Source organism: Lactuca saligna, chromosome 8 (genome assembly GCF_052625555.1).
Source record: "Lactuca saligna cultivar CGN05327 chromosome 8, ASM5262555v1, whole genome shotgun sequence".
NCBI classification, from domain to species: Eukaryota; Viridiplantae; Streptophyta; class Magnoliopsida; order Asterales; family Asteraceae; genus Lactuca; species Lactuca saligna.
Window position 1 is genome coordinate 18,707,144 of NC_136424.1, and position 72,089 is coordinate 18,779,232.

The 72,089-nt window shown below is 37.7% G+C and overlaps 4 protein-coding genes and 2 pseudogenes across 7 annotated transcripts; 4 read left to right on the plus strand and 2 right to left on the minus strand.

Moving 5' to 3' along the window:
• Positions 1-18,323: 18,323 nt before the first annotated feature.
• LOC145009446 (large ribosomal subunit protein uL29 pseudogene) lies at positions 18,324-19,818 on the minus strand (annotated as a pseudogene). The gene is made up of 3 exons (XR_013663842.1): positions 19,814-19,818; positions 19,139-19,321; positions 18,324-18,801 (listed from the first exon to the last, which is right to left on the minus strand). The product of XR_013663842.1 is annotated as a large ribosomal subunit protein uL29 pseudogene (transcript).
• Positions 19,819-20,773: 955 nt separating this feature from the next.
• LOC145009447 (uncharacterized) lies at positions 20,774-21,476 on the plus strand. Its single transcript, XM_078968140.1, has 3 exons — positions 20,774-20,926; positions 21,021-21,291; positions 21,379-21,476. The coding sequence occupies exons 1-3, from the start codon at positions 20,774-20,776 to the stop codon at positions 21,474-21,476; spliced, it is 522 nt and encodes a 173-aa protein (XP_078824266.1).
• Positions 21,477-33,303: 11,827 nt separating this feature from the next.
• Positions 33,304-34,433, plus strand: LOC145009449 (uncharacterized). The gene is made up of 2 exons (XM_078968141.1): positions 33,304-33,705; positions 33,861-34,433. Exons 1-2 carry the CDS (start codon positions 33,304-33,306, stop codon positions 34,431-34,433), a joined length of 975 nt encoding a protein of 324 aa, XP_078824267.1.
• Positions 34,434-34,677: 244 nt separating this feature from the next.
• Positions 34,678-35,142, plus strand: LOC145009450 (uncharacterized). Its single transcript, XM_078968142.1, has one exon. It carries the CDS (start codon positions 34,678-34,680, stop codon positions 35,140-35,142), a length of 465 nt encoding a protein of 154 aa, XP_078824268.1.
• An 830-nt stretch (positions 35,143-35,972) lies between these two features.
• Positions 35,973-39,623, minus strand: LOC145009079 (spliceosome-associated protein 130 A-like; annotated as a pseudogene). The gene is made up of 5 exons (XR_013663736.1): positions 37,592-39,623; positions 37,280-37,507; positions 36,709-36,906; positions 36,337-36,478; positions 35,973-36,239 (listed from the first exon to the last, which is right to left on the minus strand). The product of XR_013663736.1 is annotated as a spliceosome-associated protein 130 A-like (transcript).
• Positions 39,624-39,899: 276 nt separating this feature from the next.
• On the plus strand, positions 39,900-43,773 carry LOC145009078 (uncharacterized). 2 transcript variants are annotated; one of them, XM_078967738.1, is made up of 8 exons: positions 39,900-40,014; positions 40,124-40,247; positions 40,714-41,278; positions 41,351-41,501; positions 41,582-41,719; positions 42,455-42,694; positions 42,806-43,410; positions 43,525-43,773. In XM_078967738.1, exons 3-7 carry the CDS (start codon positions 40,872-40,874, stop codon positions 42,950-42,952), a joined length of 1,083 nt encoding a protein of 360 aa, XP_078823864.1. In that variant the 5' UTR covers positions 39,900-40,014; positions 40,124-40,247; positions 40,714-40,871; the 3' UTR covers positions 42,953-43,410; positions 43,525-43,773. The 2 variants fall into 2 exon arrangements, with proteins under 2 accessions (XP_078823864.1, XP_078823865.1); XM_078967739.1 differs by lacking the exon at positions 39,900-40,014 and having other exon boundaries at positions 40,119-40,247.
• The last annotated feature ends 28,316 nt before the right edge of the window (positions 43,774-72,089 follow it).

Below are 72,089 nucleotides of genomic sequence, written 5' to 3' on the forward strand. Positions count from 1 at the left end.
TCGGTCTGAAAGTTGGCGTCACTATACCCTCGCACCTTCAAGTCATCACTCCCTCCAAGGACTAAGAACCATTCTTTCATCCTCCGAAGGTACTTAAGGATGTTCTTCACCGCAATCCAATGTGCTTTGCCAGGGTTCCCTTGATATCTGCTAACCATGCTCAAAGCGAAGGCTACATCAGGGCGAGTACAAGTCATGGCGTACATGATTGAGCCAACTGCGGAAGCGTATGGTACTCGGCTCATTTCTGCTATCTCAGCTTCGGTACTCGGACTTTGAGTCTTACAAAACTTGGCATTTCCTTGTATCGGTAGTTCTCCCTTCTTTGAGTTTTCCATACTAAAACGTTTTAGTACCTTCTCTAAGTAAGTATTCTGACTAAGTCCAATTAGTCTCTTACTTCTTTCTCTTACTATCCTTATTCCCAAAATGTAAGAAGCCTCTCCGAGGTCCTTCATAGCGAAGCACTTCCCGAGCCAGGATTTAACCTCCTGCAGAGTCGAGACGTCGTTTCCTATGAGTAATATATCATCGACATATAGAACGAGAAAGCTTACTATACTCCCACTGGATTTGACATATACACAAGATTCGTCCTCGCTTCGTACAAATCCAAACTCTTTGACTTTCTCATCAAAGCAAAGATTCCATCTGCGAGACGCTTGCTTAAGTCCATAAATGGACTTCTCAAGCTTACACACTCTATTCGGATGCTTCGGATCCACAAACCCCTCTGGCTGAGCCATGTAAACATCCTCAGCCAACTTTCCGTTAAGGAAAGCGGTCTTGACATCCATTTGCCAAATCTCATAATCATGAAATGCGGCAATTGCTAGCATCACTCTAATAGATTTAATCTTTGCAACTGGTGAGAAGGTCTCATCATAGTCAACTCCGGGAGTTTGAGTAAAGCCCTTCGCGACCAATCGCGCTTTATATGTGTGTACGTTCCCATCCACGTCGGTCTTCTTCTTGAAGATCCACTTGCACCCTACGGTCTTACGTTCGGGCACATAATCAACCAAATTCCAAACTTGGTTATCATACATGGATTGGATCTCGCTATCCATCGCCTCTTTCCATTTCGCAAACTCCGGGCCTGCCATGGCTTCATTATAGCTATTAGGTTCATCAAGATTTACTAGTGTACCATCACTAATATACGTGTCCCCTTCGGTAGTAATATGAAAACCATAAAACTGGGGATGAACTCTAACTCTATCGGAACATCTAAGAGGTAAGGATTCGTCAATCGGTTCAACCTGAGTTTCATCGTAGGGTTGAATGCCAGCTGTAGAGGTTCCTTCATCTATCGACTCTTGAATCTCTTCAAGTTCGATTTGCCTCCCACTGTCTCCTTGGCTTATGAGTTCTCGCTCTCGGAAAACTCCTCTCCTCGCAACAAAGATAACATTGTCTTTCGGTCTATAGAAGAGATATCCAAAGGAAGTTTGCGGGTAGCCGATGAAAATACATCGCTCACTTCGAGGTTCAAGCTTGTCGTGAGTATCTCGTCTTACGAAAGCCTCGCAACCCCAAACCTTGATATGTGCCAACGAGGGAGCTTTCCCCGTCCACATCTCGTGAGGTGTTTTGGCAACCTTCTTAGTAGGGACTCGGTTAAGGATATAGGCGGCAGTCTCTAAGGCATACCCCCAAAAGAAGATAGGTAGTGAAGCACGACTCATCATAGAGCGAACCATATCCAATAAGGTTCGATTACGCCTTTCTGCCACACCATTCAACTGCGGTGTCCTAGGAGGCGTCAATTGCGAAACTATTCCACACTCCTTGAGATAATCGTGGAATTCAAGAATTAGGTACTCTCCTCCTCGATCGGATCGAAGCATCTTGATTTTCCTGCCCAATTGATTCTCCACTTCATTCTTGAACTCTTTGAACTTTTCAAAGGTGTCTGACTTTTGCTTGATTAAGTAGATATACCCATATCTACTATAGTCATCGGTAAAAGTCACATAGAAGCAGTTCCCATCCTTCGTGGTTGATCTAAAGGGTCCACATACATCGGTATGTATTAGGTCCAATAGCCCCTCACCCCTTTCACAAGTACTCGTGAAGGGTGACTTAGTCATCTTTCCAAGTAGACAAGACTCGCATGTGTCATCTTCCCTAAGGTCGAATGACTCCAACACTCCATCCTTTTGGAGTTGGGCTATGCGTTTCTTGTTGACATGTCCAAGACGACAATGCCACAAGGATGCTTTATCCATACTAGTGGAAGAATCAATATTCAAAACATCATTTCCTAAGTTATCAACAATCATAACAGTTTCATATATTCCATTACATGGTATAGCTTCAAAATAAAAGACACCATTTAGATAAGCCAAAATAGAACCATTCTCATTATTAAAAGAAAATCTAAATCCTTATCTATATAAACCATGAAACGAAATGATGTTTCTAGCCATTTCTGGCGAATAGCAACAATTTTTCAAATCTAAAACCAAACTATTCCTAAGCACTAAAGAATACACTCCAATCTTGGTCACAGGCGACGATCTTCTGTTCCCCATGATTAGATTGATCCTTCCTTGCTCTACATCCCTACTTCTTCTTAGTCCCTGCACATTAGAACAAATGTGATAACCACAACCGGTATCAAGGACCCAAGAAATAGCATGATTAGAATCGTTAGATTTGATTGTGATGGCTTGATCTTTCCTTCCTTGATCGCTTGCAGGTAATCCGGGCAGCTTCTCTTCCAATGTCCTATATTGTGGTAGTGGTGGCACTCTGCCTCCTTTGGGTTAGAGCAGGGCTTAGAGGGATCAACTTTGGTCCCACTAGAAGAGGCACCATTTCGGGCTTTCACCTTGCGATAGTTATTCGATGAAGCTTTCCTCTTCTTTCCCTTCCCTTGACCAATAGCCAAGACAGGAGCAGTGGACGGATTGGGAGTTGGTGCAACAGACTTGTCCTTGAAGTTGCTCTCAGTGACCCTCAAGAGACCTTGGAGTTTGCTTAGGGTGACCTCCTCTTTGTTCATGTGGTAGGTCATCCTAAATTGATTGTACATCGGAGGCAAAGAGTGAAGCACCATGTCGATCGCCAAGTCTTCACCAAAGTCAACATTTAACTTGCGAAGGTGGTCGACATACCTTTGCATCTTTTGCAGGTGCACGGTAAGAGATTCTCCATGACCCATCTTAGCGGAGATCATGTTAGTGAAAATCTCGTAGCGCTCTTTTCTCGCGTTTTGGTGGTACCTCTCCAACAAGTCTTGATGCATCTCGTATGGATACATGTCCTCGTAGGACTTTTGGAATTCGGAGTTCATGGTGGCGATCATGATGCAATGTACCTTCGTTGCATCTCGCTCATGAGTTTCAAAGGCGGTGATTTCGGCGGGAGTAGCAACTTCGGGGTTGATTTTCTCGAGCTTCTCATCGAGGACATACTCTTTATCCTCATAGCGAGCAATGGTGCGAATGTATCTTATCCATTCGCTAAAGTTCGTTCCATCGAAGGTGACCTTTTGGCAAAGGCTCATCAACGTGAAAGAACTAGCAACAGCGTTGTTTGCGTTTGACATCTTCAATTAGAAAAAAGGACAAAGATAGATTAGAATAAGAATCCCTAATTATCACCCAATAAGAAAAATTAGGGCTAGGATCCAACAATAACATTTACATACTAGAAAAGGGATGCTGTAATCTAACATACAAATAAATTGAAGGTAAGTGAATGACGATTCACTAATTCTCCATTACAAAACTTAAACTATTAGTCCTAAGTGTTTTTGAGAATTCCTAGGTTCGGATGAGATTCATTGAACTATTCAATGGCATGTTTAAATCTCGATATGCCCCTCTTGTTTGTGACTGGGATGCCGAGGATCACAAAGCGGGTGTGAATTACCATGCAAATTCACACGGTGCCTTCATTGTAACGATCACCTATTCGATGTGCCGGTAAACCACACACGCTCCATCGAACTATGATAAACAATGAATCACCCTTTGCCACCTTCGCTTAGAACCAATTAGTGTGCCGGTAAACCACACACGCTCCACTAACTTCTTAGCAAGGTGCAAAGTGTAATTTCATGGGATTGCATCAATTCACTTTTCCTAAAGTAACTAAGATTGGGAAATTTTTAAAACGTGTAGTTACTTTGTATTTCTTATTATACTTTTAATGAGAGGATGAGGTTGCCCTATCCTACCCGTTCGGCTAACGACCCTCCACCAATCAAGCAAGCGGTGGGTGTGAGTGTATACCCATTAAGCGCCATTTTATAGGCCGCAACCTTATACCCACCTTAAAGATCGGCTTCGTGAATGAGGCCTACTAGCGGTAAGACTAGCATTTAGTTATACATATATATTATTCTAGTAATATCATATTAGTATAAGGTTGTGTTTTAAACCTTTTAAAACATAGGGTTTGAAATTTAAGTTGTCTAAATTAAAACTTTTAATCACAAATATAAATTTCAAAACTTGAGGGTAAGTTTTAAACATTTAAAACATGGAGGATCAAATAACAAATAATTCCAATTAACAATTAATATCCTAATTATCTTTATTTGATTTATCTAAGATTTCTTTCAAGATAATTATCAAAATAATTAATCAATTATCATATAAGGAAATTAAATATTTTATTAGATGATAATTATCTTTAATTAGATCAAGATAATAGTCATATATATTAAAAAATCGGATTTAGATTGATCTATTATGATTAAGGTAAGTTTCCATAAGATAAACATGAAAAAAATCCCGAATCTGGCCATTCCTGACGCCTGGACTCGCAGAGTGCACAAGGGGACTCGCCGAGTCAGGCCTACTCGCCGAGTCCACCTTGGAACTCGCCGAGTCAGTGACTCATAAACCCAAAAATCGAATTTTGCAGGTTTGTTTCAGTTAAACAAGCAACAATTTAAAGAAAACCAAGCTAGGCTCTGATACCACTGATGGGTTTTAGCCATAAGAACTTTCCTATGTGCGCATGCAAAACCCTAATGCTCGGATCTAGGCTTTCTAATTAAACATGCTTTCAATCCAAGACTTCTAATGGCTAATTAGGTTAAATAACAATATTGAAACAGATCTAGAATCATACCTTTGAGTTCCTTGTTGATCTTGTTTGTCTTGGAGCTTCTAGAGTCACAAATGTCACTCCTCTAATGGCTTACAAACACCAATAGCAAGCAAGATGATTTAGGAGAGAGGTAAGGGGAGGAATTCGGCCAGAGGTTCCTTACTTTTGGTTGTGTGTCGAATTCCCTCACCCCTAGGGTCTATTTATACTTGTAGACTCCTTAAGGGTTTCAACCTAAACCCTAATTGGATAATCTTCTCTTAAGGCTATCCAAATCCATTCCATAGATAACCCTATGGACGATTTTGGCTTATCCAAGCCCTAGAAATCGTCCATCCTATCTAGGATAAGGATTTATAGTCTAAAGTGTAACTATCAAACAATTGACAGTTTATACCCTCTTATTTAATTAATCTCTTTAAGCCACCAAATTAATACCAATTAATTTATGATTTATATTAATCAAATACCCATATATTATTTCTTATAATATTTATTCTCTCTTAACAAATCATCCTTCAAGTTGCTATGGTGAAGGCAACCCAAAAGGACCATGCACAACCGAATATAGTTACAGCCTTAGACACTATTCCAACAAATGGTTGATCCAGCAAAGATTGAAGCTGTAATGAAGTGGGAACAACCGAAAAGTCCCACGGAGATCCGAAGCTTTTTAGGATTAGCCGGATATTACCGAAGGTTTATCCAAGGCTTTTCTTCGATTGCTACTCCATTGACAGCTTTGACCCACAAAGGAGCTACTTATGCTTGGAGTGAGAAGCATAAAGAAGCATTCGAGAAGTTAAAGAAGAAGCTATACGAGGCACCAATACTTTCTCTACCCGATGGAGTTGAAGACTTTGCTGTTTATAGCGATGCGTCTGGGGTTGGATTGGGTTGTGTTTTGACCCAAAGAGAAAAGGTGATAGCATATGCGTCTCGACAGCTGAAGGAGCATGAAAAGAATTACCCGACTCATGATTTGGAGTTGGCAGCGGTAGTTTTCGCTCTGAAAATATGGAGGCATTACCTCTATGGCACTAAGTGCAAACTTTTCACTGATCATAAGAGTCTCCAATATCTCTTTAATCAGAAGGAATTGAATATGAGGCAACGATGCTGGCTAGAATTACTCAAGGACTACGACTGTGAGATACTTTACCATCCCGGTAAAGCTAATGTTGTTGCTGATGCTCTCAGTCGGAAAGTCAATCTTGAAAGGAAAAGGCCAAGAGCGTTGAGAATTGAAGTTGTCTCAACCATTGTGGAAAGTATAAAGAAAGCTCAAGAGGAAGCTTCTAAAAAGAATGACCGAAAGGAGGAACGTTTGGGCAAAACGTTGGTGTTCGGTGTAAATAGTCATGGACTGAAGGTGTTCCAAGGTCGGATTTGGATACCTAAGACAGGAGGAATCAGAGATCTTCTAATGGAAGAAGCTCACAAGACCATATACTCGATTCATCCCGGTAGCACTAAAATGTATAGGGACCTAAAACCCTACTACTGGTGGCCGACGATGAAGCTTGATGTTGCAAAGTATGTGGCTGAGTGTGTGACTTGTGCGAGAGTCAAGACACAACATCAAAAACCGTATGGAAGTTTAGAGCCTTTACCTGTGCCTATGGGTAAGTGGGAAGACATTGCTATGGATTTTATCACTAAACTACCCAGAACAAAGAATGGTCACGACATGATTTGGGTGGTCGTTGATCGATTCACTAAGAGTGCGCATTTCATAGTAGCCAGGGAGAAATGGTCTATGGAAAAGCTTGCGAATTCTTATGTGAAGGAAATTGTGAGGCTTCACGGTGTTCCGTTAACAATTGTGTCGGATCGTGATAGTCGTTTCACCTCAAGGTTTTGGAAAAGTCTACAAGAGGAAATAGGTACCAAGTTATGTTTAAGTACAGCTTACCATCCGCAGACTGATGGTCAGAGTGAAAGAACGATACAAACACTTGAAGATATGCTGAGAGCATGTACCTTGGAGTTCCTAGGTAATTGGGATGAACATTTACCTTTGGTAGAATTTTCCTATAACAATAGTTTTCACTCGAGCATTAAGATGGCACCTTACCAAGCCTTGTATGGACAAAAGTGTCGTACGCCGTCTTGTTGGCTTGAGGCTGGGGAAAAGCAGTTTATGGGACCGGAGATGGTTCATCAAACTGCTGAAAAGTTGAAAATAATTAGGGAAAGAATGTTAGCAGCTCAGGATCGTCAAAAGAGCTATGCTGACAAGAAGCGAAGATCGATGACTTTTGAAGTTGGGGATTCGGTTTTGCTTAAAGTCTCGCCGTGGAAGGGACTTATAAGATTTGGTAAAAGGGGAAAGTTGAGTCCAAGGTTTATTGGACCGTTTAAAGTTCTTCAGAGGATTGGGAATCAAGCTTACAAGCTCGAACTACCAGAAGAACTGAATGGAATTCACAACACTTTTCATGTGTGTTATTTGAGGAAGTTCACGGGAGAAGTTCCCGATATAATTCCAATTTCCGAATTGAGATTTGATGAGAACAAAAGGTTGATTGAAGAACCAGAGGCAATCGTTGACTGAAAGACTAAGAAGTTGCGACACAAGATGGTCGAGTTAGTGCTTGTCCGATGGAAACACACGAATGGGCCGAATCTCACCTGGGAGACGGAGAGTGACATAAGGAGTCGTTATCCGCATTTGTTTGTTGATGTGTGATTCCGGGGACGGAATCATTCTAAGGTGGAGAGAATTGTAACGCCTGTGTTTCCGGGCTTGCCATTTTTAGCAATATAATGGTCTAGGTTAACCTTTGTAACCCGTTTTGAAATAATAAGATTGTATTATTTGAGTATTATGTGTTTTGTGCTTAATTGCTTAATTATGTGGTTCGATTAATTAAGAATAAAAATAAGCGTCAAGATTTAAGTGTAAAATAAACTTGATATCTTTAGATAATGTTGTAGTAGTTGAAACAAGGTTTCCGAAGATATAAAGAATGCCGAAATCCGAGCTATAACGAGGAAGTTATGACATGTCGAAGTTTCGCGACAGAACCGGCAATACTGGATAACGTAAAAAGTGAGATTTACGTTAAAGTGATATTTAGCCTTAGTGATCTAAACGAGAATCGAAGATCTCGTTGTTAATATCAAAGCGATAAAAAGTTAGGCGAGAACAGACGTCAAACGAAGAAGTTATGAATTTATAACGAAATTTTCTGTCCCGGCCTATTAAAAATAAATAATAAAAATAAATTCAAAATTAGCCGACGGAGTCTAAACGAAAGTTGTAGATCGTAGTCTCACCTTTCCGTGGATATAAAGAACGTCGAAAACGGAGCTCGTATGAAGAAGATATGAATTTCCGAAGTTTGATAAATAATTTGTATTTATTTTTAAATCAAAATTCGGAAGCCTTATCCGAAGGCGAGTCATCGATCCAATCCGACTTACGCGCCACGTAAGTGAGTACGCCCCGCGTACTACGAAAGTGTCGACATCGCAGCAAGTGGCTTCGGATGACGTAAGCGATGACGTTTCTCGCACCAGTACGCCTCGCGTACTGGCGTACGCCCCGCGTACAAGAGGCTTCCAGCCTCCTATAAATAGGATGCGAGGGGTCCGGGTTTAATTGCTAAATTCCTCTCGTTTTTGTGCCGAAGCTCTGCGTTTTTACCCCCGAAGCTCCGGTAATATTCCCGAGTCCCGAAGCGAGTCTCGAGATCCCGAAGATCCCGAGAAGTGCGGTTTCCAAGCCGAAGCTCTGCCCGCGAGAAGTTCGATTTTCGTAGAGATCTTCCAGATCTGCCGAGGATTACGACTTCTGCAAGCCGTAGTGCTGTCCGATCATCTTCTGATCATGTGAGTGTATACTACCTTTCATAAACGCAATAATAATACAAGTATGGTTCGAGAGTATTAAGTTTATTGTCGTTTATACGTGTGAATGCGTTGTTACTTTCTCATAACGTATAACTATGAAGTATTTTATACGAGATACGTGTTATGTGTATATTTTGTTTTTATCTACTAATATGTTGGGTAGAACATGGGTAGATAGTTGGTGTGTAATAAACAGATGAGAGGCCTCGTTGTTGTTTTGATCCAGTCATCTAGCGGAATTTAGATGACGACCACGGACTTTTCTAGATAGTCATGTGGAATGCTAGCAGGCTCATAACCTGTAGGTGTTAATGAACTTGGGTGTTCATTCGCTGTATTCCATCCCCCTCATGGTTGCCTTATTTGACTTATATTGCTGAGGAAACCCCGCAGCATGTGTTGTCACCCCGATGAAAATATTCTTAGATTAGGTCCCTTGTGTTAGTTATTTTAGGGACGTAAAGTGAGAATAACGGGAATGGGTAACTGGGTTATTGTTGGTTGATAATAATTAATTTAATTATTTATTGTGGGTTGAAAACCCTATATGCTCACCAGGCTCCCAAGCCTGACCCACTCAGTTTTATTTGTATTACAGGAAGTGGCGGAAGGGCATAAGATGGATGAACCATCAAGTTGTTTTGTTTACAAGTCTGCATATGTTTATATTTGTTAAATGACTTGTAATGTATTCGTTTATGCTTGTTGGTCTATATCGGAACATGACACCCCGAGTTTTGATTATAATGAAAATACATTTCTTTTATGAAATGCTTCAGTAAACATTGTTTTATCATGTTTTGTTTTTGGGAACAAATTCCGCAACTCTTTCAAATCAAAAGGGTTTACTCTGAAAATATTTAAAAGAATAAATGAAAATCGGTCTTTTTTGGCCGAGATTTTGGGGATGTCACACGCAGACTCAACCCCAGCTACTGGATGACAGATTCCCGAACTGTCAACACCAAAATAACACCCAATTAATAATTGGGCCCAATCACATAATCATAAACATATACTTGGAAAATTAGTACTTTACCCCAAGGTTGGCTCTATTCAAGCCCAAGGCCCAATCCAAAGGCCCAACAGTCCAACTATGTCTCAAGGCCCAACATATGGCCTAATTTTCCAAATTGGTCCCAAACCTTTACATGGTCTTATTCTAAGGCCCAACCAAAAGTCAAGTCCAACATTTGACCTTCTGATGGCCCAATATCATATAATCACTAAGGATCAAACTATGGCCCATTTATAGCCCAATTTTCCAAATTGGGCCGAACTCCCCACATGGGCCTTACCTCAAAGCCCATTGATTTTTCTAGTTCCTTTGCTTGATCTTGGATAGCCCATTAATAACCCAATCATCAAGGCCCAATAGAAAGGCCCAACAACAAACCCAAGTGAAATTAAGGTTTCACATAAAATGATGATTAGGGTTAAGTTTCCTACTTAACCCATTAAGGACTTAATCCACTAAGGACTTAATCCATTAAGTCCACTATTTCTTAGATTAATCTTTGCCAATGATTATTATTTAATATTTCAACTAATAAATAATTCTCGTGTGTGTCCCGATTAATTCTCAAAATTAGGGTTTTATTAGCATTAGAGTTTTCCAACCCAAATACTAGCCCATTTATCAATTTGTTGGCCTTTAAGGTCAGTTAGGGATTTATTGGGCCTATTAGACCCACTAGAATATCATTAAGCCCGTTAGGCTTCATTGGGCCCATTAGGGTTTCAAGCACCCCAAACGAATCAAACTTAATGAGGCAAGCACACCGCCACCCGACACGGTGGCAGGAGGCGGCAACCACCACCCTAAGGTGGTGGTTTTCAATTTCTTTCATTATTCCTTTGGCTTCTTACAATTTTTACATTGAACTCACAAAATAACACAAACACTACCATAAATAAACATACACACGTAACCACCCTTGTGGTGGCCGGCGGTGGCACGTGGCGGCAGCCACCACCTCACGGTGGTAGTGGTGGTTGTTCTTAGTTTTTCGGCCATACAACGCTATACACTAACAATGAAAAAAATACAGTCACAGGCACACCTAAACACATAGTGCAACACACACACACAACCACTTCCACAGTTGCCGGAGGCAAAGGAAGATGGCAGTAGATGGCGGCGCATTAAATGACCGATGAAACAGCTGCAATGGTGGTGTGACAATGTTGGCTGGTGGTTCACGGCCTCGAAAACAACGTATCTCCACTCCTGATACGAGGCCACCGCTCCAGTCCATCGACTAGGTAGCAGGTGGTGCTGGAACAGGTTGAAACAGAGGATGAAAGCCATTTCTGACAGCAACAGCGGCACTCGCGATGTCGAACACCTCGAGAAGGACAGAAATACGGGACGGGGTGGTCAAACGATAGATTCTGGCTGTTCGCGACCTGCTCTTCATCGTTCGCGGTTCGCAATCCACTCTCGGGGGTTTCTCCGGTCTTCAGTGGTCCTCCCGGTAGCTCACGACGGTTACAGCTTGTTCCCGACTTTGTCGGCGATAGGAGTCACAATGGTGGTGGTGAGGAAATGTCGGTTGGGAGGAGAAGATGGAGAGTGTATATGGCGGCTGATGTTCATCTTAGGGTTAGGGTTAAAACCGGGGGGTAACGGGTTTATATACCCCGATCCCCCAAACTTGTTTCCAAAATGGCAAGTTCAGCCCCTCCTTTCCTTTTTTTTTTTTAAATGTAATCCAATATTTACCCTTTCAACCCAATCCATGGAAATCCCTTACAAATTAAGTCCCATAAATTACCAAACAGCCCCTCCCTCAACAAATCCTTTTCAAATTGGTCCATAATTTACTCTTTAGCCCCCAATATCTTAATTATGACCCATTCAGCCCTTCTACCTCTTTTCCTTTAAAATTAAATCCAGATAATTACCACGGAGCCCTTGTCTTCATAAATATTTACAAACTGAGTCCGGAATTCACACTTTTAACCCCCAACTTCTAAAATTATGACAATTAGCCCTTCGAGACCATCCTTTGATATATAATTATTTATTTTAGGGCTACTATTCACTCATTAATTTATTCATTTATCTAATAAATAAACGGGGTGTTACACCTGGCCGTAGCTTCCTCCCCACGGCTAACCACCAGATGATGAGACTCGGCATGGACTCGTCGAGTTGGTACCCTGACTCGATGAGTAGAGCTGATATCCAGCCTATAAATATAAGGCGAGGATAGCCTCATTTCTCACACCATCCTCCATCTCTTTCTCTCTGTACACTCTCTCTAACACCCCCAACCCCACCCCACCCCCCCCCCCACACACACACACACACCCCAAAGCCTAGGGTACCTCCCTAGCACGAGAAGGAAGCCCCAGAGCTCCTGAAGGCTCTGAGAAAAAGAGCTTTCGGCTCAGAAAATCTGCTTTAGCGAAGCCCGATTTTGAGAAAAGCCCGTTGTAAGTTAGATACGCTTATCCTACCATAGATATAGCTTTTATTTAAATAAATTAATGTTATTATGACCTTATAATAAATATTTGAGATATTATTATGAGTTATATTAAGTGTCGTTATAATATCTTTTTAACTACTCGCGGTACGGGGAATCTGGTTTGAAGGGTCTCCTGGGTTGTTGGTTTCAGAAGTGCTATTATGTCAAAATGATCTTGCCCTCTGGTGTTTCATGTCTAGCCCCAGTCTGTACATAGTAGTTGAGAAGTATTGTTTAGTGCTTATATAATAGTAATAATTCTAAGACTATTAATTAGTTACAGTGAACATTAGACTAAAATCTAGTGGTAATTATACTAGGTTTTGTCAAAGGAGATTATTTTTAAGAAGCGAAGTGTTGTTTGAATTCAGAGTCACCACCTTAACAGGTGAGTGCATAGTTACTTTCATCTTACATATATATATATGAAGTATTTTATATAAATTGTGTGCTATGTGTGCATATTATCTTAATACTTGTTGTCTATGTTGGATGAATGATTTTATACATGTTTTAAATGAGTTAAACTATATATGTATTTTATATCTACAAATATGTTGGGTAAAACATGGGTAGATGAAATAGTTGTTGTGTGATAAAATGATGAGAGGCCTCGATGTTGACGTTGATCCAGTCATCTAGCGGAGTATAGATGACGACCACAGACCTTTCTAGACAGTCCAGTGGAACGCTAGCAGGCTCGCAACCTGTAGGTGTTTATTTGAACTCGGTGTTCACCAGCAGTACTCCATCCCCCACATTGTTACCTTATTTGACATAAATTTTTGAGGAACCCCCAAAGCAATGTTGTCACACCGATGAAAAATCCTTAGGCTACGTCCCTTATATTAGATGTTTAGGGATGTAATGTGAGGATAATGGGAAAGGGTAATCGGGTTTGTTTGGTTTGATGAAGTTAATAAATTTATTTATTGTGTGTTGAAAACCCTATGTGCTCACCAGACTCCCAAGCCTGACCCACTCAGTTTCTTGTGTTACAGGTAGTGGCACAAGAGCATAGTTGGATGACTTGATGAGGGATAATGGAATATAGGCTTGTAGATATGAATAAATGTTGTAAGGCTTATGTTGTACTGTTTATGCTTTTGATCTGTATCAAACATGACATCTCGAGGTTTTAATATAATGAAATACATTTATTCGGAAATGCATTGATAAATCTTTATCATATTTTTTTTGGGAACAAATTCCGCAACACCTTTCTTTAAAATGTTACTTTGATTTTCAAACAAAGCATAAACAAATCGGTATTTTCTGGCCGTGAAAATGGAGATGTCATGGAGTGAATGGGGATGCCAAGAAGAATAACATAGCAATTACACTTTTGTTTCAAGCCATACCCGAGGAGCAGACATTGCTAATAGGAAATCTTGTAACTGCAAAGGAGATGTAGGAGGTTCTCAGAACCCGTCATTTGGGTGCGGATCGAATTCGGGAGGCGAGACTTCAAACTCTAATGGGAGAGTTTAAAAATCTGAAGATGAAGGACCAAGAGGTGATAGACAACTTTGCTAATAATTTGCTTGAGTATGTTTCTCGAGCTGCCTTACTAGGATCGGTTATGGAGGAAACAAAATTGGTTAGGAAATTTCTTAATGGGTTACCAAAATGTTTTATTTATATGGTGGCTTTTATAGAACAGATTGTAGACTTGAAGACCATCGGTTATGATGATGTTGTGGGCCGACTCAAAGCTTATGAAGAAAGGATCAAAGTTGAGGAGATCCAACCTGAGCAAAATCAACTTTTGCTTGCAAATTCTGATGAAAAAACAAAAGAAAAAGAGCATAGGTGTGAGCATTGTGGTTGTGGAAACTCGAATCGGGAAGACTATGGGCGTGGCCGAGGTGGAGGTCGTGGGTCCGGGAAAAGTCGAGGAGATGGTCGAGTACAACGGGACAAGAGCCACGTAAAGTGTTACAAATGTAATGAAATCAGACATTACATATCAGAGTGTCCATTGTGGGAGAAAAAGAATGATCTCAACTTGACCCGGTGCGAGGATGAGGAACCGGCACTGCTGTGAATGAGCCACCTGATTAAGGGGGTGATTGTTGGGATTAATCAGGTTCAATTCACAGGTTTAAATGCATGGCTTCTTTTTTAATAAGTTTTAAGGTTTTTAGCTAATAGTTTATCATTGGTTTACGTTATTTAAAGTTTGAATAAAGGAAAATGGGTAAAGGGGTTTGACTGTTTCAATGATATGTACGTTGGGGTTTTACACGTTTAGGTTTAGAAGAAGAAGTCATACCATGTACCTTTTCTTTAGGATTAGATTAGTATTTTTCTGCTTTTAGTTTGTTCCCACTGTCCTACGTGATGTATGCATGTAAGCCTATATATAGGCTTTCTTTGATATGAATAGAGTACGTTTTCTTTTCTGCAAGTTTAAAAGTACACCATTTATACTTCATATAAAAAGGTCTTTTATTCTCTTCTCCAAGTTCAGATATATACGAGAGTTTAGAGTGTGAGATTTGAGGCTCTCTAACAAACAACTAAACCATGCTCCTACTCGGCTCTGATAGTCTTGCTTTGCTATCTAATTAAAACACTCAAGCTTACTCACGATCCACTAACTATCAAAAACAATTGCATCCTAACAAGATGCACATCGATCCCAACAAGACTTAACTAACCCTATCAGGCGTTTGGGTCGTGACTCCGACTTCCAAGCCCCAACAAGACAAGAAAAGACAAGGAAGCCCTCATCACATCCCTCAACCTGGGCTCCTAACATCCCAGATTCTAAACAACAAGAACGCCCTATAGATTTCTATCGCAACTAGAAACTAATATAACTCAAGGAAAATCCAACAACTAACGATGGTATTGATGCGAAATCGGAAGATTCAACAGTTGCGCAAAAGTCTTGAACTTGGAGAATTCGACTAAGAACTGAACCTTGGCATAAGTTCTTCCTGTTGTGAGGTTCCACTCTCCCCCACTTGGAATACGCTAGAATCTGACAACTTCATAGTCCTTTGATAACCAGACCAGCTTGAACTCTAATGGTTGATCCTAACTACTGGTATCCAGGTACACAGGATAATTTGAACCCACACAACATTCACAAATTCCAACACACATGTAACCAAGAACAACTATAATTAATCCATTAATAATAAGAAATCTATTTTAAACAAAGCTAAATAAGATAATTCCATTCAACCGATCATCCAAGATTACAACTAAGCTTCGAAACATAAAGAGAAATTACAGATGAATATCAACACTGCAACAATCGACTAAATAAAAGAACTAATAACTTAAACCTCAATCTCTGGGGATCCGACTGTCCTACGATGACCTTCGGGAAGCTGTCAAGCTAGGGGTGTAGGGTTTAGCACCTCACCAAAAACAAGAAAGGGGCAACGAGCTCTGATGTGGTCCTCGTATCTTCAATGGAAGCAAACTCACGAACTCCGCCTGTAATCTCTACCAAAATGACCCTCATCGCCACACTCACGACATACAAAAGAACGAAACCTCCAATTATGAAACTTTCCACACTTGCCACACTCGGGTCTCCTCCTCTTAGATGATCCTAAACCCGGGTCGCCGGACTTGAACCGCTTGGTCGCCGGCTGATACTATCCAGAAGTTGTCCCTTCCTCCTTCTGTTGAACCTCCAACTCAATCTCCCTCCTCCTGGCGCTTGACTGCATCTCAGTCAAGGTCTGATACTGTTGAGTCGATACAAACTCTTGAATCTTTGTCTTGAGCATACTCAAGCACACTTTAGGCAGAAAAGAGCTCTCTCCATAAACATCTTGGTGACTCCGTCACCAACTCAGTCGTTTGCTTGAGCGACAGGTACTCCTGCTCCAGTCGCTCCCGCTCCATAAGAGGAACATACTCTGCTCGGAAAATATCCAAAAACTGCTCCTAAACTCCCACTAATCCCTTGCACCTCAGTAAAGAAGATTAAGCGCAAACTTCACCTTCTGGATATCATGACACAAACATGTGAAAAATACATCCCTCCATATCAAAAATCCATATCAAAGTGATAATTAGGTCCCTGTCGCTTATGAACTCCGGGGGATTCGTATAAATGAATTTCTGGTACTGCATCATCTCACCTATCTGAGATCCTGCAATAGCTATGACAACAGCTACCTGCATGACGACAACATAGCACCGATCAAACTCCTCAATCAGCACAGTCTTGACCAACCCAAACAACTCAAGAATAGCCTTTCTGATTTCCAAGGCCACTTCGATGACAATGATCCTGCGAATCTCCTCCTCCTCCAAACCTGCTCTCATAGTGCCACTATCACCTGATCCTAAGCCTACAATATCATGGAAAGATCATACATCAAAACACAACGCTCAGCACACTAGGCCACTCCTAGGCGTGCTAACACCTACATTCTTCTATGAGCTACAACTAACTTCCTAGGATTATCCTCGCTCCTACTGGTTGCTTTTGTGTATGCTTTTTGTACAGAATAAGGGGTTAGATAGACTGTAGAATAATCAACTCTTCCCCAAGTCCACAACCCAACAAGGAACATAAAGTAAGAGTAAGTCGATCATTCTAAGGCTATTTAATCACCACCATATAAAACTAATCAACATACACGTAACAATCAAACAATCAAGTAACATATAACAAGCAACTCCCTATAGCAAAAGGCATCACAAAAACCGGGCATTACTATCCAACAGTTCCTAAAAGAACCTTATCCACTAGCATGCTCTTCTAACAATCCACATATCAAAAAACAAAAACAAAACTCAACACATATAACAAGTATGAGTATTTTGGAACCACTCTCATGTTCGAGCTATGACACTAAAAGAACCTTATCCACCGCATCTTCCTGTAAAACGAAATTTAAGTCAAGGTCCAAGTTCTCGATCCCAAAGACAACAATCAAACAAGAACACAACAATAGACTGAGCCCATGTCCCTAACCCAACCCTTTTATTTATAAATTCATTTTCAAAAACGTTTTGTGTAAATTGTTGGATCCTAGTTTAATTGAGTTGCAGGTAAGGAGAATGATTTTTGGGGGAGAGATGAAGGAAATCGAAAGAACACATTTATGGATTTCATTAAAGTCAAGGATAAACGATCACACTTATGGATTTCATTAAAGTCAAGGATATACGATTTACCCCTTTAAAAAAACTTGAAATGGACCTTTTAGAAACTCCACCTATTCTCTAAAAAGCCAGAAAACAACTTCAAAGGGCGTGTTTGGCACGGAGCTTTTGAAAGCGTTTGAGAGCTTCTAGCTTTTAACTTTTGACAAAACGCTCTATTTTAACAAAAAGTTTTGTTTGGCAATACGAACGTTTAGTTTTTAGTTTAAACAAAACGATTCAAATCTAAAAGCTACTTCATGTAGCGTTTAACAAAACGCTACTGAGCTTTTGAAATCAATTTTCATAATTACCCTTAAAAATATATTTATATATTTATTTATTTTTAATTTGTTGTCATTTTATGTAATTTTATATATTTCAAAAACTTTCAGCTACTTTTGCCAAACACTCATATAACAAATAAAAGCTACACCTTCCCGCTACCAGCTACCCGCTATACCCTATCAGCTACCCGCTTCCAGCTAACAGTTATTTTTGCCAAACACGCCCAAAGACCTTTTAAACTTAAATGTTACGTGGGTATATGTTAATTTATCTACGCTAATTTATCTACGCTGTATTTAATGTTAAGTTTACCGATAGATTGGATGCACTTAACAACAATTTTAGCATAACATTTAAGTTTTAGTGCGAGTCTGTAGAAGCTTTTAAACCCGAATAAAATCCACAAAACCTACAACAATTTGTACAATTTCTAATATGAATGCATAAAAAAATTAATAACAATGTCAATGTAAGGTAGCAAAATAGGATAAAAAAACGAAGCCAGGAAGATTTGAGAAAGCAACATTATAATTTCAATATCAAAAGCAAGCTCCAAAAATCAATCACTTCACCAAAACATCAAATTTATGTAAATTGAGTTTAACATCAAAACTTAAAAACTCATCCTAGATGGGTGATTATCTCTACCGTTAGACCTTAATAGCATATTTCCTCAATGGAAAGTACTTCTCCTTTTTCCTCTCCCTTTCAGTCTTCAAAGAAACGTGAATTAATCAAAGGGTAAACATTACAACATGTTTATAATATGAATTACAAAGCAATTTTTTTGTATGATCACAATTTCATAACAGAAAAGCCACTGAATGATACCTGATGCTTGGTTAAACGCCTGCGAATGGCTCTGGTTTTCTTAGGGCGCAAATCAAGAGGCAAGTATTTCTTGTTATTGTAGGCTTCCCTGAATTTTGCTTTCTGTGTCTGTGAAATAACAGTCAGCACCTGTGCAATTGATGTCCTCACCACTTTTCTGCAGCCATGATTATATAAAATCATCAAGAACAAAGAATATATTGAATCTAATACCAAACACCATAAGTTCAAATTGAACATACTTTAATAGAAAATAACGAAAAGCAGATAGTTGAAACTTAAGAAGCAATTCATAACTTACTAAGAACCGATTTAAAATCCCTGAATGGAGAAAGGTCTGAGTTTAATTGATCATTTATTCTATTCTGATATCGAGTTTTCTTAAGATGCGTATCCAAACTCATATCCAGATGATATTCATTCAACATTGATACAAAGGAGTTACATGTAGACGGAGTCAGTGTAAGTGAGAAAAGTCAGAAGGGATAAATTACATTTTGGAGAGCTTGTTGGGAGCACCGTCGGTGACTTTGGCGACACGGAGAAGAGCGAGCTCAGCCTTAAGATCCTTCAACTGAGCAAACAAATCAGCCTTCGTTTTGTCCCTCAACTCATGAACTTTGATCCGAGCTTCACGTAACAAATGATGAAGGACGAAGAAGGATTGTGTAACGAGGCTTTTGTATATATTACAAGTATGGGCCCAAACCCTTTTGTCTGTTCTAGCGTAAACTAAAAGCCCATTTCGGCCCCCTTAGAACATCTTCTAAATCTAAACTACCTAATAAGAATCTTTTTACCATTTGTTCTATTCTTATAAGTTTTAATATCTGGAATTTTTTAGTAATTTTAAATTAAATTTTATCCACGTGTCATATTTTGATGTTTTTCACTTTAGACGTGGAGCTGACATGGCTGCTACGTCAGCTTGTTATATTAATCTGAAAAATAAATGCGGCATGGAAGGAAAAATACATTCGAACTTGAGAACATAGACACAAAGATGCAAAGCCTTAACCACCGAGATAAAAGTTCTCCGACTTTTTGTTTTCTAATTCAAAACTATTCTAGTTTTAATATTAAACTCTAACAAAATTTAACTTTTAGCTATTCTAATAATTACGTACATAATTATATTAAAAGAGTTTTCGACGTTAATATTATCATACCTCATTTTCGTTTGTGTTAAGTTTCTAAAAAAGATTACCAATCTCTCTCCCTAATAAAACACTCTACTAAATGCCACTTGTCCAACTATTAGCACAACATGTTGCCACGTGTCATTACTCCAGAATTCTACATCTTCATTTCCCGCCGATATAATCCCAAGATATTTCGTTCACATTCAAAACCCTACATATTAGCATAATTATCAGCATCAATATAAATCAACATAATTAAGAAAAAAAAAATCGCTGGAGTTTATATGCATAAAAATAGGAACAGAATATGCAAAAATTATAAATGCAGAGTCCGTTATTTTATGTGATTTATATCCTAAAATATGTATCATAAATATCTTAAACATCCTTAATTACCGGAATTTGAATCAATTTGAATCAATTCAAAATATTTGATACTGATTCCTGATTTATAGCCTAAATTATATACATAAACTATCGGTTAGCATATCACAAAAATAAGTCTCACACTGTGCACACTAAGTGATCGTCAAAACCTTATGAGTGATCGTCACAGAAAGCCAAAATAAGTCTCACAAAAGTTTCTGTCACAGAAAGCCAAAATCATCAGGTTAGCATATCATCTTCAACTATCAGTGTTCATTCTTTTGATTTTCTAATTTGAAATCCTTCTTCTTCTACTTCTTCTTCAATTCGATTATTACATGTAAGCAAACAACCTGTATTGCTAAACAGAGAATCAATCAAAACTTTTAAGTAATCCGCCAAGAAGGATATTCCGAAATTTATGAATCATAATAATTGTTCTTTTCATTGATTGATACTGGTAAACATATATTCAATCAAAACTTTTAAATAATATCAGTATAATTTATATCATAAATAATAAGTGTTCTTTTCATTGATAGAATATGATTTATATAAATGTGAATAACAGTTTTACAACAAATTTTTTTTTTTCCTAATAGTTTTATTTTTTGCAGTTCAATGGCAGCAGCAAAACTTACCTTCATATCTGATTTGGATGTAACCAGGGATGACTTGACCTTCAAGCTTCGTGTCATAAACCTTTGGCATCAAATGTGTTTCAACAAAAAAACTGAAATTTGGTCAATTGAAATGATCTTATTGGATGAAAAAGTACCTTCCAAAACTTAATTTGATATATTTCTTACACATATTTCGTTGTATTTAATTATTTCTAAAGTTTTTATTGTTGTATTAAATATTTTAGGGAAACAAAATCCAAGCAACAGTTTCAAAAAGAAACATATATCGATTCAAAAATATATTAAAGGAAGGCATGGCATTTTACATCAAAGGTCCAGACTTTGCAGCACTGAAGATAGATACTTTTAGGTTAACTCCTCAAGATCAGAAACTCACATTCGTCCAACAAACTGTTGTTACAGAGTGTATCGATTTTTCTGGACATGAGTTTGGGTTTTCATTTGTTGATTATGAAAACATTTTATCATTCGCCCATCCTCAAGATAAATCTGTTGGTTAGTACATATCATTATATCTTTAAATATAATAAAATGTTTTCTAAATCCTATAATAAGTTTCATTTTCCTTTTTTATTTTTATAGATGTTATGGGTTTAGTTGTCGCAGTTGCTGAGCTACAACGACATGATCCAGATAAATCTAAACACAAGATTTGTTGGTTTGCTCTTACTTTCTTTTAGCTGTTGGTAAGTTTTTTTTTTTTTTTTTTTTTTTGACCTGGTGGACGGTTTTGCCCTTGGTTCTTGTGTGATTCTATAATTGTCATTTTTTTTATGTTGCCTTTTAGTTCATTGAAATGGTGTTGATCTGTTGTGGTCTTGCTTAGGATTGGTTTCCTTTTTGTGATTTTTTTAATATGTGTTTGAGCCATTCACATTTATTATTATTTTTTTGTCTATATTCTGGATCTATACATTTAAATTCATTTGTTTATTTTTAAATTGGAACACTTTTTGTTTTTAAGTTATGTAAGATATGTTAATAATAACTAGCCGTCTACCCGCGCAAAGCGGCGGGGCACGTGAGTTCTTTCGGTGATATGTTTCCATTACAAAATTGTTATGTTAAAAAAAAGTACATGTTGAAGACAATATAATCAAACTATGGTGTTATTTGTTACATCATGCATCAAATAACCAATAAAAAGCAACCAGTCAAGACGACACAAAATATTAATCGTGCAATACTTCTTTATACACCACATTTGCTGTATAAACCCCATCACCTTTTGAATTTTCGTTAGGCTTTACTAATACTTTTGTATTGCAACGTGAAACCCCTCTGGACAATGCAACATAAAGTTGTCCATGCGAGAATACTGGTTCTGGAAGATAGATACCTACATATGGAATTGTTTGTCCCTGAGCTTTATTGATTGTCATTGCAAAGCACAATCGAATAGGAAACTGTTTCCTCATTAGAGGATCGATGGTTGCTACTAATTGCTTGTAACTGGTATTGGTTTCATATCGATGGATGTGGATTCGCATATGAAATCAATTGTGTTCGCATCTATGAAATCAGTTCGCATATGACAACAATTGAGTTCGCATTTGGTTTTGTGGGTCAAAACAGTTCGCATAAGAAGTTCACGATTTGTTTGAGGTTAATTGATTTTGATTTCGCAAGCTTGGAGTCGGAGATCTGGATTGTGTTCGCATCTATAGAATGCGAGGAGAATTTAATGGTGATATTCAGTTTGCATTTGGTGACACAAGTACGTGGTTGATGATTTTTGGTTGGTTCGCATTTGAAATTAGTGGGTTTCGCATTTGGGTTCGTATCTGGGTTTCTCAAACAACTGAAATGCGAATATGAGACAACTGATTAATTTCTCAGTTAATGCGATGAAATGCGAATGAACTCTGTAACATCCCCCTCTGGCACGTATCACAATATTATCCGCTTTGGGCCACTCGGCACGAGAACTTCCCAGGGGGTCACCCATCCCGGTACTACTCCCACCCGAGCACGCTTAACTGCAGAGTTCTTATGGGATCTGCTGCCCTCACGGCTTTAAAACGCGTTGTGACAAGGAAGGTATCCACACCCCTTATAAGTAGATGTTTCGTTCTCCTTCCAAGCCGATGTAGGATCAGGTGCAACCCACCTTTCACCCCCCATTATAGGGTTCGACGTCCCTGTCGAACACATCGACCCGTGCCCTAGCTCTGATACCATTTGTAACACCCCCTCTGGCACGTATCACAATATTGTCCGCTTTGGGCCACTCGGCACGAGGACTTCCCAGGGGGTCACCCATCCCGGTACTACTCCCGCCCGAGCACGCTTAACTGCAGAGTTCTTATGGGATCTGCTGCCCTCACGGCTTTAAAACGCGTTGTGATAGGGAAGGTATCCACACCCCTTATAAGGAATGCTTAGTTCTCCTTCCCAGCCGATGTGGGATCAAATCTAACCCACTTTAAAGGTGGGTTGCACCTGATCCTACATCGGCTTGGAAGGAGAACGAAACATCTACTTATAAGGGGTGTGGATACCTTCCTTGTCACAACGCGTTTTAAAGCCGTGAGGGCAGCAGATCCCATAAGAACTCTGCAGTTAAGCGTGCTCGGGCGGGAGTAGTACCGGGATGGGTGACCCCCTGGGAAGTTCTCGTGCCGAGTGGCCCAAAGCGGACAATATTGTGATACGTGCCAGAGGGGGATGTTACAAATGGTATCAGAGCCAGGGCACGGGTCGATGTGTTCGACAGGGACGTCGAACCCTATAATGGGGGGTGAAAGTGGGTTAGATCTGATCCCACATCGGCTTGGAAGGAGAACGAAACATTTCCTTATAAAGGGGTGTGGATACCTTCCTTGTCACAACGCGTTTTAAAGCCGTGAGGGCAGCAGATCCCATAAGAACTCTGCAGTTAAGCGTGCTCGGGCGGGAGTAGTACCGGGATGGGTGACCCCCTGGGAAGTCCTCGTTCCGAGTGGCCCAAAGCGGACAATATTGTGATACGTGCCAGAGGGGGGTGTTACAAATGGTATCAGAGCTAGGGCACAGGTCGATGTGTTCGACAGGGACGTCGAACCCTATAATGGGGGGTAAAGGTGGGTTGCACCTGATCCTACATCGGCTTGGAAGGAGAACGAAACATCTACTTATAAGGGGTGTGGATACCTTCCTTGTCACAACAACGCGTTTTAAAGCCGTGAGGGCAGCAGATCCCATAAGAACTCTGCAGTTAAGCGTGCTCGGGCGGGAGTAGTACCGGGATGGGTGACCCCCTGGGAAGTCCTCGTGCCGAGTGGCCCAAAGCGGACAATATTGTGATACGTGCCAGAGGGGGTGTTTAGATTTGATCCCACATCGGCTGGGAAGGAGAACTAAGCATTCCTTATAAGGGGTGTGGATACCTTCCCTATCACAACGCGTTTTAAAGCCGTGAGGGCAGCAGATCCCATAAGAACTCTGCAGTTAAGCGTGCTCGGGCGGGAGTAGTACCGGGATGGGTGACCCCCTGGGAAGTCCTCGTGCCGAGTGGCCCAAAGCGGACAATATTGTGATACGTGCCAGAGGGGGTGTTACAAATGGTATCAGAGCTAGGGCACGGGTCGATGTGTTCGACAGGGACGTCGAACCCTATAATGGGGGGTGAAAGGTGGGTTGCACCTGATCCTACATCGGCTTGGAAGGAGAACGAAACATCTACTTATAAGGGGTGTGGATACCTTCCTTGTCACAACGCGTTTTAAAGCCGTGAGGGCAGCAGATCCCATAAGAACTCTGCAGTTAAGCGTGCTCGGGCGGGAGTAGTACCGGGATGGGTGACCCCCTGGGAAGTCCTCGTGCCGAGTGGCCCAAAGCGGACAATATTGTGATACGTGCCAGAGGGGGTGTTACAAACTCAAAGACGGATGGATGCAAGATGGGGTTAATTTGAATGAAAATGCGAAGTTTTTAATGTATAAATGCGAATTGGGGAAGAAAGCTTAGAGTTTCGCATTTGGCACCTGATCTTTTCAAGAAATAATATAAGTGGTCCAACTTCGCAAAATGGGGTCATTTAATCAGAAAATCGATCATTCTTCAAATATGACATTTAATCAGAAAATCGATCTAAAAATGAGACATTTGGTGTTTATCGATTTTTCAGGGTCGACGGGTTGTATGAAAAGCGAAGGCTGAGTAATTGAAAATTAGAGGATCGATGGTTGCTACTAATTGCTTGTAACTGGTATTGGTTTCATATCGATGGATGTGGATTCGCATATGAAATCAATTGTGTTCGCATCTATGAAATCAGTTCGCATATGACATCAATTGAGTTCGCATTTGGTTTTGTGGGTCAAAACAGTTCGCATAAGAAGTTCACGATTTGTTTGAGGTTAATTGATTTTGATTTCGCAAGCTTGGAGTCGGAGATCTGGATTGTGTTCGCATCTATGGAATGCGAGGAGAATTTAATGGTGATATTCAGTTCGCATTTGGTGACACAAGTACGTGGTTGATGATTTTTGGTTGGTTCGCATTTGAAATCAGTGGGTTTCGCATTTGGGTTCGTATCTGGGTTTCTCAAACAACTGAAATGCGAATATGAGACAACTGATTAATTTCTCAGTTAATGCGATGAAATGCGAATGAACTCAAAGACGGATGGATGCAAGATGCGAAGAATTTGAATGAAAATGCGAAGTTTTTAATGTATAAATGCGAATTGGGGAAGAAAGCTTAGAGTTTCGCATTTGGCACCTGATCTTTTCAAGAAATAATATAAGTGGTCCAACTTCGCAAAATGGGGTCATAAAAAGACAAAAGTGCAGAATTTTCATTTCGCATCCCTGTAGTCTTCGCAAAATGGAAAATTTTACCCAGTTTCGCATTTGGGGTAAATTTTTTTGAGAAATTGGAATATTTTCAAACTTTTTTTCTTAAAAAAAACACATTGTCTTCGTCTAAGAGAGGGAGAAAAACGATTAGGGTTTATAAGGGAAATACTTCATGGCAGTGGGATTTATAGCAGGGTTTATAAGGTGGAGAGAACAAACACACGTCTGCTATGAGATATTTTAATCAGCTGCAAATGCAACATTTAAAGGATATTTGTTGAAGCGTATTAGGATGAAAAGGTTTTAAATTTTGAATGACCATGAAATTAGGATTTTGCTGAGAAATATAAGGAATCAAAAGTTCCATTAGCTGTGTCTTTTGCAATGACAATTAATAAGAGCCAAGGACAGTCTTTATCGAAAGTTGGTTTGTTTCTAAAGGATCCTGTTTTTACACATGGTCAATTGTATGTTGCTTTATCCAGAGTTCAAAGTAGACAAGGATTAAGATTGTTGATTTTAGATAAACACGGTAGACTAACAAATAAAACATCAAATGTTGTGTATAAAGAAGTTTTTAGAAATTTGTAAAAACTTTCTACAATTTTTTTTTATATGAATTTCTATATTTGGTTTACTTATTATTATATTTCATTTTATAAATTTATAAATTTTTTTCATATACACAAATACAAAATACCTGCATTTTAAATAACAAAAGGCCCCTAATTTCAACTAATAGTTATGTCATTATCATATTACTGCAAAACATATACACTTTAATTATTAAAGATTTTATTATCTATTATCAATATAATTTTCAAATAAATGACTTATAATTTAATTAAAAAATATATTTTAATTTCTAACCCGTGCTACCCACGGGTTATAACCTAGTTTTCTCAAATAGATTCGTTTTTCTCTTAATTTTATTTTAGTTTTTTTGTTTTTATAAATTTTGATTACTTATATCATTTATATATATAGTTCGATTATTTTAAAAAAGTTTAGAATACGCATCTTAGGCTAAAGGGTATGATGATGTTTTTGTCAATAGTAAAAAGTGACACATAAGCGACACATAATTTTTATAATTTTTGTCATACTTTCTCTATGAATGAGTAGTGGTGGTTTTTACCAATGGTATATTGGTGGAAGTTTACCATTGAGATTTACCACCAGTGACACATAAAAAGGTTAGGGTGTGGTGTTCACCATCGGTGGAAGTTTACCATTGCACAAGTTAGGGTGTGAAATAACAGTCAACACCTGTGCAATTGTTATTGTAGGCTTCCCTGAAAGTGACACATAAGCGACACATAAGTTTTTTTTGTTTCTTGATTGGTCATTGCTGGTGGTAAGTTTTTGTTTCTTGAACACACTTACAGTGGTATTTATGCTAAAAATAAAAAAGAAAAAAGAAAGAAAATTACAATGACCAATCAAGAAACAAAAAAAAAATGTCTACCATTGAGATCTGTTATCGGTGGAAGTTTACCATTGAGATTTACCACCAGCAAAAAAAAAAGATTAGGGTGTGGTGTTCACCATCGGTAAAAGTGTCACAGAGCCTTTTACCGATGACAAAACTCTCCCACATCGTTTAGCCTTATAATATTAGTTATTTATTTGTGTCTATGTTAGTTTGTTGTATTTAATTTTTATCTTATGTACCCTAATAAATAAATATAGTTTACATGAAATGTCAACTTTTTTTTAGTTAGACACATGTCATTGTTTGAGAATTTTAGAACTTTATTTCACTTACCATTTTGTTGTTTTTTTATTATTTTTTATTCAAACCTCTCTAATTAAATATCATCTCATATTAATTAGTTTTCTCATATTAATTAGTTTTATTAATATATATTACTTAATGTGTATTAATGTAGATGGTAAGATTATACTTATAAATTTTTATATTTTAGGTTTGAAACAAAAAAGAAAAAAAAGTTCTTTAAAATACATATATAAACTATAAAAAAGAAAATGTTGTCGATTTTAAAATCAGAACTCTTAAATAATCGAATAATTAAATTTCTAAAGTTGAAAATTTCTATTATTATTATTATTATTGAAGTTTGAATCGAAACTTATCACAATCGTGAACTCAAACATCTTTAATGATACTTTGTAAATAAAACCATCTAATTTTCTTTCTAATAATATTTTTTAAAACAATGATTTTATATATATATATATATATATATATATATATATATATATATATATATATATATATATATATATATATATATATATATCATTTTAACATTAACTCGTTTCTGTACACGTTATATTGACAAGTAATGACTTGCATCCATCAATATGTGGTTTATTAAAATTTAGTTTACATATATAAATATAAATTTGAATTAGGTCTCTTTTAGCATATTTTCTTTTTTAATATTTATATTATTAATTATTATTATTCTTAATTTTTAGTTATTCAATAAATTTAATATCAACAAAAAATAATATGTTATTTTTATAAATTTATAAATTTATAAATTTTGATTATATCTAATGATATTTTGGTTGAATCAATATAAATTAAACATTTATATGATGTTAGTTTTAAAACTAAAAAATAACTACTCGGTTAAGAAGTATGAGAATGTGACTCTACTTTAAAAACTAAATTATAGCTACTATAAAGATGTGAAATGGAATATGTTAAAGTGTAATGTAATTATGAAGCTTTCTATCAATATCCAAGTTGCTTAAATTTGTGAAAAATCTTAGTATATATGTTGATTTTTTTAAGGCTTTTAGATATGTTTACGACTCCTGGATGGTGTCGGTGAATTCTGAAAAATTCATGGGTCTTGGTGGTTGATTTATTAATGTTTAAGTATTTTCTTGGTGCTAGGATGTTGTACTATTAGACGTTAGCATGGTGACTTGAATTCATCATAAGTTGTTTCAAGAGGTGATGTGAGTTCTTTGATTTTTAGCTACATAAAATTTGTCCTCTTTTGTTGAATTGTATTAAAGTATATAAAGATCATTATGATCAAGTAACGACTTGTGAATATGAATTACTCTGTCAACTGTATAGATTGAATTATTTATTTATTCATCATTTCGTTTGTATTTATTTTAAAATTTTAATCAACCCGTGTAATACACGGATGTCACACCTAGTATATATATCAACTGTATGTCATAATATCATAATTCATAATATCATAATACGTATATTCATTATGATTTCAAAAACGGACATAATAATAAATAAAGATTTATTTTGCCAACATGTCAAGCTTTCATGTGTTCTGACACTTGTCATTTTGTGAAAATTTTAAAATAAATAATATCCACATGCTCTTAGGCTTTTCAAATTTTAAAATTAGAAGTCACATAATATTTATATATGGTAATATTTGAACATTACAAATATAATACTAAATTACAATTAATACGTTTATTTATTTCTTATTTTAAAATATTTATTGTTCACACTTTAATATTTAAATTTTTTTTAATCAACCCGTGTAATCAGGGGCGGTCCTAGCTAGGTGCCCAGCGTGGCACCGGCAACACCTAGCTTCCGCACACGTAGTAGAAAAAAAATTGTTTTTTTTTTTTTTAATTTTACCTATTGTGCCACTATGTGGAACGGCGGAAACGTTCGGGGGTGGCTGACGTCATGCGTAGTATCACAACAATTGTATCATAGCAAGCATAGTTAACACAACCAGACATTGAATACATATGTGAAAAAGGTTTACATTGTTTAATACATAGTTTTATTCATATTAAAGTAAAATAGAAAGACGCGACTCTAACACTTCGACTTCTCCGAGCTCCTGGAAGTACCTGTCTACTAATTCCCTGAGAATGCAAGCAGTTTTGAAAGAATATCAGCATAACGTTGGTGAGTTCATAAGCATTTTGTTTGGTGGAAAAGTGTTCTTTGAATCCTTTTGAAAAGTATTCCTCAAGAAAATCCTATATTTTCTTATGAAAAGCGTGTTTGAAAACCCATTCATTCCATGACTTCCAGGTTCGTACAGAACATGTACAATCCAATGTGTCGTGGAATGAATATGAATATCCGTTGGTTGTAAAAGAATCCGTTTTGAATAGCCGGTTTATCCCGGGAAAATCCTATATTTTCCCTAAAGGTTGATGGTTGATTATCCGTTTTAAACTGAGGTTTGCAAGTATCTACCATACTCGGGTTGATAAAAGCAGTTTTCTTTTTTTCTTTTTTATTAAAAAAAAAAAAAAAAAAAAACTCCGGTTACACCCAGAGAGGTATATTAGCCTTATTACATAAATAAAACTAAACAAAAGAAAACCGTGATGAACTAAGTCCTGAAGGTATTATTATTAATACCCTCTAATAATTAAATCGGTTATTACTTTGAGGTTAGTTCACTTGATTCATTATTACAAAAGTAAATTCTTGTTATCTAGGTTGTGAGCTTCATAACCATAACTGACTGGATATGGCCCGCAACGGCCGATATCCTTAATGATTTTGTCACCCGCAGACCTGCCGGTCCAACTGTAGCTAGCAGTGAGGTGCGGGATTATCAGTCCCGTATGAATCTATACACAACAGTCACGCTCTCCTTACAAGAGACTAAGGTCACGAGTACTAGTCATCCACTCTGTTTTTTGTGGTGAGTGTTACCAAGGACGTGTCTCAAACATAGCCTAACAAATTTACAAGTAATAATACCGAAAATCCTGTTTATGATTTGCATGAATCCTTTATAAAATGATACATTTTTCTATATAATTCACAAGTTCATTGTTCTAGTTTTGAAAGTTGTTTCTACGTGTTGATTTCTTAATCGGTTGGTAAAACTGTTTTCCGTGTTAAAAGTATACTGAAAATATAATTATCTTAAACAAAATAATATATTTTGAGCACAGGTTTCCTTGTACTTTTGCTTGTATCCCCCCCCCCCCCTGAAAACATGAAAAACTCGGAAAAAGCGTAGGGGTATGAACTCACCTCGGGTGATTTGAATGAAGGATCGACACGAAATGCGGAATGTTCAAGTGAAGCCTTGAACACGATTTGATCCTAATAAACAAGTAATGACACATTAAGGAGTCAAATGAGGGTATTTCACCACTAGATGTGACGAAGAACCATTCTAAGAACTTGGGACTACTTGCACTAAGTGTTAGGACCTCAAAGGATTGCATGAGTGAGGTGTATGGCCACCTTAAAGGTGTTTTCAAGGTCCATACTTGCATCCATGAAGTATCCTAGGCCCATACTTGGTTGCAGTACAAGTTTAGGGTCTTAGAAATGGGTTGGTGGTCCTATGGTGTGTGTGTGTGTGTATGGTCGCACAAATGAGTGTGTTGCCGTACACATGTGTGCGCTGCCGCACACATGGGTATGTGTCCGCACACACGAGCATGGGTGTGCTTCCGCACTCCTTCAACGAGATGAAGAACATGACGGGACTTTCATGATTCAAGGCCTAGATCAAGAGGTTCTTCAAGTATAACAAGCTAAGGAATGGATTAGTCACATTTTTGAAGCTTTGGAAGGTTCAAAGTTGGAGAAAATTGAGAGGAAATGATGTTGAGTGTTGCCTAGGTGTTAAAGGAATGAAAGGAAGGGGGCTACCCTTTATATAGGGGTAAAGGTGCTGCCCAAAAGTGAGTGTGTTGCCAAGGGAGTGGGTGTGCAGCCGCACACCCGTGTGTACGGTCGTACACTCCTCCAAGAGGTGTGTATGGCCCAATTTTTCACTATTCAACACTCCGACTCATTCCTAAACTCGACCTTGGTCATACTCAAGCTTAGAATCACTTAAACGAACCCTCAAACAATGCTAGAAGTCAACGAAACATGTTTAACTTTGATTGAAATGGCTAAGTGTGTGAGACAGAAGTTTCAGGTTGTCACACACTACGTAAAAAAAATCGTGCAACTACTAAAAAAATTTTGTGCAACTAGCCAACTACATAAAAAAAAATATTGTCACTGTATCAATTACCAAATGAAAAAATTAATAACGAGCCCAAATTCCCAATGTTTTAATCAATTATTTTCTAATAGTCCAATTGCCCAAAGCCCAAAATAAAACTTAATTGGATAAATTAGCAATCAGGCTAATTGCTTGTAAAAAAATTTGCCCAATCCTAATTAATTGAGTATTATCGGTTGAAAAAAAAACACGATTACAGAATCGAAATTAGACTACTCGACTTCCTGATTTGCGTCCAAAAATCCTTCGACCAATCGACCATTAGACCTTCGATCGTGCCTTGCCAGATTCGTGACCTCACAATCGTTCATCCTTGATCGATTTCATTGTTGGATCAATCACAATCCTTGATCAATTTCAACAATTCTCTTGAAGACTTGAAGCAAGTATCGACCCTTTTCTGTCTTTTTTCAATTTCTACTATTTTGGTTTATTGGTTGACAAATAACAAAACCTACTTCAAAGTTCAAACTTCAAAGCCCTACACAACAATGAAACAAGTAAGTTCTACTACCAATTCATTTAAATATTTGAAATTGATATGTTTTTTGAAGTTATTGATTGACTTGGGTGAAATTGATTTGTTTTATTGAAGTTATATTGTTTGCTTAGTTGCAATAGCTATGTTTTTTTATTGAATTGATTGTTTGATTAGGTGAAATTGATATGTTTTATTGAATTTATTGTTTAATTAGGTGAAAGCAACTTGTTTTATTGAAGTCATTGTTTGATTAGGTGTAATTGTTATGTTTTTATTGAATTTATTGTTTGATTAGGTGAATGCAACTTGTTTTATTGAAGTCATTGTTTAATTAGGTGTAATTGACTAATTGTTATGTTTTTATTGAATTTATTGTTTGATTAGGTGAAAGCAACTTGTTTTATTGAAGTCATTGTTTGATTAGGTGTAATTAACTAATTGTTATGTTTTTATTGAATTTATTGTTTGATTAGGTGAAAACAACTTGTTTTTATTGAAGTCGTTGTTTGATTAGGTGTAATTGTTATGTTTTTATAGGTTAAACTAAATGTTTTTTTTTACCAAAAGACAAAGACCTAATCCTAATGAAAGTGGTGAAGAATGTTCCCAAATACCAATCACCAATCAATCAATCCCTTCCGTTTCTAATCCTAATGCAACTCCACAAACACCAATCACTAATCAATCAATTGCTTCGGTTTCTAATGCAACTCCACAAACACCATGCTCTAACCAACCTAATGATAATGTTGACTTGAAAGATCTTCCAAAGGACCCAACGGATAGGTCATTGATTACAAGTTACAAACCAAATATAAGAGATGATATAAGAAGAGCATATTTGCTTCAAGGACCGTGTCAAGTAAGGGAACATAAGTTTCCTAAAAAAAATAGGTGATAGATTTAGAAGATTCGTTCCTTCATGGTTTGATGACTTTGATTGGTTGGAATATAGTGTAAAAAAAAATAGTGCATATTGTTTATATTGTTATTTATGTGGGGACCTCATGGGACAAAAAAGAGGGAGAGATGCATTTGTTTCCCAAGGTTTTGATACTTGGAATAAAAAAGATGCATTTCGGACTCATGTGGGTGGTGTTGATAGTTTTCACAACAAAGCAAAAGAAAAGTGTGAGTTTTTAATGAGGAAAAAAACAAGCTATTAATATCGTCTTGAGGAGGCAAACCGAAGTAGAGGACCATAAATATAAAGCTCAATTACGTGTTTCTATTATTGTGGTTAGACTTTTATTGAAAACCGGTTTACCGTTTCATGGTCATGACGTCGGTTAACTCAGAAAATAAAGGGCTTTACATTGAAGTGTTAAAAGCCATTCGAGAGACTAGTGAAGATATTTTCAACAATATTTTCAAAAATGCTCCTAAAAACAATCAACTTATTTCCCCTAAAATTCAAAAAGAACTTGTGCAATGTTTTGCACAAGAAGTACTTTTAAGTATTTGTGAAGAGATTGGTCAAGATGTTTTTGCTTTACTAATTGATGAATCTAGTGATGTTTCAAAAAAGGAACAAATGACTATTGTTTTGCGTTATGTCGATAGTCTTGGCTTTGTGAAAGAAAGATTCATAGGACTAGTGCACGTGAAGGATACATCTTCTTTGACACTCAAAAACGCCATAAATGAAGTACTTACAAGTAATAAGTTGAGTTTTAGTCAGGTAATTTATTCTTTACTTTTTTGTTATTTCAATTTAATTATATATATATATATATATATATATATATATATATATATATATATATATATATATATATATATATATATATATATATATATACACACACACACATTAATTGTTTTAAATTTTAATAGATAAGAGGACAAGGTTCCAATGGGGCTAGCAATATGCAGGGGGAATTCAATGGTTTGAAAGCTTTGATATTACAAGGGAATGACACGACTTTTTATGTACATTGTTTTGCACACCAGCTTCAATTAGTAGTTATGGTTGTAGCAAAGAAGCATGATGGTGTTAGTGACTTTTTTGAGCAAATTTTGTTGGTGGTTAATGTTGTTTGTGCCTCGTGTAAAAGAAAAGACTTACTACGAGAGCAAGCAAGAGAAAGGGTGCAAAAAAGCTTGTGTAGTGATGAACTTGAAACCGGAAGAGGGTTAAATCAAGAGACAACACTTGTTCGAGCGAGAGAAACAAGATGGGGTTCACATTTCAACATACTTACAAGTTTTGTGAAAGAGGAGGGAGGGTCATTGGCAAACCGTCAACAAGCATCTGGAATCTTAGCATATTTTAAATCATATGAGTTCGTGTTTTACTTACATGTGATGTATGACATTTTACACCTCACGGGTAAATTGTCAAAGCAACTTCAAAGAAAAGATCTAGACATTTTAGAAGCGGCTTCGATGGTTAGAGGGACAATGTAGGCATTGCAATCTTTTAGAAACATAGGGTTTGCTAGCATTTTGCCAAAAGTATCATCTTTTTGTCAAACACACGAAATTGATACTTTAGATATGAAAGAGTTGTATAGTGGTGCGAGAAAACGTAGGACTACAAAGACTAATAGGTTTCATTTTGAGGTTGAAATCTTCAACACGGTGGTAGATATGCAACTTAACAGAATATCGGGATCGATTTAGTGAAACAAGCATCCAATTACTAGAATACATGGGTGCTTTGAGCCCTTGTGATTCATTTGCACAATTTGGCAAATCAAAGTTATTGAAGTTTGGTAAGTTATACATGCATGACTTTGATGATTCAGATATGATAGACCTTGAAGGACAACTTGAGATATTTTATCACTCTTGCATCAAAGATGAGCGCTTCCCTAATTTGAAAGGAATTTCCGACCTTTCTCGTTTGATGGTTAGTATGGGGAAGCATCGGTCTTATCCTTTGATTTATAAGCTTTTAAAGTTGACTTTGATATTACCCGTAGCAACCGCAAGTGTAGAAATATGTTTTTCAAAGATGAAGCTCTTGAAGACCAACTTGCATAACAAAATTGGCGATGATTTTTTGAACGACGCATTGCTTTGTAATGTCGAGACCGAAACACTTGCGAAAGTTGAGAATGAAAAAATAATGGAGCGGTTTCGAAAGATGTCTGCACGAAGAGGACAAATTTAAATTCTAATAGATCGTTGTTATATTATGTTTAACTAGAAAAAAAAATTTTGTATTAGATGTTTTATATTATGTTTGAACGGATTTTATTTTTAATGTTTTATATTATGTTTGACCGGAAAAAAAAAATTGTGCAACCTCTACTACTAATTCCTGCATCCGCCTCTGCGTGTAATACACATGTTTTACACCTAATGTCCATAATAAACATGTATCTTTAGTTAAGATTATACCTATATTAAGAAATGAACATGTTTATTATATAGTTTGATTGTATAATTTAGTTTCATTTTGAATATGAACCTGAACATAACTAACAAATGTAAATTTTTTGCTATTAAATAAATGATCCTAACTTGCATTTACATCTTAAGCCCAACTCATACATATGAAAAATATGATATCTTAATATACAAATTCATTTACACCAACTTTTTTATACATAATGAAAGTTGAAAATTAATACCAGGACTTATCAGATGTAATCGTTACTTGTTAACATAATATAATCTGCACATACTTATTACATCATGTAGGTTTCGATACCATACAATTGATCATGGTAACATATACTTTTACTCTTTTCCATCAAAGCTACTCTTAACATAACAACCAATTACCATACCTTGTTCAGCATATACAAATGTGTATTTTACTTAGTCTCTCATATAAAATCATTCATGGAATTATTTTTCTTTTTGTAATTATTTCCAAATATTATTATGATTTAAGCTGGAATCATGGTTTTAATAACTTCTCAATTCCATATCAAACTTTGTTGACACTTTCACCCATTACAGCAACAATTAAGCAGATATGAGCCATTCCAGAGGTAAGTAAATAATCACCATTCAAAAAGTTAAAAAAAAAAAAGTGGTACAGATAAAGTACTTCACTACAGAGCCAAAATCTTAAGCAACGGAACAAGTAACCAAAACACAGAACTAAAATAAGTCACATTCTACAAGGATTCACAAACAATTAGTAAATTCCAGAAAAACATCTGTATAATTACAATTAGTAAATTCTATAACGAAGTCAAAGTCAATTCCAATTTAAAATCGTATAGTCACCCTATGCTTTTGGCACTCATATCTCATCTGCATGCATTAAAACCCAGGTTCAGTCACCAGATTGTATAAAAAAGACAAATATACCTATTTAGCTTAACATCAATACCATCAGCTTTAGCATTACCTTTATCTTAACAATCTTATTTCTAACTTCTTCCAATTTCTTCAAAACTTCTCCTGGAGTCCTGTCCAACTCATCACCAATTTTCCTGTATATCCAAGGGCAATGTCGGAAATTGTTCACACAGGTCTCCATCAATCACATCCTGCACAAATAATCCCACATTTTATGGTGTCACAAACATAAACATATACTTTATAGAGTAACGTTTTGAGTGTTTCTTTCCTTTGTAGTAAAATGACTATTTTTGGTCCCCGGATATATCTGACTTTTGCAATTATGGTCCCAAAAATAGTGTCATTTTACTTGGAACAGGGACCTAAAATGTAATTTACTCTATTTTTTATAATTATAAATAAAAATTAAAATGATTACCTTTACAGGAAAATAAGCAGATCTATATGCCATATGGTCTCTCCCCCACAAAGGTGGATGCTCCTCTCTCATATGCATCTCCAAATGTGAAAAGAAGTCCACATCATCACGCGAGCTAAATGCCAATAATGCCCCTAGACTACCCATGACAGTTCCATACATGACACACTCCACTCCACCTGGAATCAAAGATGCTTTCTGCAAACACGTGACCACATCACCAACATGAAATTGAACAATCTCCTCAACTTTATTCGGGGCTCCATTAAGGGTGCGTTTGGTTGTGGAAAATTTTCCAAGAAAAATGGAAATTTTGAAAACACGTTTGGTTCGTTCAGTTTTCCAAAATTTTCTAAGAAAATGAAAATTTTCAGTTTTCCAAATTATATGTAAGTTAGAAAAGCAAGTTTTACAGTTTTCCAAATTTATAAGGTGGAAAATGAAAACTCCACCACTTCCAACCAAAAGCGTTTTCTAAAATTTTCATTGAAAACTAAAACTTAAAACTCAACTCTATTTTCTGAAAACCTTTTCTAAGAAAATGAAAACAGTTTTCCACAACCAAACGCACCCTAAGCTTCCCTTGTTCCCATTTAATCTTCCCACCAGTTGGATCTTCTTCAATCTCATCTGAAACATCTTGTGGCAAACAAACAAAGTAAATGTTCCCAAATTTGTCTGCACCTGCCATGGTGTCAAAGTCCACATGGTATGCTGCTGTTAGCCACCTTGGAACAGAGTCATCAGCAAATACATACAGCTGGTTTTCATCGCATCTGTATTTGCAATAGTGAAATGACTGAAACATAAAGAAAAACAAAAGAAACATTCATATGTCAGAAAAAAATAAAAATAAATAAATAGATAAAGTTGAACAAGAAACCTCTTGAATGTCTCCCACATAGATTCGATCACGGTACGTATGAATGGAATTGATTGTGTTTGGAAACAACTTGTTTCACATTTTCTAAGCAGTCTTCTTTTCCCTTAATCATAAAGCCTGAGAATAGATCCGATTCCAGCAAGCAATCTTCCTTGAAACTGACACAAAGCAAGTGGGACCCCATCAACTTGTGTTTTATGTAAAAGTTCAAGTGATCTTCCATCTTTTACAAATCTATAAATATGAATATATCCAGCAACTAAAGATTTTTTAGGCCAAAACTGCAAACCCTTTGCTGTCCCCACAGCTAAAAGTGTCCCATACTCCTTATCATGAAAATTCACAGTACAAAGACTAAAAGCTGCTTCATCATCTTGAAGCTCCAATAAACAAGTAGTTTCAGTTGACTTTGGGTCAAGAACCCTAATACAAGATACCCATTTATCCGCTTCAGCTTTCGGGTACCCGTATTGCTCATCGGATAACGGGTCGTCTTTATCTTCATCATCATTACCGTTTTCAATCTCCATTTTACCATTTTGCCCTTGACCCGCTGCTTCAAAACACTCCTTTTTCGCACTTTCACGTAATTCTGCCGGAAACGCCCCTTGATCACTTTCAATTGTCACCAAAAGTTTCTTTTTAGGATGAAACACAAATTTTCTTGGAGTGTACCTTAAGGGAATAGCAGTTTCATTAAAAGTTTCACCTAATCTTTCGATTGTGAAAACCCTTAAAGCATCACCAGCAACCGCAACAACACCTTCAGCACATTGATCGGATGAAAAAGAAGCTGCATATTCTAGGGTTTCATATGAAAGAGGGGTTAAAAGAAAGTGACCCTGGTGAACATAACCTAACCATGGTCTACTAGACAAACAAAGCATAGCACGTCTCTACATCAGGGTCAGCTCCAACAGCTTGGAATTGATACAAAGCATGATTCCCAAATTCTGATGCAGCAAATAGAAACCCTAGTTTCAGGGCACACATTGAAGATGAGACGGGTATGGTATCAAAATACTTTATTTTTAACTCTGTAACTCTTTCGTTATCATGATCAAGTGTGACCTTGAAGACATCCCCATACTCGGTTTGGAGAAGAAGAACATTGACTTTTGTTTGTGCATAGTGGCTGAAACTATAAGAACCCCACGTTCAGCAGGAAGATCTGCCTTTCTAGGAATCACTGCCCGAACATCTGGATGACCTTGATTCTTGTAGATGACGAAATTTTCAGCACAAACAAGAGCACCACTTGGACCATCACCACCACCAGAGACAGTTACCAGCATGTTAGCACCATTATCAACTTGCTCAGACCATTTCCTTGAAACATGATTAAGCCCCAAATCTAGTTCATAGAAGGTAAGATGTTTTTGAGCCTAGTTTGCAGCTTGACCGGTGGAATCCTGGTCAGCCTCTGAATAATTCAACTCTATAGCAGCAAATATAGGAGTATCGAACCCACAATCAACCCCCACGATCGAGTAAGTAATTGTGTGTGACTTGTGTGCCTCTAATGGCGAAGAAATAGTTAACCTAGCAGCCGTATCTCTGTTAAGAACATAAACGAGCTTTTGCTTTTCACAAGCACCAAGCAGCGCGACCTTTTGGGTCACTTGCTAAATACTGCCCAGGGACGATTCTACGACTTCCAGATTTCCCGAAAGTTTCCTGATGAATTTTGTCGAACACATTTTTCTCCTTGTTATATTCGAGAATGACGATGCGACCAGAGTCGGAGCCGACAACGATGTAGTCGTTTTGGGCACCGGTTAACCTAAACTGAGCTAGGGATCTAATAGCACCAAAAACATCAACGGAGAGAATAGTTTGGATCTTACCGTTTTCGTCGGGGCGCGGGAGTTCAAGGACTTTTCCACGGGCGACGACTATTTCTTGGGATTTGTTACCGCCGGAGAAGCTGCCGTTGATGGCACATACGATGCCGGTGGCTTATTGGAGGGTGAGATTGTAGAGATACATGGTAATGGGTTGCTAAAACCCTAGATTGAGAGGAAGTAGGGAGACCAAATAGAAATCGAGAGAAAGAGGGGGACGGGGGTTTTAGAAGTTAGAACCTATGAGTGTCAACCAACCCATCTCCATGATTTAAATTCTAGAAATTTCGAAAAACAACGAAAAATGGGGCGGTTTAAAGAAAATAATCAAGAAAATTTAAGTTTTGTAAAACAGAGCACTCTGCGGACTGCGGATCCTCCCCACCTTTGCGGATTTGACGTGGAATCGAGTTTTCTGCGGATTTCACACGAAAATACCCCTTTCTTTACACAACTCCGCAGAAGGAGGCTAGGGCAGTCGATTCGCAGACGTCGAACGGAAACAAAAATGTCACGGTGAGCTCGATTCGTGGAGCAGATGCACTCTCCGATGTGTTATCCGATTGATATGGAACTCAAGTAATATTTCAATTTTTTTTCCTAATCTTTGTATAAACTTCGAAGTTGAAATTGATTATATATATGAATTGGAAATCGATAATTATATATAAACATGTATGTTTGTTAGGGTGGAAGGACTGGAATCGAAGAAATGAAATCGATTTATCCACTGTTTTTCGTCATGAACAGATCAGTAGAGGCCATCTGCTCAAGAACAGAGCCGTAGAGGAGCCCTCTGCGGAACGACAATGGTCTCTGCAGAACCTTTTTTTTTCTTTTCGATTTATTAATAATTATCATCTTTTAAAATGGATTATTATCTTGGATCATTGAATATTGAGATCATTTCCAATTATTTATGTAATTTAAAAAAAAACATTGAAATTTTCTATAATTATTATCTCTTAAAATGTACCATTGAATATTAAGATCATTTTCAATTATTTATGTAATTTGAAAAAAAAAAAAAAAAAAAACATTGAAATTTTCTATAATAATTATTAAAATTGACCATTTATGTCAATTTTATAATATATATGGAACCATTTTTGTAAAATTCCGTAAATTTGTTATAAAAAGGGACATTTTGTTGCATAAAATTGTTAAAAAGAAACAATATATAAGTGCAATACTATAAAAATAAAAGTACGATGCTATTTAAAGTTACTTTTCAGTATTGTTTTTAAAATTTTGGCATATATGTTTTATCTTTTGCAGCATAGTTTGCGTGGATGGGCTGCAGAATGTACTTTTAGAGGAGCGTTGGGACTGTGTTGAAAAAGTACATTACAAAACTAAATACTAGGCGACTTGAATTATTTCGAGAGACAACTTTTGGGATCTTCATTAGTATCCCCATCCCGCATGGTGACCTGATGCTTTGTCATTTAATGATGTTGCATGAGGTTCATGATGTAGAGGTAGCCAAGGTTGGGAGGTTTCGGTTCGAGTTACAAGGCAGGGTGGTTGAATACGGTAAAACGGAATTTTGTTTGATTACCAGTTTAAGATTTGGATCGTATGTTGATATAATAAATACAAAAGTCAGCACAAGTTCAGCATTAAGGAATCGGTTGTTCCCTAATGTGAGAGATGAAGATTTACGGCTGAAAGATTTAGAAGACTACATAAAATGGTCAGCATTCTCGATGTGTAGCGATGAGGATGCGGTAATGGTTATGCAAATGGTGTTTTTGTTGACGAGTCTCATAGGACGAAACGACAATACGTGCATTCCGCCGACAGTGTATGAGCTAGCCGATAGTCAATATAATTGGAACAGGTATTAAATTTATTATTTATTATTTATTTATAAATATTTGATGATTTATATTAATTATAATGAGTACGACAGGTTTGTGTGGGGTGCGTATTTGTGGAGCTATAGTGAAACACAATTACGATTAGGGTTTGGTCAAATCTATAGATATTTACGAGATAATGAGAGTGTGGGTTACGTGAAGATGATGAAGTATACGATGACCAGTTTTCAGCTTTCAGCTAAGGTTAGTTTTAGGTGTAATTACTTATATTTTTTAAGTGCTTATAAGTTTGGACAAAGCATAATTTTTTGTCGTAATACTAGGTATGGATTTTGGAGACATTTCCAGAAGCTTTGAGGTTTGCGCATCAAACCGAAAATGAAATTCCAAGAATGAGAGCATGGAGAATAAAAACACAATTATCTCTCGAGCAATGTTTACATATATTAGACGTTTTAGTGGTATAGTTATACATTCCTTATATTAATCATATATATTTAAATATTACAACAATTTTATATACCTAGATTTTTTTTTTATTTTGCATGAAAATAACATCCCACGTGTTTTTGAACCAACGCCTATTGAGATCAGTTTGCCATTCTTTGTGCGTTATGTAAGTTGGACTCTAAACAAAGTGCAGTCGCCACCGCAACAACAGAGTCCTCTTAAGGAGTGATCTCCATCACCGCAACAATAGAGTCCTCATAAGCAGCAGTCTCCATCACCTCACCCGTCTCAGTTTCAGGTAGCAGACTACACCTCAGGTTCTCATTTTCGAGGAGCAGATTACACCTCAGCCTCTCATTTTCAGAAAACATACCACATACTTGTAGAAGACAGTAAAATAGTCAAGTTATTGGGTGTTGTTACTGAATTGAAAACCACAATCGAGCACTTTAGGAAGAGAATGGATAATTGAGGAAAAAGATAAACAATTTGGTGTGAACGATATGGAAAATGTGGATGCGAGGGAAGCATTTTTTCGTAGTTTGTATCCCGAGTTAGGCCATACGTATGTGCACACGCCACCGTCTCTTGTTGAATTTAAGGATAACACAGTTACACCGTTTAAAGGGTGGATAAAAATGAAATCGAAATTTTGTAGGGAGCCTTACACACAAGTATAAAATTAAGTAATTTCTATTTATATACTATATAATCGTTCCAAATTAATTAACATATTGATTTTGTAGGTTCCGTCGACGGAACCATTGAAGAACAGAAATGGGAAAAAACCGCAGAAGTCCAATAATGTAGCAAAAAGACCATTACTATTTGACAGTTATGTAGATTGTGATGATGAATTTTGGAAATTGTGGGGAAAGAACATGGGAGCGATATTTGTGGAGCATAGACTTTTAAGAGGTATTGAGATGAATTGTGAATTTTGTTCAAGTTTGCTTGGTTTTGGCTCTAGATGGTTACTCTATGAGGTAACACACATCCCTTATTTTATATTACAAAAAGTGTTGGATAATTAATTGTACAAAATGATTTTTTTTTCTAACATGCAACATTTGTTTATCTGGGCGTCCCTGCTCAAGGAAATAAATTCGTCGACTGGTAGGTGGGCGCTTATTAATCCTAAAGGCACGACTGTGGAACTTGGGAAGCAACATTATTTGAGGCGTGTAGCAATCGGGATGGTTGATGGACCACATTGGAAGGATATTAATCGAGTTAGTATATAAATTTATATATATCATATAATATAATATTATATATATATATATATATATATAGAGAGAGAGAGAGAGAGATAGATAGAGATAGGTTCAGGTGTTTAAAGTAATTATATTGTTATTGTATGCATAAATGTGGACCAATCATTTTAAAAACCTAGATAGGGGTAAAATTGTAATCTTAGCTTTTAATTAATTTTGGTAATTAATTATTCAAATCATAAACCTTTTAATTGAGGCAAATTCGTTTACATTTACCGCTTTAAAACCCTAGACAAAAACATCGACCTTTTACAATCAATCAAAGCTCAGATGAAAGGTGAAGAAAGGTCAAGCTCTAAAGTTGTAGAGATCATTGGCAGCTCCAGTATCGATTCAATCCAACAAGAATCCGAAGATTTTCTGTGATCTGCAATTAGCTTCTTCAAATTGAAGCCCAACAACCTAATTTATTCGATCTCCTCGAGGTAATTTCAATTTCGTTGTTACTTAGTGGATTCAATTGACTTTTGCTGTCAAATCTCTACTTCTGATTTCAAAATTGGTATAAATCTCCACTCATTTGAAATATGTTGTCATAGACCCACGGATCCTTGCCAGAAGTCATCATCTTTGTTTCTGCGTTTCTAACTTCCACTCCTTCGTCAAAATCCTAAAGGTACACATGGTATGGGAGTCCATATGTCAAGATGGATATGCCTCATGGTTATCATTTATCAATTCAAGACATGGTACTACTAGGGTATATGTGTATTTTCATTCCTTGTCTTCTCAATAAAACATTCACTGAATTGAGGTGTACACATCAGCTTTTATGTATACTGATTTGAAAATGATTTTGTACAAGAGTTTAATCAGTTGTTCCCTGTAACACTTTTATCTCTTTGAATCCCAAGTGTTATTGCTCTTCTGAACATACTCATAATAGAAAGATGTAGCTACCATAAGGGATGTTTCTCCTTACATGCTACGCAATCTTCATCTCTGGTGTGTATGTGTGTGCACGTCTATATATCCCTCTTGACCAGCCTTGAAAATGTAAATCTTGAAGTAAAGCATGGCTAAAAAATGCATTTTGTTGGTCAGCTGGTGTTGGAAAGTCCTGTTTCGGTTGTGATTAGGGCAAGAAGAAAGATGTAAGAAATCCAAAAAAGTTGTATCATTCATGTATTCAGGGAAATGGGAGATGATTGCAACATATGATTTGATTGATATATATATATATATATTATGAAGTTTTGTAGCCTACTATCGAATCATAGAAGCAAGGTAGCTTACATACTTGCAATTTATGTTATTTTCACTTCAGGTCTGTTAGAATTTGCAAATTAACAATCTTTTGGTGAAATTTGTCATAGAGTTTATTATGATGCATGACAGGTGTTTGTGGAAGTTCCTGAAAAATAATCCGACCATACCATGTGGTATTCATTCTGTCAGATTTACTAAAATTTTGTGTTATTTATTTGTCATGCAAAAGCATTCTCATAGAATATTATTATTACATAATTTGATTCATGGCAGTTATTTTCGTAAAATGTCTAATTTCATTGATGATCAAGGGTTTGAAGATTAGATAATGGTTGAATAATTGTCACTGGTCTTCAAAAAGGAAAGAGCTATTCTTCTGATAGAATAATCTACAATAGAATGATAGGAGCATATGTAATAATATATTATGCTAGAATATTCAGCTCAAATAATATACATGGTTTTGTTTGTCATTAGTGAGTATTTCATTGTCATAGACTATTATATAAAGTTTTTACATTTTTAAGAATGTAATGAAAAATTTGAAGTTGTATCCGAAAATTTATTATTAGTCGGTGTTGGCATTCTAATAGAATATCATTCTAATAGAGAATATATATCCTGAAATTCCTAGAGAATATAATTCTAAGAGAATAACATTCTAACAAAATAAAATCGTGTTTAATTATAAAAATTATGTTATAATTAAAATTAAAATAATTAAAAAAATTAGAATTTTGAAATCAAGAGAGCAAATTATCCCAAAAAAAATATGGAATTTTTCTTTTTTAAGTTTATCTCAATTGTCTAAAATACCCTTATAATGAAATTAGATGGTATTTTTTAATTATCTTTAATTTAATAATATGTATTAATCACTTTCTTAAAATAAGTAAAATGATTGGCCCACATTTATGCATACAATAACACAATAATTAGTTTAAATAAAATAACCTAAGCCTATATATATATATATATATATATATATATATATATATATATATATATATATATATAGGTTCAGGTATTCAAAGTAATTATTGTGTTATTGTATGCATCAATGTGGCTAATCAAAATTAAATAATAAAATAAATAAATAAGGGTAATTTAGTAATTTGATTAGTAACTTCAAAAAATAATCCTTATAATCATGGTATTCACTTATAACCTAAATAAATAAGCGTGTCTTCCTCAATCTCCCACCCGATAAAGCCCTAGCATCCTACAGGGTATTGACGCTTTAAGATCGTGTTCGGAAACCCTCACTGATCATCCAAAAATAATCGATGGCGAAAGGCTTAATAGTGAGGGTATTTTTGCTATTTTAAAAAGATTTTACAAGGGATTAGGTTTAAATCACATCCTATCGTCATTTGTTGAACGGGCAAGGGACGAACGTCTGCACTCTGCAAGCAGACAAATGAATAGAGGGAAAAGTTAAGGCTCGTCGGCGCTACTTCCTAGGGATGAGATTTATAACCGGAAAACCGGACTGGAATCGGAATCAGACCGGAACCGGAACTGTTAGAACTGGAATATATAGAACCGGTTCCGGTTCCGGGTTTAAAAATTGGCTTTATCCGCGTTCTGGGTAATTCGGGTTTGGGTCCATCGGGTCCGGGTAAATCGGGTCTAAAAACCGGAACTGGTGTTTGGAACCGGAACCACTTTTAGGGTCGGAACCGATTTTTTTGAAATGCTTAAAAGATGCATATCTCATTCGTTTCAACTCCGATTGATATCCGGTTTTTTCCAATATGTAGTTTAGAGTCTGTACATGATTTTAGAATATAATTTTGTCATTTTTGGTTTTATATTCATTGACTTACACTCCTCCAAAGTCCAGATATCAAAGCTGGAAGTTTTTAGTTTTTTAGTTTTTTTTGTATTCGGTGAAAGTTTTAAAACATTCATATCTAATTCGTTTGAATTCGGATTGACATGTGGTTTTTTTCAACATATAGTTCAGAGTTTATACATGATTTTAGACTATAAATTTGCCATTTTTAGTTTTAAATTCGTTGACTTAGACTCCCCCAAAGTCGAGATATCAAAGCTGGAAGTTTTTGGTTTTCTGTTTTTTTTTTTTTTTTTTTTTTTTGTATTCGGTGAAAGTTTTAAAACATGCATATCTAATTCGTTTAAAGACCGATTCACATGTGGTTTTTTCCAACTTGTAGTTTACAGTTTGTACATGAGTTTAGACTATAATTTTGTCATTTTTGGTTTAATATTCATCGATTTACAATCCTCTGAAGTCGGGATATCAAAACTGAAAATTTACAACTTTTCAGCTATTTGTTTTTGTAATTTGTATTCTATGAAAATGTTAACACATGCATATCTCATTTGTTTAAAGTCGGATTGACATACGGTTTTTTTCCAGAGTGTATTTTAGAGTTTGTACATGATTTTAGACTATAATTATGTTAATTTTGGTTTCTTACTCAATGAGTTACAGCCCCCCAAAGTCGGGATATAAATATGAAAATTTTCAAAATTCAACCCATTAAGTAGTAAGTAATTACCAAAAAATTCCGTTTTTCCGGGTCTAAACCCACTTTATCCGATTCCAACCTACCCACTTTGATGTTTCCGGGTTTTCCGGTTCTAGACCCACTTTACCCGGAACCGGTTCCTATATACCGGTCCGATTTCCGGTTCTATAAAATCCCGTTAACCGGTTCCGGGTTTTCCGGGTCCGGGTCCATCTGGTCCGGGTTTGGACCCACTTTCTGATGGGTTTTGGTCATAAGACATCCTATGTGCTCATACAAACCCTAATGCTTGGATCTAGGTTTCTCTATTGTACATGCTTTGAATCCAAGACTATAAATCCTAATTCTAGCATATGGAAATCAATATTGACATATAATTAGGTTTAAGAACATACCTTGATTGTTATGTAGTAATAACAATCCCAATTCCTCCTTGAATTGACTTTGGAAGGCTGAGAGTCACAAGTGTCACTCCTCTAATGGCTTACAAACACCATAAGCAAGTGGAGAAGGTATAAAGAGAGAGGAAATTGGTAGGAATTCATCCTTAGATGCTCTAGGGATCAAGTGCACGAATTCTAAGGCCTTAGGGGTCTTTATATAGGGTTGGGATTAGGGTTTCAGTCCTTATCCTTATCTAGTTACTTGCCCATCAAGCAACCATAAGATAAGTCTTAGAAAAACCCTTATCTCTTGGCCTTGAACGATTTCAAGGATATCCTTATCCTTGAATTCGTCCATCCTTTAACAAGGATAACCATTGCCCTATTTTGTAACTATCACATAATTACAATTCAGCCCCTCTAGTTTAATTAATTACATTTGATCACAAAATTAATTCTTAATTAATTATTAACCAATATTAATTAAACAAATATGATTTCTCCTTTAATATATTATTCTTATAACATATTAATAAATCATAATAACCTCTCTCTCTTTATTTATTTCTCCAATCAAGTTGCTTTGGTGAAGGCAACCCAAAAGGACCATGCACCATCGGGTCAAGTACATACCAAAATAGTTATGGACTTAGACACTAATCCAACAGTCTCCCACTTGGATAAGTCTAACAACTATTCTGCGTATGACTTTGGATCCTGATTTGCAATCGTAGCTTTCCAAAGCCGCTGTCAACTCTGATCATATCAAATATGTGTGTCCTTAGATAAGGGATCATATATTCCTCCATTCTAGATATCATATGAGATATGATTTCAAATCATTCTCTTTGTACTATATCTCGATTCCCGATTTATGACGACTGACTAATTGAACAAATCAAATTAGCCCTAGCCCGACCGAGCATTTACGTTTGTCATCATTAAACCATCGAAGGGCCCAAAGATATCGCCTTTATCCTACTTTGAATAAAAGGAACGGATAAACTTTGATACAATGCTTGCTTGCACTCACTAACCAAATCACACACAACAATATGTTTTATAACACCAAGTTACTAGTGCGTTTACATAATATCAATGTGTAACCGATTCGCAAGATACAACGCACACATCTCGGTTTCAAGAATATAAGATGTTATCGTCTCACCAATCACTCGTGATACAATTCATGGAGTGATCCAAGTGAGCGTGGGTTTAATCCAATGCTCAAATCACATTCATAAGCACTCATGAACGTTGCAGCAAACATTTGCTTATGTCTAATACTCTTTTAGACAATCTACACACCAATTCATGACAATCTTTATTCATACCTACTTCCAACGTATGAATGATTGTGGCCCGTTCGAATAATTCGATTATTCTTAATAAACTCAATTATTCTGGAAGTCAAAACATGCAAAGGTGAAACACAAGAATAATACTAATCCCATATGGCCTCAAACCTTTGAGTATAATAAAACGCCTTTTATTTATCACCATATTGATTACTCATTATTTGTCGTTTCGGGTAATCAACTTCTTACTTGAATTATTACACTTGTCCCATGCACCTAGCATGCACACAATGTTTACCTATGATTCTTACTTTTGTGAAATAGACAAATTGAACACATTTCCAATCATTCTCATTTTACAACTCCAAATCCTTTTTCATAAGTGTAAGAATATCAAATTCTTGCTACTTATAGAATATGCTAGATTCTAACACTTTACGCAACGAACCTTTCGTAATGTCACTGCACCAAAGTCACAAAGACTATTGCCAATGATATTACAAAGTCCTCTATCGGAGATTGTTACAAGACAATTCCTTAGATATGATGTCTCTCTCTCTCAAAGTACATTCCTTTGAACATCCTTTTGCATAAAAGTTTCTAATCTAGTCATAGATTTTTTAATATTCAATTCCCAATATGGACACGCTTCCATATTTCCATATGACAACTCATTCTTAATAGAATCTTTTCTATTTGTAATGATGTCGATATGATCCATCCAATATGGAAACATTTCCATAATTTCCAATACTATACTTCCAACTACTCACAAGCGACCAATTCTCGTCGAACTTTGGATTGTCCTTTGATAGTTGTTTAATTATTTTAGTCAAAACCGATTCTAGTCCCTTTTCCCTCTAAATGCGCTAGACATTTGGAAAATTTTAGAATGGTCAAACATTAAAGCATTTGCAATCGATCCTATACCCGAAGCGTATGGGACACGACGCATAATGTTTTATTTGCTATGTTCTCAAAATTCAAATTGTGAAGAGGAATGCCGTAATCATAATTGAAATTTTAAGAACACATTATATACCTTTGACTAAATCTATTAACATTCCACAACCTAAGCCTTTAGATTTGAAATGAAGCATAATATTCTCTCCCTTAATTATAGCAAAACAACCTCTCAACTCTTACAACTTTGCAAAATATGACTCTTGTTTTCTATAATTAATATTGCCAACTTGCAATACTTTCCTTAATAATCATACAATCATAACATTTATGCTCCCACTATCATGATGATTATTATAAAACATAACACTTATGCTCCCACTAGCTTTGACATGTATTCATAAACATTTTAACTTTTAGAAAAACAATACCTATTGAATTTCTTAAGTCCATGTTTCTATTACTTAGTGCTTTGATAATCTTTTATCAAGGCTTCTTGAACTTATACACCTTTGCCTTCGATAGTTCATATGTGTATCTAAACACTTAAGACTAATTGCCAAACTTCACAATTCAAATTATGGAAAGGGATACCGTAACCATAATTGAATTCGAGAATGCACTTTTTCAATCACTATCTTCTTAAAATCTTTCTTAGTGAAAGCATTTCCTCACAATCATTTTCATGAAGGAGGAAATCTTATGACACTTAGATTTTAAATGGTGTATGTGTTCCTATCCATGTGAATTTGTTAAAACCAAAGTTTACGACAAATTCAAACTCATATGGACCGAACTTTCTTAATCTTGATTTCTTGCCTTTATGTTAGCACAGCTGCCCACCATGTCTTCAAAGTAGTTAAGCAGCTCACCCTTTCCTATCAATGTACCTTTCATTGATTAAGGTGCTTTGCCTTTTATGCGTTCAAAATGAGAACTCATAGAACTCACATGCATAATAAAGCACATAATCAAAATATTGTCAACACGATAGGTTGTAAACCTTAACTCGTGTGCTAGTGATGATCGTTAAGGTTTATTTGATTTGTTCTTGAAACCTTTCAAGACCATTAAGACTCCCATTGACTCCTTGACATATAAGATTCTCTTCTCATTAACCATTTCTTGACAAACAAATATTCAAGAGTTAATGTAGCTTTTATCAAAACACTTCATAAATTGGTCCAAGTTGGTCTTTGTCTTATTCAAGACATCACAACTTACCACATTTAATGAATGTTATAAACCTTTTTAATACTTTTTCACTCAATGTCACAATCTTAACTTTAAGACTTGTTTTGGAACGAAGTATGATTGACTTATTGATTTAACCATTTCGTCAATTCTTGATTCCTCTTCTTAGACATACAATTGTAGTAAGACTCACTTAGAGGATCAATTGAGATATGGTTCTTAATCATTAAGACTTATCATAAAGCATAAAAGCTACTCTCCATTCTTCTTAAAATGGAGAAACTTTTATCTTTCTGCCTTCTTGATTCTTCTTATTCGTTTTGCTATTGATTTAAACCTTTTTAATCAATTCCTAATTACACTTAATCTTATAAGTATAATCATATTTACGAATATCTTGGTTACTCTTATGGCGGACTTGATCAATATGCAACTTTGTGTACTTGATCTCCTAGTCCTTCACTTGACACTTTGTCAATGAATTAGTCTAATTTCCAAATATGAAATTTCTCATTCATCGTGCAACCAAGATGCATGATTCCAAGTTTCGGTCCAATTGAAACTTGGGCGATGAGAAACTCTCCCTATTTGGTAAATTCTCGACTTTCCATAAATAACATAATAAGAACCAAATTCATTATTGCTAATAATATAAACATTTTAACATCAATTTTTTTTTCGTACACGCCATTGTAAGGATAAATAAATAAAATTTAAAATCAAAATTATTTTATTGCAGAAAATTTTTGTCCTTACAATGCAATTCATTGAAAAACTATGCTAATACATTTTTCTTAGCAATCTAATTCTAACTCTAAGTATTGGCTCTAGAATCTAATCTTCAAGTAATGCGATCGAAAACCATTTCTTCACGGTTAGATTCTGCTCACTTCTTCCCTTAAGCTTCCTTTCTTTTCTTCGATCCTACAAAACATCAATTGTAATCTTATCACATTATGTATTAAGAATCTAGAATGAAGCTTAAAAGAGTTAGTCAATGGATTTTACCTAAATTAGAGTCATACGTTTCGACTCTCCCATCTCTTAGATCTCTTAGGTAAATGGGGCAGCTTCGTCTCCAATGCCCCTTCTCTTAGCAATAAAAGCAAATCGACTCTTTTGGAACAGGACATGGAACTACTTCAGACATCGCCTTTCTCTTATGATCAAACTTTTCAATCATATCATGTCTTTCATTGCCATTGTCTATATCCATAGAGGTCTCGAAGGCAGATTCACCAATCAACTTTGCTTTTCTATTGCACCAAATCATTGCAGATTCAGCAGCAATAAGCATATAGGTGAGATCTATAAGGGTCACGTCGTAGTTCATCATATAGTACTCTCTTATGAACTCACTATATGAGTTGGGAAGTGACTGAAGAACCCAATCAACAGCCATTTCCTCACAGACAACGGATCCCAACATTCTTAATCTATCAATGTGTGACTTCATCCTTAGGACGTGTGCACACACGGACTTTCCTTCTTTATGTTTACTTGCCAAAAGGGATTGAGTGATTTTGAACTTTTCAAGCCTTTGAACTTGTGGGTTAGGGAGAATAATAGGAGGAGGTAGAGGAAGTGAAGTATGATCTCTTGTTCCTCGATCAAATCGTGGAATATCATCTTCATGTGGAAGGCTTGTTCCACGGGATTTGGGAAGACCATAGTTGTCGAACTTTGACATCTACAAAACGGGAGAAACAAATTCAAGTTAGTTGATTGATTGAGTCCTTAGTAAATCACCCAAATGAGATACTAAGGATAGGACCCAACACAATATTCTACAACTCGGGAGAGGGATGCCGTAACCCTAATTGAAGTATATTTGAAGGTAAGTGAATGACGATTCACTAATTTCCACCACGAAAAAGAAATTTAAGTTTTAAATGTATGAAAACTCCTAGATCCTTTGAGATTCATTGAAATTTCAATGGCATGTTTGAATCTCGATATGCCCCTCTAGTTTGTGACTGGGATGCCGAGGATCACAAAGCGGGTGTGAATAACCATGCAAACTTACAAGGTGCCCTCACATGTTACAATCACCTATTCGATGTGCCGGTAAACCACACACGCTCCACCGAACTATGACAAACATTGAGTCACCCTTTGCTACCTTTGCTTAGAACCATTTAGTGTGCCGGTTAACCACACACGCTCCACTAACGTCTTCGCAAGGGTACAAAGTGTAATTTCATGGAATTGCATCAATTCACTTTTGCCTAAGTAACTAAGATTGGGAATTTTATGAAAACATTTAGTTACTTTTATACTTTATTATACTTATAATGGAAGGTTTCGTCCTATCCTACCCGTTCGGCTAACGACCCTCCACTAGTCAAGAGTGCGGTGGGTAAGAGTGGATACCCATTCAATCACCATTTTATAGGTAATTTCCTTAAACACCCCTTATAAACTAGCTTCGTGAATGAGGCCTACTAACGGTAAGACTGACTTTTACTCATACATATATATAATGTTAGACTTTTAATGTTATATATAGTATAGGGTTTATTTTATACTTTTAAAATACTATATGGTTAACTTTAACAATTACACTTTTAATTCAATTAAAAGGTTAACCTAAACTTTTATGGATTTATTAAATCTCTTTTAATTATACACCTTAATTAATTAATAAAACCATAAGGGTGTGATTTGAACTTTTTCAAAACGATACAAGAGTTTTAGAATTTAACATTCCTAATTAAACTTTTAATCGACTTTTAAATTCCAAAACTTGAGGGCAAGTTTTGAAACCTTTTTTTCAAAACATTAGGGTTTCAACTATTTAAATTTCAAAACTACCAAACTATTGGGTTCAAATTTAAACTATAAAACCTTAAAGGGCAAAATATGAAACTTTTCATAACAACAAGGATCAAATAACAAATAATCTAAACTAACATTTAATTACATAATTATCCATATTTGATTTGTTTAATGATTTCTTGAAAAACAATTTATCAATTTACTCAAAATAATTAATCAATTATCTTATAAGGAAACAATTATCTTATTAATTGATAAATATCTTCAATTAGATCAAAAATGTAACAACCCACTATTTCAAGTCAGTAAAAATCGAGTCCTGTAACCTCTTTGAGAAGGGAATTAGAATATCATCGAAAAATGAAGTATTCAAAAACTCTATTTGGAGTACACTATGTGTTAGTGATCATCTTAAGATTTCCAAACATATAAATAACACAAAATTCTGAGTTATAACGAAGAAGTTATGATCATTCTAAACTTTACGACAAAAACCGGCAATACGAAGTTGCATAAAAACGCAAAGTTTCAATAAAACACTTTCCGATCTTAGGTGTCTAAATGAAAGTCGTAGATATCGTTAAACTACAAACATGCATAAAAAGAACGCTCAAATCGGACATCGTATGAATAAGTTATGAATTTTTAAAGAAATTCCTTAATCACGTCGTTTTAATAAATAAATAATAAAAATAATTCCGGAATTTGCCAATGGAATCTAAATGAAAGTTGTAGATCGTAGTCTCACCTTCGCAGGGATACAAAGAACGTCAAAAACGGGGTTCGTATGAAGGAGATATGAATTTTCGAAGTTTGATAAATAATTTATATATAATTTTTATTCAAAATTCGGTATTATCCGAAGAGGAGTCAGCCTAGGGCTGTAGTACGTGCCGCATACCCTCGTACGCCCCGCGTACCCGAGGAACTTGGCCTCAAACCGTCCACGTCGCCCTATGCGAGGCACCCGACCCGCCCGTCCGACCCGCCGTCCCATCCGACCCGACTGCCTGAGCCGTCCCATCCGAGGCCGAGGCAGTCGAGGCTTCGGTCACGCATGACGTACGCGTACGCGCTGCGTACGAGCGTACGCCCCGCGTACGTGGCCTCTCAGGCCCTCCTATAAATAGGATGCGAGGCTTTCCAAAAAAGTTGCTCAATTCTCTCTTTTCTCTCTCGATCTTGCCTCGTTTTCCGTGCCCGTTCAAACCCGAGGCTCTGGCCTTTTTGCTCAAGTCCCGAGGGTCGAATTTACTCCCGAGATTCCCGAGAAAAATCCGTTTCGCGAGACGAAGCTCTGCCCGGTTTTCGATCTCGCTATCTTCGAATTTCCAAGTGAGTTCATACCCCTTTCAAACACACTTTAAATACATTTTAAATGCTTTTATACTCTTTTAGGGGGGGAATACAAGTAAACATACGGTTATTATCGTGTATTTTATAAAGTTTCACTTCACTTGTTTTATTGAATAAATCACTTGGAACTCATTACTATTATGGAAAACTCTTGTCATACTTTATGTGCACTAGACATTATACAAAGTATATAATGATTTCAAAGTAACTTTCATTGTTAAGTCGTTTTATACATTCTAAAAACTTATGATTTTGCTTTGTCAAACATTGTGAAAAAAAGGATAAACTTTGCATAGAAAACTATCACTTTAATACGGGCTTAATTGAGAATCCATGAGACGTGTATATCTTCAAACGTTACTTTTCTTTATTAGAAAGTAATGCTGCAAGTCCTGTCTATAACCAGAGTCTCCCGTTCGGAGAACGTGTCAAATGTGTATAGATCTATACGGGAAGTCATGATCCCGCGCCCTGACTGTTAGCTACAGTCCGTCTTTTGGGGTGACAGTTGTCATAGCACTGCGACGCCTGAAGAACGTCGTTACAGGCATATTATGTTTAGTATGGTTATAAAACTCATCGGATATACAATTATTATGGTATTATGCTTTTATGAACGAGTAGCTATTAAAACTATTCTTCATCTAATAAATGCGATCTTCGTATAATTTTACTATATAAAACTATGACACAACTTTTGAGAACGTCGGTTTCTTGCGATTTTCGGTCTTAGAGACTGCCATTTATGTTAGGAAAAATAAGGGTTTCTCCTGCATACAAACCAAACAACTAATAGGAAAATAAGGGATTTTCCTGGTGCAATTATTTACAACTTATAACACGAACATTTATATGCATTCATACTTTTATAAGAAAATGAGGGTTTTTCTTGGGAAACACAACAATTCGTATCTCAACCATTAGGGAAAATATGGGATTTTCTGGATCTAATACATTCACTTTCAACACAACAAATCACAACTCTTTACATTTGAAATGCTGCGTTCTCTGGAAAATATACACCCATTTTGGAATGGCATCCAATTTTTTTTAAACTACTTATGAACTCACCAACTTAATTGTTGACACTTTTTCTTTGAAATAACTTGTATTCTCAGGGAACCGCTAAGCAGGTTTGGGAATCAACTTTTGGGATTAACGCGCTGGCGTTAATTACTTCTTTTGAATGATATTTATGTATTTATCTGTTGAACATGTAATGAATACACTATGTAAACATCTTGGAAACTTTAATATATATGGTGGTGTGTACTTTCCTTTCTATGAACTGTTATGATACTGAATATGACGTCCTCCGCCCCCGAACGTTTCCGCCGTTCTGGTTTGGGGGTGTGACAAATTGCTATCAGAGCTTAGTTTATAGGGAATTAAGTATATCAAAACCATTCCTTTTTGATATACAACTATAAACTCAACTGGGCAAAAACACTCTGAGAAAAATTCATACTCTTGAAAGTAAACCTAATTAGTTTTAAGGTAAGCATGCACTCATTTTTATACTAATAACAGTTTCATAGTAAATAACTTTAGAAGTATTATAAATAAGTTGTGCAGCACGGGTACGCCTTGGGACAGGTAATCGGAACTGGGAAGAATATAGCCTGATCAACTATATTTGTCCAAGAGCCAACTAACGTATGCCAAGGAGTGTCTGTAATGGACAACAAATTTAAAACTTACCAAAAGCATATCGCTAAAGAATATTGAGGGAGTATTCGAGTGCCGTCAACCATTAAACTTAAGGGTAAGTTTCATGTGCTCTAGCTTATAGTAAACTTTTAACTCTATTCTCGTACAGTCTAAATGGCGGGATTCCATCACCCCAATGACCCCTACTACCCCAACCAAGGTAATGGAGGGTGGATTGAAGAAGATCCTGAAGAAGATGAAGAGCCTATAGAGTTGGAGGGAGGGGATGACTCTGGCACGGATTCGGAGCCAGAAATTATAAATCCACCAATCCCACAATCTCCCATCCACGTGAGGAATTTCCAAGGACCCACTCCAGTGTGGGGAAGTCATCTCCATCATTGGAGCCAACAACAAAGCTTACGCCCTCCTTAAGGCATGTGCCGAGACTTCTATGATGTGAGAGGCGGGGGATCAGCCGACCGAGCACTTCCGGTCATGGTTGGCAAACTCGCCAACCAGTGCTATCAATCCGGAGTGCAAGCCAACCGAATCCGAGAGGTCAATGTGGAAGTACAAATCCACACGGCCGATATCAACCGCCTAGAGTTGTTGCAGAACGACATCCACATTCGCGCCGAAGCGTTTCAAGCACAAGCAAATGCGGCCTTCGCAGAATTAAGAGAACAACAAGCTGCGTTTGATAGACGCCTCATGGAGTCGAAGCAGTCCGACACGGAGTCGAGCTCCAAACGCAAAGCGCACCGCAAGTAGTACTTGCCCAACTCTCAAATTTTGTTATAAATTAGGACTTCGGATAAAAGTATTATTTTCTTTAAATTGTTCTGTAATCGGAGGCCTTTAGAAAGGCCAAGAAATTTTGTCTAGACCCCGCTGTAACACAACTATATGTTTAATATATATAAGGGTATACCCCTTTTCTTATTGTTGTTAATCATGCGCAAATCGTTCGGTTCATTGGTACATCTATTCAAACTTTACTTTCAAGCTCAAAACATTGTGTCAGTCAAACCCAACTTCTTAGAACTATTAGAAGTTAACTCAAAATCATTCAACTCTGAACTGCCAAAACTTATAAATTTTTCCATATTTTTTTTCTTTTGGCAGCACGATGCCTCCTCGTCCAAACCTAAGGCCCAGGCCGGGCACGGTACCACCACCACCTCCACCACCAGCTTATGATCCAGCCATGGTTCAGGCTGCTATCACAGCAGCAGTAACTGCAACCCTCTCGCAAATAAACTCCCACGGGAATGGAGGGGCGGGAAGCAGCACGAATCATCCAAATCATGGCACTGGTCATGGTCAAGGAAGAGAATGTACTTACAAGGATTTCTCTAACGCTAAGCCAAAAACTTTTAATGGAACTGGGGGAGTCATTGCACTAATGCAATGGTTCGAGAAGACCGAAACGGTCTTCGAGATCTGCTCATGCCTAGAAGCAAGCAAAGTCAAGTTCGCTGCTTGCACTTTCGTAGATCGAGCCCTCACTTGGTGGAAAAGCCATGTGAATTCAGTGACGCTCACTGTCGCCAACGCCATGAGTTGGGACGATCTAAAGGTTCTACTACTGGAAGAATACTGCCCAAGGGGCGAAGTGCAAAAGCTTGAGCAGGAGCTCTGGAATCTGAAAATGACGAGGTCTGACCTAGTCACCTACACAGCTAGGTTCAACGACCTCGCTGCACTGTGCCCTACCATGGTCAACCCAGAATCAAAGAAGGTTGAAAGGTACATTTGGGGGTTGTCACCCCAGATTCAAGGGCATGTCCTAGCTTCCGGCCCTGTTACCTACAACAGCGCTAAACGCCTGGCTCAGCGACTCATCGACCATGGAGTAAAACCCAGTATCATTTCCACAACCGCAAATCCACCTAGGGAGGCTTAGGGCCAGAGTAGGCCTTGGAACAAAAGGAGGGGACAAAATCTCCAGGAAAACCCCAAGAAACAACAAGTAATAGCGACCCACGCTATGACTGTGCCTGTGAACCCTGCCCCCACAAGCTCATATAATGGGAAACTTCCTAAATGCAACCGATGCAGCTTCCACCACCACGGTCCTTGCCCTGATCTTCAATGCACCAAGTGTAATAAGAAGGGACATACAGCCCGCTATTGCAAAGGGCCAACCCAACCATCCGTCCCCACTACTAATACCGGGGTAAGCCGCGCCTGCTTTGAGTGCGGAGACACGGGACACTACCGCAGGGACTGCCCAAAGGCAAACAACCGGAATACCGGCGGAAGGGGACGAGTTTTCGCAATGGGACAGGATGAAGCCATTGCGGACCCTACTGTTGTTACGGGTACGTTTCTTCTCAATAACTCGTATGCATGCATTTTGTTTGATAGTGGAGCGGAAAGGAGTTTTGTGAGTCACGACTTTAAAGGCCTGCTAAAATCAATACCACAATCATTAAGTGAACCATTCATAGTAGAAATGGCCAACGGGAAAACCGAAGGCACTAAGGAGATATACTTAAACTGCACCCTAACTTTAAACAATAATCCCTTTTCAATCAACCTCATGCCAGTCTCGATTAAGAGTTTCGATGTCATCATTGGCATGGATTGGCTGAGTTCTCATCATGCGGACATTCTATGTTACGATAAGGCCGTTCGCCTTAATCTGCCAACCGGTGAAACTTTCATTGTCTTGGGCGACAAACCAAGTACCACTCTTCGTATCATCTCAAGTATCCAAGCTCGGAAATGCCTACGCAAGGAGTGTCACGCATTCTTGGCACATGTTGTAGATGTGAAACGCGAAGTCCAAGACATCAAGAGTGTGCCCGACGTACGCGATTTTCCCGACGTTTTTCCCGAGGACCTTCCGGGAATACCACCCACGAGACAAGTTGAGTTCCGAATCGATCTAGTTCCCGGAGCTACCCCAGTAGCCAAAGCACCCTATCGATTAGCCCCGGCAGAGATGCAAGAGCTATCCAGCCAACTGAATGAACTACTTGGAAAAGGATTCATCAGGCCGAGCTTCTCGCCATGGGGAGCACCCGTACTGTTCGTGAAAAAGAAGGATGGGTCATTCAGAATGTGCATCGACTACCGTGAACTCAACAAACTTACCATCAAGAACCGATACCCCCTACCCCGAATCGATGACTTATTCGACCAACTCCAAGGAGCCAACTACTTCTCCAAGATCGATCTGAGGTCGGGATATCACCAGCTGCGAGTTCTGGAGAGCGATATTCCCAAGACGGCCTTCCAAACACGATACGGACATTACGAGTTCGTAGTGATGCCGTTCGGACTAACCAATGCCCCGGCCGTGTTCATGGATCTAATGAATCGGGTATGTCGTCCATTCTTGGATAAATTCGTGATAGTATTCATAGACGACATACTCATTTATTCAAAGAATAAAGAAGAGCATGGTCGACATCTGAGGCAAGTTTTAGAGACGTTACGGACTGAGAGACTGTATGCAAAATTCTCAAAATGTGAATTTTGGATTAGAAAGGTGGACTTCCTCGGTCACGTGGTCAGCAAGGAAGGAATCCACGTGGATCCATCAAAAATCAAGGCTATCAAAAACTGGTCTGCGCCAACTACACCAACAGAAATTCGCCAATTCCTAGGTCTTGCTGGTTATTACCGAAGGTTCATCCAGAATTTCTCCAGCATCGCAAAGCCTCTTACCGCCTTAACCCAGAAAGGTGTGACCTACAATTGGGGAGAAAAGCAAGATGCTGCATTTCAGACTTTGAAACAGGCCCTTTGCAGTGCGCCCATCCTTTCTCTCCCAGAAGGGACCGAAGATTTTGTGGTGTATTGTGACGCTTCGAAGCAAGGGCTGGGCTGTGTACTAATGCAGAGGGGAAAGGTTATTGCATATGCCTCACGACAACTAAAAACGCATGAGGTCAATTACACCACTCATGATTTAGAACTTGGGGCGGTGGTCTTCGCTCTTAAAATCTGGCGACACTACCTATATGGTACCAAATGCACTATCTTTACAGACCACAAGAGCCTACAACACATCTTCGACCAGAAGGAGTTGAACATGAGGCAACGACGTTGGGTTGAATTGCTCAACGACTACGAATGTGAGATTCGCTATCATCCAGGAAAGGCTAACGTCGTGGCAGATGCCCTTAGTCGTAAGGAGTACTCTGGCCGAAGAGTGAAGTCATTAGCCATGTCAATCCATTCGCACCTGTCGACACAAGTCAAGGAAGCTCAAATAGAGGCCCTGAAACCCGAAAACGTGACAAGTGAGACCCTTAGGGGAATGGACAAGAATTTAGAAGTCAAGAGTGATGGAGCACGCTACCTCATGAACCGAATATGGACGCCCAAGTTTGGTGGACTTAGAGAGGTAGTTATGAGCGAGGCACACAAGACTCCATACTCCGTACACCCCGGGTCAGACAAGATGTATCAAGATCTCAAACAACTCTACTGGTGGCCAAACATGAAAGCAGAGATCGCTACATATGTGAGCAAGTGTTTGACTTGCGCCAAGATCAAAATAGAACACCAGAAACCCTCAGGACTACTCCAACAACCTGAAATTCCTGAGTGGAAATGGGAGCAGATTTCTATGGACTTCATAACGAAACTGCCCAAAACTCAGGGTAGCCAAGATACTATTTGGGTAATCGTCGATAGATTAACCAAGTCCGCTCATTTCCTACCGATCAAGGAAACTGATAAAATGGAAAAGCTATCGAGAATCTACATCCGAGAGATCGTACGACTCCATGGAGTGCCAATGTCTATCATCTCGGATAGAGACAGCAGATTCACATCTAGGTTCTGGCAATCATTGCAAAAATCCATGGGAACAAGATTGGACATGAGTACAGCCTATCACCCCCAAACTGACGGACAGAGCGAAAGAACGATCCAAACCTTGGAAGACATGTTGCGAGCATGTGTAATCGACTTTGGTAAAGCATGGGATGTTCACTTACCTTTGGTTGAGCTCTCTTATAACAATAGTTATCATACCAGTATCAATACTGCTCCATTTGAAGCCCTTTACGGCCGTAAGTGCAGATCACCTCTGTGCTGGACGGAAGTGGGCGACACACAACTAGCAAAAGGTCTAGTCCCTGATAGCACCCTCACTGGTCCAGAGATCATCAGAGAAACTACTGAAAAGATCGTACAAATACGAGAACGACTGAGATCCTCGAGGGATAGGCAAAAGAGCTATGCCGACAAAAGACGTAAACCCTTGGAATTTCAGATTGGCGATCGGGTACTACTGAAGGTTTCACCCTGGAAGGGAATGATACGCTTTGGAAAGCGTGGGAAGCTGAATCCTAGGTACATTGGACCCTTCGAAATTATTTCAAGGGTTGGTCCAGTAGCCTACAAACTCCGACTTCCAATAGAGCTTAACAAAGTACATCCAGTATTCCACGTATCAAACCTGAAGAAGTGTTTGTCCGACGAAACACTTGTAATTCCACTCGATGAGATCGAACTAAATGAAAATCTTAACTTTGTGGAAGAACCCGTCGAGGTCATGGATAGGGAAGTTAAACGAACTAAACAGAGTCGCATTCCAATAGTAAAGGTCCGATGGAATGCTAAGAGGGGACCTGAGTTCACGTGGGAACGAGAAGATCAAATGCAACAGAAGTATCCACATCTCTTCCCCAGCCCCTAAGACTCTTCTTTTGTATTAAAATTTCGGGACGAAATTCCCTCTAACGGGGGGATGATGTAACAACCCGCTATTTCAAGTCAGTAAAAATCGAGTCCTGTAACCTCTTTGAGAAGGGAATTAGAATATCATCGAAAAATGAAGTATTCAAAAACTCTATTTGGAGTACACTATGTGGTAGTGATCATCTTAAGATTTCCAAACATATAAATAACACAAAATTCTGAGTTATAACGAAGAAGTTATGATCATTCTAAACTTTACGACAAAAACCGGCAATACAAAGTTGCATAAAAACGCAAAGTTTCAATAAAACACTTTCCGATCTTAGGTGTCTAAATGAAAGTTGTAGATATCGTTAAACTACAAACATGCATAAAAAGAACGCTCAAATCGGACATCGTATGAATAAGTTATGAATTTTTAAAGAAATTCCTTAATCACGTTGTTTTAATAAATAAATAATAAAAATAATTCCGGAATTTGCCAATGGAATCTAAATGAAAGTTGTAGATCGTAGTCTCACCTTCGCGGGGATACAAAGAACGTCAAAAACGGGGTTCGTATGAAGGAGATATGAATTTTCGAAGTTTGATAAATAATTTATATATAATTTTTATTCAAAATTCGGTATTATCCGAAGAGGAGTCAGCCTAGGGCTGTAGTACGCGCCGCGTACCCTCGTACGCCCCGCGTACCCGAGGAACTTGGCCTCAAACCGTCCACGTCGCCCTATGCGAGGCACCCGACCCGCCCGTCCGACCCGCCGTCCCATCCGACCCGACTGCCTGAGCCGTCCCATCCGAGGCCGAGGCAGTCGAGGCTTCGGTCACGCATGACGTACGCGTACGCGCTGCGTACGAGCGTATGCCCCGCGTACGTGGCCTCTCAGGCCCTCCTATAAATAGGATGCGAGGCTTTTCGAAAAAGTTGCTCAATTCTCTCTTTTCTCTCTCGATCTTGCCTCGTTTTCCGTGCCCGTTCAAACCCGAAGCTCTGGCCTTTTTGCTCAAGTCCCGAGGGTCGAATTTACTCCCGAGATTCCCGAGAATCCCGAGAAAAATCCGTTTCGCGAGACGAAGCTCTGCCCGGTTTTCAATCTCGCTATCTTCGAATTTCCAAGTGAGTTCATACCCCTTTCAAACACACTTTAAATACATTTTAAATGCTTTATACTCTTTTTTTTTTTGGGGGGGGGGGGGGGAATACAAGTAAACATACGGTTATTATCGTGTATTTTATAAAGTTTCACTTCACTTGTTTTATCGAATAAATCACTTGGAACTCATTACTATTATGGAAAACTCTTTTCATACTTTACGTGCACTAGACATTATACAAAGTATATAATGATTTCAAAGTAACTTTCATTGTTAAGTCGTTTTATACATTCTAAAAACTTATGATTTTGCTTTGTCAAACATTGTGAAAAAAAGGATAAACTTTGCATAGAAAACTATCACTTTAATACGGGCTTAATTGAGAATCCATGAGACGTGTATATCTTCAAACGTTACTTTTCTTTATTAGAAAGTAATGCTGCAAGTCCTGTCTATAACCAGAGTCTCCCGTTCGGAGAACGTGTCAAATGTGTATAGATCTATACGGGAAGTCATGATCCCGCGCCCTGACTGTTAGCTACAGTCCGTCTTTTGGGGTGACAGTTGTCATAGCACTGCGACGCCTGAAGAACGTCGTTACAGGCATATTATGTTTAGTATGGTTATAAAACTCATCGGATATACAATTATTATGGTATTATGCTTTTATGAACGAGTAGCTATTAAAACTATTCTTCATCTAATAAATGCGATCTTCGTATAATTTTACTATATAAAACTATGACTCAACTTTTGAGAACGTCGGTTTCTTGCGATTTTCGGTCTTAGAAACTGCCATTTATGTTAGGAAAAATAAGGGTTTCTCCTGCATACAAACCAAACAACTAATAGGAAAATAAGGGATTTTCCTGGTGCAATTATTTACAACTTATAACACGAACATTTATATGCATTCATACTTTTATAAGAAAATAAGGGTTTTTCTTGGGAAACACAACAATTCGTATCTCAACCATTAGGGAAAATATGGGATTTTCTGGATCTAATACATTCACTTTCAACACAACAAATCACAACTCTTTACATTTGAAATGCTGCGTTCTCTGGAAAATATACACCCATTTTGGAATGGCATCCAATTTTTTTTAAACTACTTATGAACTCACCAACTTAATTGTTGACACTTTTTCTTTGAAATAACTTGTATTCTCAGGGAACCGCTAAGCAGGTTTGGGAATCAACTTTTGGGATTAACGCACTGGCGTTAATTACTTCTTTTGAATGATATTTATGTATTTATCTGTTGAACATGTAATGAATACACTATGTAAACATCTTGGAAACTTTAATATATATGGTGGTGTGTACTTTCCTTTCTATGAACTGTTATGATACTGAATATGACGTCCTCCGCCCCCGAACGTTTCCGCCGTTCTGGTTTGGGGGCGGAGGATTTGCGAGGAGCGGCTTCGTGTTCGATAGGAACAACAGAGAAGGAAGAAAACTAGGGGAAATGAGGACCTTATAGGGGTGTTCGTTTGGATGGATCGGTTTGATCCGATCCAATCAGGTGAATCCAAATTGATTTCGGTTTTCAAAACATGGATCCGAATAGTCGAAACTAAATTCAAATCCAATCCGATCCGATCCAATTACAATTCGGTTGGATCGGTTTTTATAAGTCGGTTTTCAAAACTGAAATATTTTAAAACGACATATAAGTATAATATTACCCAACTTAACACAAGAAGCAAAAACAAATTATTTTGTTGCGATTTGAAATTTAAAAACAACTAATAAGAAGATATATTATAGTTAAATATTTTATAGATAGAAAACTTTTGATAGAAAATTCATATTAATGTTTTTTTATCGGGTGAAACGTTTTAAACCTTTTTGAAAAAAATAAATTACAAAATTAGAAATAACTATAGATATATATTACAAATAGATAAATAATAAATGTTAATTCGGTTTGTTTGGACTATTCGGTTCTTATTTAATAAACCAAAACCAATCCGAAATCCAAAAAAATAATTCGGTTTTGTTAAAACCAATCCAAAAATCCGAATATCTGAACCAAATAATCCAATCCAAATTCTCCAATTGGATAATTTAGTTTTATCCGAATAGTGAACAACCCTAGGACCTCGATGGTGTTTGCTCGAAGATCACGATGTTTCCTTGTTTTGGCAGTTCCAAATCAACCATAGGTAAAAAATTCTTTTGAGATTTTGTTTGTTTGTTTGATATAAATCGTTGGGTGTTTGGGTTTGCTGGGAAATCAATGAAAATGAAGGGAATTTTGGTTTGTTGATTCACAGGAAATGAAGAAGGAAGAAATTACTTTTTTTTAGGAGCCTCTAGCTGTGTCAACCTCTGTTTCTTAGAAGTAGTGATTTGGGGGTGGTGTATGTTTTGTTCTTTGATTGACAAAACAAGAAGAAAGCACCGCACTAGAGAGTGTGGTCGTTGCAGAAGACGAAGAAGAAGGTGGAGGCGGGGTTGTCACAGCCGGCTGCTCCATCTAAAGGTAGAGATTTTTTTTTTGTTTTTATGTTTACTGTAACACCGTAAAAATTTAAAAAAAATTTCACATTTTCAAAACACATTTTCCAAACACATTTATTAATAAAATCTCTTTGTATAATATCTTTGTTCCACAAAACATTTTCCAAGATCAAAATACATAAAATCCCATGTGTGTGTACGAATCATGCCGACGCCTTCCCGCGATCATCACTGGTACCTGAAACACATAACACATAACACCGTAAGCGTAAAGCTTAGTGAGTTCCCCAAAATACCACTCTAACACATATATTAGCCACTCAAGGCTATAACTCTGCTGACCCTCTGGTCAGTGTGTCTCAGTGGGACCCTCCAGTCCCAACTCTATGTGGGCTCTATAGCCCTAACTCTATGGACCCACTGGTCCTATCTCTGGAAACTCTGAATCATGCATATCACATATCACAATAACACACATAAATAGCATACAAATACACTGGCACATAACTAAACAGTATACTAGCACATAACTCTGTTACCACTCTAGGTAAGTATAGTGAGAAGACTCACCTCGGATGTATCGGTAAATCTCTGACTCGGTAGCAATACGGTCTAGCCTCCACCTAATCACATAAAGTAAAATACTCTCATAAATATAACTCTCGAGACTAGACTCAACCCTCTATTGATACAAAGACTCCATTGTTGACCAACCCTCAAAGTCAACAAAGTCAATGGTCAGACTTTGACCTGACTCGCCGAGTGCACTTAGGTGACTCGACGAGTCTACGCGTGTCCACTATCCCTTTGGTCCCGCATGATATGTTGAGTTTTTCCCTTGCTCGACGGGTTACACCTGGCATAAATCACAGGGCCACCCCGACTCAACTCGCCAAGTCCCCTTATGAACTCGGCGAGTTCGGCCTTGAACTCCAGTCCTCTAATTCCTTCTGACTCACTGAGTCATTTCCCCAACTCGACAAGTACTCACTGAGTGAACTATGGGGAAACCCTAACCCTACTCGTCGAGTCTGCTCTTGGTACTCGGTGAGTTCATACCATGCTCGAGCTCAAATGAGCTCCTGAGGCCAGATCCGTTCCTCTAACTCATAGATCTGGACTCCTTGAGCAATATAAACATGTAACGTTTGGATCTTGATGCCCATGCAACGACCCACTGGCTCTATTTGAAGAAATGGCCTCAATATGCCACGCTAAACTCATAATTCTCCATGACACCCATAAAGATCAATAAGTTAAGGTCTTTGGACCTCTTTGGATCCAGATTCGAAGCCTCAACACAAGAAGGTACCAATTGCTTCACAAATCTCACTCAAAAAGGGGTTAGAAACCCAAACTCTCAAAACTTACATTAGAACTGAAAGGGAAACGAATATTTACCTCAATATGAAGTCCTTAAGCTCTGGAATCCACAAATTAGAACCCTCTTCAGTTTCCTCTTACCTTGGTCACCTTCTTCTTGCAAAATCACCCACACAAGGATCAAAAATGGCTTCCTTTCTCTCTCAAAACGTTCACACACTCTGGGGTTTCTCTCTATCAATTGGTAGTCGCAACTGAAGGCCATAAGGGCCTTTAAATAGGTCTCAAACCCCGGGGATTAGGGTTTCATTAAACAGTGTGCACTCGCCGAGTCCACTAGTCGACTCGCCGAGTCCGGTCATTAACCCGGATGGAAAATCGCGACACTACTCGGTGAGTCTAAGCATCAACTCGCCGAGTCCCTCCCAAAATCTTCAAATATGAATGAATAAATAATGTACCTGAAAATCCGAATGTTAGAATTCTCCCCCACTAGAATCAGACTTCGCCCTCGAAGTCTCTTTCCACAAATAACTCTGGATGTTGCTCGCGCATCTCCAACTCCGGCTCCCAGGTCATCTCGGAACCCTTCCGATGTTGCCACTGGAACTGAACCAATGGCACCTCCTTGTTTCTCGAGGTCTATATCCTTCTATCTTGAATCGCAATCGGCCTCTCAACATAGTTCAAGCTTGCATCCACCTGAATTTCCTCTAATGGAACCACTGCCGACTTATCAGCGATGCACTTTCTCAACTGAGACACGTGGAAGGTATTGTGAATCTGAATCAACTCTGCAGGTAGCTCCAAACGGTACGCTACCCTGCCCACCCTGGCGGTCACCCTGAAAGGACCAATATACCGAGGCCCCAACTTGCATCTCTTCTTGAATCGGATCACTCCTTTCCAAGGTGTAACAACCCGAAATTGTTCGTCGCCAAAACTCGTTCTACCCGAAAAGTCGCCGTTATCAAACTCGTTCTGTTTTCACCTTGGGTCAAATTATTTAAACTTATATGTTTATTTTAATTTAATGAGTGTCTAAATCACTCAGGAACTTATGTAATTAGCCCAAAATAATTATTTTCATAAGTTTTAGAATCATCCCCGCCGGGTGACGGTAACTTAATCGGGTGCGACCAAAAGCCTCGTTTAACGTCGGTATCGGGTAGAATTCCACCGCGTACAAGTTTTAAGACCTATATAAACGTGTTTTAGCATCCATTTGAAGCTTTTTCCTTCTCTCTCTACTCTCTCTCTAACCTCTCTCCTAAATCCAAGTTTAAGGGTCCAAAACTCAAATTTAAGGCTTCAAATCTCTAAGGTACATTCCTTAGCTTGTATTGTAACCTTCTTAGACTTCAAATTCGAATTCAAAACATTATTTGTGACCACATTCATGAGTTTACGGCCATGGAGCATTCATGGGCCGTAAACTCACAATAAGTGGGTTTTTGAGCCCTTAAACCCCTTCTTGATAACTTTGGGACTTAGATATGGCTAAATGACTTCAAGATATGGACCCTAAGCAATTAAAACATGAACTTTGTGAAGTTTGAAGGAGTTTATGGCCAAGGATCATTCTTGGGCCGTATACTCATATATCTAGGGTTTTCATGCCCTTAAACCCTTCCAAATCACTCATATGTCTTAGTTATGAATTATAGAACATAGATCTTTGCATTTGGACACTTGAAACATCATTTTTGGGGGACTTACATGAGTTTACGGCCAAGTCTTGTGCTTGGTCCGTAAACTCCATGAAAAATGGTGAAAATCCATTTCTAGGGTGTTTGAAAGCCATCCAACACCACCAAAAGCCTTGGAATAAATCAAAGGACCAACCAAAAATAGTTTTAGGGCTTTACAAACATCAAAACCCCACATTTGAGAATTTACGGCCATAGAACATGTCTCATGGCCGTAAACTCATAAAAGGGTGTCAAATGGTGCCCTAAACTCATTTCTAGGCTTGTGGGAATTTTTAGAATCACATGTGATTAATTTTAACACCTTAAAAACACTAAATCAAGGGGATTTGAGAGTTTACGGCCAAATATCCCATGCCTAGGCCGTAAACTCCCTTAAGTATCTCAAATGATGTTTTTAATTCAATCCAAGCCTTAAGTAAAATTAATCAAAGCATTTCCAAGTGTCCATATCCATTTATGACCCAAATTTGCACCATAAACCACCCTACCATGAGTTTACGGCCGTAAACTCATGGGGAATGGGTGTATTGGACCAAAAACTCTTGTGTAAGTTTATTCATGGGGAGTAAACTCAAGTCCCAAGTCCCTCGCTTTAATTCCCGTCCTTAAACGCCACTCGGGTCCCTCCAAACACTTGTATCGGAGTGTTTTCGCGACTTGAAACAATTGTCCCTATTCAACAATCAATCTAAGTCCTAATTAGATACAAATGTGTATCTTTACATCATAATTAGGAACCTCGTGTGTTTACAAGTCCAGGATCAACTCTTAACATCCAAACCGTCTCATACCTCATCCGGTGAGTTCATACCCCTACGGCTTTTTCACTGTGTTCAATGTTTTCAGGGGGGAATACAAGCAAACTATAATTGTTTTCAAATCATAACATTGATATGTTTCAAACAATATCTGACAAACTTATAAACTCTTTTACTCCTTATGTATTATGCTGAGCATAAGGAATGATTTATCAATTACAACTAAATGGATTTTAGTTAAGGAAATATCAAAACTAATCAAATTATTATGGGAATAATTTGGGGTCTTTACTGTTCTTTCTATCATGTACTGATATTTATATAGAGTTATTGGATAAACTATGTCTGATTCAGTTTATCTCCGTATCATTTGAATGTATTGTCAGATAATTTCATTGTATGTATCTATATTCACTGTACTATGTTTCATAATCTTCTGTATGTCGATATCGTATGAGAACCCTGTGAATAGTTTAGTACTAGTTTGTGACATAGTCACTACCCTTTATGGATGATCAGTAAATCCTCCCCGGAAGTGTAACCAGAGTCTCCTGGAGGGAGAGCGCGGAATTTGTGAATAGATCTATTTGGGACTGACAATCCCACACCTTCACTGCTAGCTACAGTTAGGCGGGCACGCCTGGGGTGACAAATTTCTGGATATCGTTTCGACGTCTGACAAACGTCAAGGAGGTCTCATTGTCGTATTAGCATGGTTACCCGACTCACAACATGTATTAATATTAGTTTATTCACAGTTTGGGTTTAGAATCTATATCTCTTTCGGGATAGTGATCCCATGGTATTATCAAACTATTTTGTATCTAGTTCGGGATAGTGATCCCATGGTTTTATATCTATATCTTATACGGGATAGTGATCCCATGGTTTTGTAACTATATCTTATACGGGATAGTGATCCCATGGTCTTTAATCTATATCTATTACGGGATAGTAATCCCATGAACTCAGTCTATATTAAGTACGGGATGATAATCCCATGGTCTAATTCTATATCTTGTTCGGGATAGTGATCCCATGGTTTTCAATCTATATTTCCATATAAATCGAATTATCTCATGTCTAGTCCGGGATGGTAGTCCCATGATCTTAAATCTGTACTTTCATTATGTGTCAAACTATCTTACACTTCTTTCGGGATAGTGGTCCCAAGATTTTCATCATATAGTTTTGTGTATTAAACTATACTTTGTGATATACAACTGATCTTACAATTAGGAAAATATGGGATTTTCCTGGGGTAAAACACAACATGTAATTGAATTGGTAACAAATGATAACTAAACCAACTTCATATAAGAAAATATGGGATTTTCTTGGATAACAAACCTTTTCGGAAACTAAAGGAAATCGATACATTCTCATAAAACAAAACCGCTTATGAACTCACCAGCTTTATGCTGATTTTCAAACCGCTTGTATTCTCAGGTCCAAGTTAGACAGGTACCCGGTGATCTCTTTTGATGAAGACGGAGTGCGTGGAAGACTCGTCTCAACTTTTGTTAATATGATGCATATGTATATCTTGTATAACTTTACTTTTGAATCAAATGTAAACTTTCATATATATGTAATGTAATAGTTGTTTACTGTGATTACTATGTACATTGGATTTGATACACAACGTGGCAGTCCACCTCGGAAATGTTTTCGCCTTTGATTTTCGGGGTGTGACACAAGGAGATACCTTCAGGAGTACGAAGTCACCAACTTGGAACTCGAGCTCCGAGCGATGCCTATCTACGTAGCTCTTCTGACGACTCTGAGACGTCAGTAACCTCTGTCGGACCTGCTGAATCTGCTCAGTCATCTAAAGTACTATCTCTGTACTACACATCACACGCTGACCGACCTCACCCCAACAAATGGGAGTCCAACACTTCCTCCCATACAACAGCTCAAAGGGTGGCATACCAATGCTCGAATGATGGCTGTTGTTATAGGAAAACTCAGCCAATGGCAAAAATGTATCCCAACTCCCTCCGAAGTCCAGTACACATGCCCGAAGCATGTCCTCGAGCGTCTGAATCGTCCGCTCGCTTTGCCCGTCGGTCTGTGGGTGGTATGCGATGCTAAAATCCAGCCTCGTACCCAACTCCTCATGAAACTTCTTCCAGAACTTGGAATTGAAACGCACATCTCGATCTGAGACAATCGAGATCGGCACCCCATGCCGTGATACCACCTCCTTCACGTACAACTCTGCCAACCTCTCAGCGGAAGAGCTCTTACTGATAGCAAGGAAATGAGCGCTCTTCGTCAACTTGTCCACAATCACCCAAATTGCATCGATGCCCCTAGAAGTCCTCGACAATTTGATGATAAAATCTATAGTAATCTATTCCCACTTCCACTTGGGAACCTCCAACGGCTGCAACTTACCATGCGGTCTTTGGTGCTCGGCCTTAACCCTGCGACAGGCCAAACACCTCTCAACGAACCATGCAACATCCCTCTTCATACATGGCCACCAATACTCTTTCTTCAGGTCCAAATACATCTTAGTGGCCTTGGGATGGATCAAAAACTTCGATCTATGAGCCTCCTCCATCAAAATGGTGCGCGTTCCGCCCACAAACGACACCCAAATCCGTCCCTGAAAGGTCATAAGCCCTCGGCTATCGGTGATGAAATATGATACCTGCCCGATAACCCGCTCCCTCTTACGGTTCTCTGGTCTTACGGCCTCAGCCTGGGCCCCTCGAATGGTGTCAAATATCGGGATCATCACTGTTAGCCTCATACAAACATCCCGTATCGGGGCGCCCTCCGCCCTACGACTCAGGG

Excerpts from the sequence above, each read along its gene's own strand:
- LOC145009078 (XM_078967738.1), top strand. The coding sequence starts at position 40,872 with ATGCTTTGTCATTTAATGATGTTGCATGAGGTTCATGATGTAGAGGTA. Across the intron at positions 41,279-41,350 it reads AGTCAATATAATTGGAACAG|GTTTGTGTGGGGTGCGTATT; the intron begins GTATTAAATTTA and ends TGAGTACGACAG. Across the intron at positions 41,720-42,454 it reads ATATATTAGACGTTTTAGTG|GTTCCGTCGACGGAACCATT; the intron begins GTATAGTTATAC and ends TTGATTTTGTAG.
- LOC145009447 (XM_078968140.1), top strand. The coding sequence starts at position 20,774 with ATGGCAGCAGCAAAACTTACCTTCATATCTGATTTGGATGTAACCAGG. Across the intron at positions 20,927-21,020 it reads TGATCTTATTGGATGAAAAA|GGAAACAAAATCCAAGCAAC; the intron begins GTACCTTCCAAA and ends TAAATATTTTAG. Across the intron at positions 21,292-21,378 it reads TCCTCAAGATAAATCTGTTG|ATGTTATGGGTTTAGTTGTC; the intron begins GTTAGTACATAT and ends TTATTTTTATAG.
- LOC145009449 (XM_078968141.1), top strand. The coding sequence starts at position 33,304 with ATGACGTCGGTTAACTCAGAAAATAAAGGGCTTTACATTGAAGTGTTA. Across the intron at positions 33,706-33,860 it reads ATAAGTTGAGTTTTAGTCAG|ATAAGAGGACAAGGTTCCAA; the intron begins GTAATTTATTCT and ends AAATTTTAATAG.
- LOC145009450 (XM_078968142.1), top strand. The coding sequence starts at position 34,678 with ATGGGTGCTTTGAGCCCTTGTGATTCATTTGCACAATTTGGCAAATCA.